The sequence below is a fragment of the Somniosus microcephalus genome, chromosome 3 (genome assembly GCF_052327205.1).
Source record: "Somniosus microcephalus isolate GS21.2 chromosome 3, FLI_Smic_1.0, whole genome shotgun sequence".
NCBI lineage: Eukaryota > Metazoa > Chordata > Chondrichthyes > Squaliformes > Somniosidae > Somniosus > Somniosus microcephalus.
Genome location: NC_140989.1, coordinates 241646518 through 241718606, shown reverse-complemented (window position 1 = coordinate 241718606; position 72089 = coordinate 241646518). Strand labels below are relative to the sequence as shown.

The 72089-nt window shown below is 44.1% G+C and overlaps 1 protein-coding gene across 1 annotated transcript; it reads right to left on the bottom strand.

Annotated features, from left to right (window-relative positions):
- Positions 1 to 45068: 45068 nt before the first annotated feature.
- LOC147121775 (uridine-cytidine kinase 2) lies at positions 45069 to 68573 on the bottom strand. The gene is made up of 7 exons (XM_085982268.1): positions 68250 to 68573; positions 58441 to 58600; positions 58231 to 58327; positions 54663 to 54805; positions 52777 to 52874; positions 46609 to 46657; positions 45069 to 45239 (listed from the first exon to the last, which is right to left on the bottom strand). The coding sequence occupies exons 1-7, from the start codon at positions 68328 to 68330 to the stop codon at positions 45103 to 45105; spliced, it is 765 nt and encodes a 254-aa protein (XP_085838394.1). The 5' UTR covers positions 68331 to 68573; the 3' UTR covers positions 45069 to 45102.
- Between the last annotated feature and the right edge of the window lie 3516 nt (positions 68574 to 72089).

The following is a 72089-nucleotide window of genomic DNA, read 5'->3' as shown; positions in this document are numbered from 1 at the left end:
TAATCATTGCCAGAGTATCTAATCATTGCCGGAGTATCTAATCATTGACGGAATATCTAATCATTGCCCGAGTATCTAATCATTGCCCGAGTATCTAATCATTGCCCGAGTAGCTAATCATTGCCCGAGTATCTAATCATTGCCCGAGTATCTAATCATTGCCAGAGTATCTAATCATTGTCCGAGTATCTAATCAATGCCAGACAATCTAATCATTGCCGGAGTATCTAATCATTGCCGGAGTATCTAATCATTGCCGGAGTATTTAATCCTTGCCGGTGTATCTAACCATTGCCAGAGGATCTAATCATTGCCGGAGTATCTAATCATTGCCGGAGTATCTAATCATTGCCCGAGTATCTAATCATTGCCGGAGTGTCTAATCATTACCGGAGAATCTAATCATTGCCGGAGTATCTAATCATTGCCCGAGTATCTAATCATTGCAGGATTATCTAATCATTGCCGGAGTATCTAATCATTGCCCGAGTATCTAATCATTGCCGGAGTATCTAATCATTGCCCGAGTATCTAATCATTGCCGGAGTATCTAATCATTGCCGGAGTATCTAATCATTGCCGGCGTATCTAATCATCGCCCGAGTTTCTTATCATCGCCGGAGTATCTAATCATTGCCCGAGCATCTAATCATTGCCGGAGTATCTAATCATTGCCGGAGTATATAATCATTGCCGGAGTATCTAATCATTGCCGGAGTATCTAGTCATTGCCCGAGTATCTAATCATTGCCGGAGTATCTAATCATTGCCGGAGTATCTAATCATTGCCAGAGTATCTAATCATTGCCGGAGTATCTAATCATTGCCCGAGTATCTAATCATTGCCGGAGTATCTAATTGTTGCCGGAGTATCTAATCATTGCCCGAGTATCTAATCATTGCCGGAGTATCTAATCATTGCCTGAGTATCTAATCATTGCCAGAGTATCTAATCATTGCCGGAGTATCTAATCATTGACGGAGTATCTAGTCATTGCCCGAGTATCTAATCATTGCCCGAGTATTTAATCATTGCCCGAGTCGCTAATCATTGCCCGAGTATCTAATCATTGCCCGAGTATCTAATCATTGCCGGAGTATCTAATCATTGTCCGAGTATCTAATCAATGCCAGACAATCTAATCATTGCCGGAGTATCTAATCATTGCCGGAGTATCTAATCATTGCCGGAGTATTTAATCCTTGCCGGTGTATCTAATCATTGCCAGAGTATCTAATCATTGCCGGAGTATCTAATCATTGCCGGAGTATCTAATCATTGCCCGAGTATCTAATCATTGCCGGAGTGTCTAATCATTGCCGGAGTATCTAATCATTGCCGGAGTATCTAATCATTGCCAGAGTATCTAATCATTGCCGGAGTATCTAATCATTGCCGGAGTATCTAATCATTGCCAGAGTATCTAATCATTGCCCGAGTATCTAATCATTGCCGGAGTGTCTAATCATTGCCCGAGTATCTAATCATTGCCCGAGTATCTAATCATTGCCCGAGTATCTAATCATTGCCGGAGTATCTAATCATTGCCCGAGTATCTAATCATTGCCGGAGTATCTAATCATTGCCCGAGTATCTAATCATTGTCCGAGTATCTAATCATTGCCGGAGTATCTAATCATTGCCAGAGTATCTAATCATTGCCGCAGTATCTAATCATTGCCAGAGTACCTAATCATTGCCCGAGTATCTAATCATTGTCGGAGTATCTAATCATTGCCCGAGTATCTATTCATTGCCGGAGTATCTAATCATTGCCGGAGTATCTAATCATTGCCCGCGTATCTAATCATTGCCGGAGTATCTAATCATTGCCCGAGTATCTAATCATTGCCGGAGTATCTAATCATTGCCGGAGTATCTAATCATTGCCCGAGTATCTAATCATTGCCCGAGTATCTAACAATTGCCGGAGTATCTAATCATTGCCCGAGTATCTAATCATTGCCGGAGTATCTCATCATTGCCGGAGTATCTAATCATTGCCAGAGTATCTAATCATTGCCGGAGTATCTAATCATTGCCCGAGTACCTAATCATTACCCGAGTATCTAATCATTTCCGGAGTATCTAATCATTGCCCGAGTATCTAATCATTGCCGGAGTATCTAATCATTGCCGGAGTATCTAATCATTGCCCGAGTATCTAATCATCACCCGAGTTTCTAATCATCGCCGGAGTATCTAATCATTGCCGGAGTATCTAATCATTGCCGGAGTATCTAATCATTGATCGAGTATCTAATCATTGCCGGAGTATCTAATCATTGCCAGAGTATCTAATCATTGCCCGAGTATGTAATCATTGCCAGAGTATCTAATCATTGCCGGAGCATCTAATCATTGCCCGAGTATCTATTCATTGTCGGAGTATCTAATCTTTGCCCGAGTATCTAATCATTGCCGGAGCAACTAATCATTGCTGGAATATCTAATCATTGACGGAGTATCTAATCATTGCCCGAGTATGTAATCATTGCCAGAGTATCTAATCATTGCCCAAGTATCTAATCATTGCCCGAGTATCTAATCATTGCCGGAGTATCTAATCATTGCCGGCGTATCTAATCATTGCCGGCGTATCTAATCATTGCCCGAGTATGTAATCATTGCCCGAGTATCTAATCATTGCCCGAGTATCTAATCATTGCCGGGGTATCTAATCTTTGCCCGAGTATCTGATCATTGCCGGAGTATCTAATCATTGCCGGAGTATCTAATCATTGCCGGAGTATCTAGTCATTGCCCGAGTATCTAATCATTGCCGGAGTATCTAATCATTGCCGGAGTATCTAATCATTGCCCGAGTATCTAATCATTGCCGGAGTATCTAATCATTGCCGGAGTATCTAATCATTGCCGGAGAATCTAATCATTGCCCGAGTATGTAATCATTGCCAGAGTATCTAATCATTGCCGGAGTATCTAATCATTGCCCGAGTATCTATTCATTGCCGGAGTATCTAATCATTGCCCGAGTATCTAATCATTGCTGGAGTATCTAATCATTGCTGGAATATCTAATCATTGACGGAGTATCTAATCATTGCCCAAGTATCTAATCATTGCCCGAGTATCTAATCATTGCCCGAGTATCTAATCATTGCCGGAGTATCTAATCATTGCCCAAGTATCTAATCATTGCCGGAGTATCTAATCATTGTCCGAGTATCAAATCAAAGCCGGAGTATGTAATCATTGCCGGAGTATCTAATCATTGCCGGAGTATCATAATCATTGCCGGAGTATCTAATCATTGCCGGAGTATCTAGTCATTGCCGGAGTATCTAATCATTGCCGGAGTATCTAATCATTACCTGAGTATCTAATCATTGCCGGAGTATCTAATCATTGCCCGAGTATCTAATCATTGCCGGAGTATATAATCATTGCTGGAGTATCTAATCATTGCCCGCGTATCTAATCATTGCCGGAGTATCTAATCATTGCCCGAGTATCTAATCATTGCCCGAGTATCTAATCATTGCCGGAGTATCTAATCATTGCCAGAGTATCTAATCATTGCCGCAGTATCTAATCATTGCCAGAGTACCTAATCATTGCCCGAGTATCTAATCATTGTCGGAGTATCTAATCATTGCCCGAGTATCTATTCATTGCCGGAGTATCTAATCATTGCCGGAGTATCTAATCATTGCCCGCGTATCTAATCATTGCCGGAGTATCTAATCATTGCCCGAGTATCTAATCATTGCCGGAGTATCTAATCATTGCCGGAGTATCTAATCATTGCCCGAGTATCTAATCATTGCCCGAGTATCTAACCATTGCCGGAGTATCTAATCATTGCCCGAGTATCTAATCATTGCCGGAGTATCTCATCATTGCCGGAGTATCTAATCATTGCCAGAGTATCTAATCATTGCCGGAGTATCTAATCATTGCCCGAGTACCTAATCATTACCCGAGTATCTAATCATTGCCGGAGTATCTAATCATTGCCCGAGTAGCTAATCATTGCCGGAGTATCTAATCATTGCCGGAGTATCTAATCATTGCCGGAGCATCTAATCATTGCCAGAGTATCTAATCATTGCCCGAGTATCTAATCATCGCCCGAGTTTCTAATCATCGCCGGAGTATCTAATCATTGCCGGAGTATCTAATCATTGCCGGAGTATCTAATCATTGCTCGAGTATCTAATCATTGCCGGAGTATCTAATCATTGCCGGAGTATCTAATCATTGCCAGAGTATCTAATCATTGCCCGAGTATGTAATCATTGCCAGAGTATCTAATCATTGCCGGAGTATCTAATCATTACCCGAGTATCTATTCATTGTCGGAGTATCTAATCATTGCCCGAGTATCTAATCATTGCCGGAGCATCTAATCATTGCTGGAATATCTAATCATTGACGGAGTATCTAATCATTGCCCAAGTATCTAATCATTGCCCAAGTATCTAATCATTGCCCGAGTATCTAATCATTGCCGGAGTATCTAATCATTGCCGGCGTATCTAATCATTGCCGGCGTATCTAATCATTGCCCGAGTATCTAATCATTGCCCGAGTATCTAATCATTGCCCGAGTATCTAATCATTGCCGGGGTATCTAATCTTTGCCCGAGTATCTGATCATTGCCGGAGTATCTAATCATTGCCGGAGTATCTAATCATTGCCGGAGTAGCTAATCATTGCCGGAGTATCTAGTCATTGCCCGAGTATCTAATCATTGCCGGAGTATCTAAATTTGCCGGAGTATCTAATCATTGCCGGAGTATCTAATCATTGCCGGAGTATCTAGTCATTGCCCGAGTATCTAATCATTGCCGGAGTATCTAATCATTGCCGGAGTATCTAATCATTGCTCGAGTATCTAATCATTGCCGGAGTATCTAATCATTGCCGGAGTATCTAATCATTGCCGGAGAATCTAATCATTGCCCGAGTATGTAATCATTGCCGGAGTATCTAATCATTGCCGGAGTATCTAATCATTGCCCGAGTATCTATTCATTGCCGGAGTATCTAATCATTGCCCGAGTATCTAATCATTGCCGGAGTATCTAATCATTGCTGGAATATCTAATCATTGACGGAGTATCTAATCATTGCCCAAGTATCTAATCATTGCCCGAGTATCTAATCATTGCCCGAGTATCTAATCATTGCCGGAGTATCTAATCATTGCCCAAGTATCTAATCATTGCCGGAGTATCTAATCATTGTCCGAGTATCTAATCAAAGCCGGAGTATGTAATCATTGCCGGAGTATCTAATCATTGCCGGAGTATCTAATCATTGCCGGAGTATCATAATCATTGCCGGAGTATCTAATCATTGCCGGAGTATCTAGTCATTGCCGGAGTATCTAATCATTGCCGGAGTATCTAATCATTACCCGAGTATCTAATCATTGCCGGAGTATCTGATCATTGCCGGAGTATCTAATCATTGCCGGAGTATCTAATCATTGCCGGAGTATCTAATCATTGCCGGAGTATCTAATCATTGCCCGAGTATCTAATCATTACCCGAGTATCTAATCATTCCCTGAGTATCTAATCATTGCCCGAGTATCCAATCATTGCAAGAGTATCTAATCATTGCCAGAGTATCTAATCATTGCCAGAGTATCTAATCATTGCCGGAGTATCTAATCATTGCCTGAGTATCTAATCATTGCCAGAGTATCGAATCATTGCCAGATTATCTAATCATTGCCGGAGTATCTAATCATTGCCGGAGTATCTAATCATTGCCCGAGTATCTAATCATTGCCAGAGTATCTAATCATTGCCGGAGTATCTAATCGTTGCCCGAGTATCTAATCATTGCCGGAGTATCTAATCATTGCCAGAGTATCTAATCATTGCTGGAGTATCTAATCATTGCCGGAGTATCTAATCATTGCCGGAGTATCTAATCATTGCCGGCGTATCTAATCATCGCCCGATTTTCTGATCATCGCCGGGGTATCTAATCATTGCCGGAGTATCTAATCATTGCCGGAGTATCTAATCATTGCCCGAGCATCTAATCATTGCCGGAGTATCTAATCATTGCCGGAGTATATAATCATTGCCGGAGTATCTAATCATTGCCGGAGTATCTAGTCATTGCCCGAGTATCTAATCATTGCCGGAGTATCTAATCGTTGCCCGAGTATCTAATCATTGCCGGAGTGTCTAATCATTGCCGGAGTATCTAATCATTGCCGGAGTATCTAATCATTGCCAGAGTATCTAATCATTGCCGGAGTATCTAATCATTGCCGCAGTATATAATCATTGCTAGAGTATCTAATCGTTGCCCGAGTATCTAATCATTGCCGGAGTATCTAATCATTCCCCGAGTATCTAATCATTGCCAAAGTATCTAATCATTGCCCGAGTATCTAATCATTGCCGGAGTATCTAATCATTGCCCGAGTATCTAATCATTGCCCGAGTATCAATCATTGCCCGAGTATCTAATCATTGCCGGAGTATCTAATCATTGCCCGAGTATCTAATCATTGCCGGAGTATCTAATCAATGCCGGAGGATCTAATCATTGCCCGCGTATCTAATCATTGCTGGAGTATTGTGGTAAACCACGTTCACTATCGTATCACTGTTAGTAGTTAGCACTGTTCACCACTGTTCGTTATAACTGTATCACTGACCACTATTGTATCACGGTACGAGGTCGCCTCTTGCCACACTGCTATACCTGGGATGACCACTGCCGACTCCGCCTTGGCTCCACCCACCAGGCCAGGTATAAAGGTGAGCGACTGGCTGGTATTCCTCCTGCTTGGATCGGATCACCCACGAGAGTGGGCTCTGTTATTTAGTCAATAAAAACCTTTAGTCACCTTCGTAACTCTTCGCCTTTTATTGGAGGAATTGATAGGTATATCAATTTTATTGACTAAATTTAATGATGTCCGACAACGAGTCACAACCGGCGGAGGAGCCACCAGCGCAGCTCCCAGGAGCACAGCCACACCAGCCAGCTTGGCTGCGAGCCCTCAGACCGCCGTACCTGGACCTGAACCCACGAGCAGCAAACTCAGCCGCAGACTTTAAACACTGGCTGGTCTGCTTCGAATCATACCTGAGAGAATCCAGCGTCCCTCAGGCATCCAAACTAAGTGTCCTGCAGGCACAACTGAGCCCGAGAGTATACACTCTCATCGAGGACATGACTACCTACGAGACCGCCATCAACCTGCTGAAACAGAAGTACCGGACCCCGGTAAACTACATGTATGCTAGGCACCTCCTAAGATCACGGCCGCAACAGCCAGGAGAATCAGTAGCCGAATTCTCACAGGCGCTATATGCACTCGCCAGGAACTGTGACTTTAAATCGGTGTCGGCAGCCGAAAATACTGAAGATAATATCCGCGACGCATTCCTGAAAGGCCTACGGTCCGAGTACTCACGGCAAAGACTGCTGGAAGCTAAAGACCTCAGCATGGAAAAAGCTGAAGCCCTCGCTATCTCCCTGGAAGTGGCCCACCAAGATCAGGAAGCATTCACCAGGTACTGCTCGCGACCCTGGGACTCGGGCCCGACCCCTACCACAGCACCCTTCCCAGCGCCGCCCCCGGGACCTACCTCTGCGTCGGCGTCCCGGACCCGACCGGCCCCGCCACCCCCGGCACCGGCCCCGACATCGGGCATCCGTGATCGGGCCGCCGGCTGTTTTTTTTGTGGCCAGGAGAAGCACCCGAGGTCGCGCTGCCCAGCCAAGAACTCCATATGTAAAACCTGCCTGAAGAAAGGCCACTTCTCCAAGGCCTGCAGGAGCGGATCCTCAGAGGCCAGCAGTGCCGCATGCGAACTATGGGGGCGGCCATCTTCGTTTAGGGCAACTGAGGCCAGCATCCCCACACATGAGTCATGGGGGCGGCCATCTTTGTTTAGGGCAACTGAGGCCAGCATCCCCACACATGAGTCATGGGGGCGGCCATCTTTGATTAAGGCAACCGACCCCAATAGTGCCTCATGTGAGCTACGGGGGCAGCCATCTTCTCCGTCATTTTGCCCTACCTCGTGGGAGACGCCATTTTACTCACCACGCCCGACCGCCTCGCCCGCAGATGACAACGACTCGCTCAGCTACACACTAGCTTCCGTCACCCTGGACCAAGCCCGCCCGCACCATCTGTCCAAGTCAATGATGGACATCAAAGTGAACGGCCACGCCACGACCTGCCTGTTCGACAGCGGAAGCACGGAGAGCTTCATCCACCCAGACACGGTGAGCCACTACTCCCTCTCTGTCCTACCAACGCGCAGCCGAATCTCGATGGCATCGAGGTCCCACGCCACGGACATCAGCGGCTACTGTGTCGTGACCCTGTCGGTTAAGGGCACGGAGTATAAAAACTTTAAACTCCTCGTCCTCCCCCATCTCTGCGCTGCCGTCCTACTAGGGCTGGACTTCCAATCCCACCTCCAAAGCGTAACCCTAGCATACGGTGGACCCCTCCCCCCACTCACAGTCAACAACCAGCAAACGTTAAACCGCCCACCGCGTAACACCTGCAGCCTCTCCACCCTCAAGGTCCCGCCACCCTCTCTGTTTGCTAACCTTACCCCTGACTGCAAACCCGTCGCTACCAAGAGCAGGCGGTATAGCGCCGGGGACAGAGCCTTCATTAGCTCTGAGGTGCGGCGCCTCCTGAAAGAGGGCATTATCGAGGGGAGCAGCAGCCCCTGGCGTGCCCAGGTCGTAGTCGTAAAGACCGGCGATAAAAACCGCCTGGTCATCGACTACAGCCAGACCATAAACAGATATACCCAGCTGGACGCATACCCCCTCCCCCGCATATCTGACATGGTCAATCAGATTGCACAGTATAAAGTATTCTCGACCATCGACCTGAAGTCGGCCTACCACCAACTCCCTATCCACCCTGAGGACCGCCAGTATACCGCCTTCGAGGCGAATGGGCGCCTATACCACTTCCTTAGGGTCCCCTTCGGTGTCACTAATGGGGTCTCGGTCTTCCAAAGGGAGATGGACCAGATGGTTGACCAGAACGAACTGCAGGCTACATTCCCCTACCTAGATAACGTCACTATCTGCGGCCGCGACCGGCAGGAACATGACGCGAATCTGGAGAAATTCCTCCGTACGGCCCAACGGCTGAACCTCACCTACAATAAGGAGAAATGCGTGTTTAACACCACGCGCCTTGCCATCCTCGGCTGCGTAGTGGAGAACGGAATCATCGGCCCCGACCCAGAAAGAATGCGCCCCCTCATGGAGCTACCCCTCCCCCACTGCCCTAAAGCACTTAGGAGAACCCTGGGGCTTTTCGCCTACTATGCCCAATGGGTACCCAATTACGCGGACAAAGCCAGACCCCTCCTGAAAGCCACTTCCTTCCCCCTCACGGAGGAGGCGTGCGCGGCCTTCTCCCTCATTAAGGGAGACATAGCCAAGGCCACGATGCACGCAGTGGACGAGTCCATCCCCTTTCAGGTGGAGAGCGACGCATCCGACTTCGCCTTAGCCGCCACCCTAAACCAGGAGGGGAGGCCAGTGGCCTTCTTCTCAAGGACCCTACAGGGCCCCGAGATCCGACATTCGTCGGTCGAGAAAGAGGCCCAGGCGATCGTGGAGGCAGTACGGCGCTGGAGGCACTACCTGGCAGGCAAACGATTTACCCTCCTCACTGACCAGCGTTCGGTGGCTTTCATGTTTAATAACAAGCTGAAGGGCAAAATCAAGAATGACAAGATTTTGAGATGGAGAATCGAGCTCTCCACTTACGATTATGAGATCTTGTACCGGCCAGGCAAGCTGAACGAATCCCCTGATGCCCTTTCACGAATGACATGCGCCAGCGCGCATATCGATAGGCTTCAGACCCTCCACGACCAGCTCTGCCACCCCGGAGTCACCAGACTCTACCATTTCATTAAGGCCCGCAACCTGACCTACTCCATCGAGGAGGTCAGGACCATGACCAGGAACTGCCAGACCTGTGCGGAGTGCAAACCGCACTTCTATAGGCCGGACCGAGCAAGCCTGATCAAGGCCACCCGCCCCTTCGAGCGCCTGAGCATCGACTTTAAGGGGCCCCTCCCGTCCTCTGACCGTAATGTGTACTTCCTCAACATCGTTGATGAGTACTCCCGTTTCCCCTTTGCCTTCCCCTGCCCCGACATGACCAGTAGCACGGTCATTAAGTGCCTGAATGCCCTCTTCGCCTTGTTCGGGTTCCCGAACTATATACACAGCGACCGGGGCTCCTCCTTCATGAGCGAGGAACTCCGGCAATTCCTCCTAGCGAGAGGTATTGCAGCAAGCAGGACCACCAGCTACAACCCCAGAGGTAACGGTCAGGTGGAAAGAGAGAACGCGACGGTATGGAAGGCCGTCCTCTTAGCCTTAAAGTCTAAGGGCCTCCCAACCTCCCGCTGGCAAGAAGTCCTCCCGACAGCGCTGCACTCCATCCGGTCATTACTTTGCACGGCCACTAACACCACCCCCCATGAACGAATGTTCGTTTTCCCCAGGAAGTCGACTACGGGAACCACTCTACCAACCTGGCTGACCGCCCCGGGGCCGGTCTGGCTGCGGAAACACGTGAGGACCCATAAAACGGACCCCCTGGTCGAGAGGGTGAACCTCCTGCACGCCAACCCCCAGTACGCCTACGTGGCGTACCCAGACGGGCGGGAGGACACTGTCTCCCTACGAGACCTCGCACCCTCAGCCGATCCGGAAACACCGCCACCACCCCCCCCAACCTCAGTCCAGGTAGACGGCATGCCGGAACCCCACGAGCCCTCGCCGACCACGCAAACACCAGCATCAACACCGGATAAGGCACCAGCACCGGATAAGGCAACACCACCGCTGCGGCGATCGGAGAGGCTTACGAAGCCTCCGGACAGACTGACCTACCAGAATTGGTAGTACACTTCACCCCGCCGGACTTAATTCTAAACAAGGGGTGAATGTGGTAAACCACGTTCACTATCGTATCACTGTTAGTAGTTAGCACTGTTCACCACTGTTCGTTATAACTGTATCACTGACCACTATTGTATCACGGTACGAGGTCGCCTCTTGCCACACTGCTATACCTGGGATGACCACTGCCGACTCCGCCTTGGCTCCACCCACCAGGCCAGGTATAAAGGTGAGCGACTGGCTGGTATTCCTCCTGCTTGGATCGGATCACCCACGAGAGTGGGCTCTGTTATTTAGTCAATAAAAACCTTTAGTCACCTTCGTAACTCTTCGCCTTTTATTGGAGGAATTGATAGGTATATCAAGTATCTAATCATTGCCCGAGTATCTAATCATTGCCGGAGTATCTAATCATTGCCCGAGTATCTAATCATTGCCCAGTATCTAATCATTGCCCGAGTATCTAACCATTGCCCGAGTATCTAAACAATGCCGGAGTATCTTATCATTGCCGGAGTATCCAGTCATTGCTGAGTATCTAATCATTGTTGGAGTATCTAATCATTGCCGGAGTATCTAATCATTGCCAGAGTATCTAATCATTGCCAGAGTTTCTAATCATTGCCGGAGTATCTAATCATTGCCAGAGTCTCTTATCATTGCCGGTGTATCTTATCATTGCCCGAGTATCTAATCATTGCCGGAGTATCTAATCATTGCCCGAGCATCTAATCATTGCCGGAGTATCTAATCATTGCCCGAGTATCTAATCATTGCCGGAGTATCTAATCATTGCCCGAGTATCTAATCATTGCCGGAGTATCTAATCATTGCCCGAGTATCTAATCATTGCCGGAGTATCTCATCATTGCCAGAGTGCCTAATCATTGCCCGAGTATCTAATCATTGTCGGAGTATCTAATCATTGCCCGAGTATCTAATCATTGCCGGAGCATCTAATCATTGCCGGAGTATCTAATCATTGCCCGCGTATCTAATCATTGCCGGAGTATCTAATCATTGCCCGAGCATCTAATCATTGCCGGAGTATCTAATCATTGCCGGAGTATCTAATCATTGCCCGAGTATCTAATCATTGCCGGAGTATCTAATCATTGCCCGCGTATCGAATCATTGCCGGAGTATCTAATCATTGCCCGAGTATCTAATCATTACCCGAGTATCTAATCATTCCCTGAGTATCTAATCAATGCCCGAGTGTCTAATCATTGCCTGAGTATCTAATCATTGCCAGAGTATCGAATCATTGCCGGATTATCTGATCATTGCCGGAGTTTCTAATCATTGCCGGAGTATCTAATCATTGCCGGAGTATCTAATCATTGCCCGAGTATCTAATCATTGCCGGAGTATCTAATCATTGCCGGAGTATCTAATCATTGCCCGAGTATCTAATCATTGCCGGAGTATCTAATCATTGCCCGAGTATCTAATCATTGCTGGAGTATCTAATCATTGCCGGAGTATCTAATCATTGCCGGAGTATCTAACCATTGCCGGCGTATCTAATCATCGCCCGAGTTTCTTATCATCGCCGAAGTATCTAATCATTGCCGGAGTATCTAATCATTGCCGGAGTATCTAATCATTGCCCGAGCATCTAATCATTGCCGGAGTATCTAATCATTGCCGCAGTATATAATCATTGCCGGAGTATCAAATCATTGCCGGAGTATCTAGTCATTGCCGGAGTGTCTAATCATTGCCGGAGTATCTAATCATTGCCGGAGTATCTAATCATTGCCAGAGCATCTAATCATTGCCGGAGTATCTAATCATTGCCGGAGTATCTAATCATTGCCAGAGTATCTAATCATTGCCCGAGTATCTAATCATTGCCCGAGTATCTAATCATTGCCCGAGTATCTAATCATTGCCCGAGTATCTAATCATTGCCCGAGTATCTAATCATTGCCCGAGTATCTAATCATTGCCGGAGTATCTAATCATTGCCGGAGGATCTAATCATTGCCCGCGTATCTAATCATTGCCGGAGTATCTAATCATTGCCCGAGTATCTATTCATTGCCGGAGTATCTAATCATTGCCCGAGTATCTAATCATTGCCGGAGTATCTAATCATTGCTGGAATATCTAATCATTGACGGAGTATCTAATCATTGCCCAAGTATCTAATCATTGCCCGAGTATCTAATCATTCCCCGAGTATCTAATCATTGCCAGAGTATCTAATCATTGCCCAAGTATCTAATCATTGCCGGAGTATCTAATCATTGTCCAAGTATCTAATCAATGCCGGAGTATGTAATCATTGCCGGAGTATCTAATCATTGCCGGAGTATCTAATCATTGCCGGAGTATCATAATCATTGCCGGAGTATCTAATCATTGCCGGAGTATCGAGTCATTGCCGGAGTATCTAATCATTGCCGGAGTATCTAATCATTACCCGAGTATCTAATCATTGCCGGCGTATCTAATCATTGCCGGCGTCTCTAATCATTGCCAGCGTATCTAATCATTGCACGAGTATCTAATCATTGCCGGAGTATCTAATCATTGCCGGAGTATCTAATCATTGCCAGAGTATCTAATCATTGCCCGAGTATCTAATCATTGCCGGCGTATCTAATCATTGCCGGCGTATCTAATCATTGCACGAGTATCTAATCATTGCCGGAGTATCTAATCATTGCCGGAGTATCTAATCATTGCCGGAGTATCTAATCATTGCCCGAGTATCTAATCATTGATGGTGTATCTAATCATTGCCGGAGTATCTAATCATTGCCGGAGTATCTAATCATTGCCAGAGTATCTAATCATTGCCCGAGTATCTAATCATTGCTGGGGTACCTAATCATTGCCCGAGTATCTAATCATTGACCGAGTATCTAATCATTGCCCGAGTATCTAATCATTGCCGGAATATCTAATCATTGCCCGAGTATCTAATCATTGCCGGAGTATCTAATCATTGCCGGAGTATCTAATCATTGCCGGAGTATCTAATCATTGCCGGAGTGTCTAATCATTGCCGGAGTGTCTAATCATTGCCCGAGTATCTAATCATTACCCGAGTATCTAATCATTCCCTGAGTATCAAATCATTGCCCGAGTATCTAATCATTGCAAGAGTATCTAATCATTGCCAGAGTATCTAATCATTGCCAGAGTATCTAATCATTGCCGGAGTATCTTATCATTGCCTGAGTATCTAATCATTGCCAGAGTATCGAATCATTGCCGGATTATCTAATCATTGCCGGAGTATCTAATCATTGCCCGTGTATCTAATCATTGCCGGAGTATCTAATCATTGCCGGAGTATCTAATCATTGCCCGAGTATCTAATCATTGCCGGAGTATCTAATCATTGCCGGAGTATCTAATCATTGCCGGAGTATCTAATCATTGCCCGAGTATCTAATCATTGCCGTAGTATCTAATCATTGCCGGAGTATCTAATCATTGCCCGAGCATCTAATCATTGCCGGAGTTTCTAATCACTGCCGGAGTATCTAAGCATTGCCCGAGTATCTAATCATTGCCCGAGTATCTAATCATTGCCGGAGTATCTAATCATTGCCGGAGTATCTAATAATTGCCGGAGTATCTAATCATTGCCCGAGTATCTAATCATTGCCCGAGTATCTAATCATTGCCCGAGTAGCTAATCGTTGCCAGAGTATCTAATCGTTGCCCAAGTATCTAATCATTGCCCGAATATCTAATCATTGCACGAGTATCTAATCATTGCCGGAGTATCAATCATTGCCGGAGTATCTAATCATTGCCCGAGTATCTAATCATTGCCCGAGTATCTAATCATTGCCGGAGTATCTAATCATTGCCGGAGTATCTAATCATTGCCGGAGTATCTAATCATTGCCGGAGTATCTAATCATTGGCGGAGTATCTAATCATTGCCTGAGTATCTAATCATTGCCCGAATATCTAATCATTGCCGGAGTATCTAATCATTGCCGGAGTATGTAATCATTGCCGGAGTATCTAATCATCGCCGGAGTATCTAATCATCGCCCGTGTATCTAATCATCGCCGGGGCATCTAATCATTGCCGGAGTATCTAATCATTGCCCGAGTATCTAATCATTGCCCGAGTATCTAATCATTGCCCGAGTTTCTAATCATTGCCGGAGTATCTAATCATTGCCGGAGTATCTAATCATTGCCCGAGTATCTAATCATTGCCGAGTATCTAATTATTGCCCGAGTATCTAATCATTGCTGGCGTATCTAATCATTGCCGGAGTATCTAATCATTGCCGGAGTATCTAATCATTGCCGGATTATCTAATCATTGCCGGAGTATCTATTCATTGCCGGAGTATCTAATCATTGCCGGAGTATCTAATCATTGCAGGAGTATCTAATCATTGCCCGAGTATCTAATCATTGCCCGAGTATCTAATCATTGCCGGAGTATCTAATCATTGCCGGAGTATCTAATCATTGCCGGAGTATCTAATCATTGCCGGAGTGTCTAATCATTGCCGGAGTGTCTAATCATTGCCCGAGTATCTAATCATTACCCGAGTATCTAATCATTCCCTGAGTATCAAATCATTGCCCGAGTATCTAATCATTGCAAGAGTATCTAATCATTGCCAGAGTATCTAATCATTGCCAGAGTATCTAATCATTGCCGGAGTATCTTATCATTGCCTGAGTATCTAATCATTGCCAGAGTATCGAATCATTGCCGGATTATCTAATCATTGCCGGAGTATCTAATCATTGCCCGTGTATCTAATCATTGCCGGAGTATCTAATCATTGCCGGAGTATCTAATCATTGCCCGAGTATCTAATCATTGCCGGAGTATCTAATCATTGCCGGAGTATCTAATCATTGCCGGAGTATCTAATCATTGCCCGAGTATCTAATCATTGCCGTAGTATCTAATCATTGCCGGAGTATCTAATCATTGCCCGAGCATCTAATCATTGCCGGAGTTTCTAATCACTGCCGGAGTATCTAAGCATTGCCCGAGTATCTAATCATTGCCCGAGTATCTAATCATTGCCGGAGTATCTAATCATTGCCGGAGTATCTAATAATTGCCGGAGTATCTAATCATTGCCCGAGTATCTAATCATTGCCCGAGTATCTAATCATTGCCCGAGTAGCTAATCGTTGCCAGAGTATCTAATCGTTGCCCAAGTATCTAATCATTGCCCGAATATCTAATCATTGCACGAGTATCTAATCATTGCCGGAGTATCAATCATTGCCGGAGTATCTAATCATTGCCCGAGTATCTAATCATTGCCCGAGTATCTAATCATTGCCGGAGTATCTAATCATTGCCGGAGTATCTAATCATTGCCGGAGTATCTAATCATTGCCGGAGTATCTAATCATTGGCGGAGTATCTAATCATTGCCTGAGTATCTAATCATTGCCCGAATATCTAATCATTGCCGGAGTATCTAATCATTGCCGGAGTATGTAATCATTGCCGGAGTATCTAATCATCGCCGGAGTATCTAATCATCGCCCGTGTATCTAATCATCGCCGGGGCATCTAATCATTGCCGGAGTATCTAATCATTGCCCGAGTATCTAATCATTGCCCGAGTATCTAATCATTGCCCGAGTTTCTAATCATTGCCGGAGTATCTAATCATTGCCGGAGTATCTAATCATTGCCCGAGTATCTAATCATTGCCGAGTATCTAATTATTGCCCGAGTATCTAATCATTGCTGGCGTATCTAATCATTGCCGGAGTATCTAATCATTGCCGGAGTATCTAATCATTGCCGGATTATCTAATCATTGCCGGAGTATCTATTCATTGCCGGAGTATCTAATCATTGCCGGAGTATCTAATCATTGCAGGAGTATCTAATCATTGCCCGAGTATCTAATCATTGCCCGAGTATCTAATCATTGCCCGAGTATCTATTCATTGCCCGAGTATGTAATCATTGCCGGAGTATCTAATCATTGCCGGAGTATCTAATCATTGCCCGAGTATCTAATCATTGCCGGAGTATCTAATCATTGCCGGAGTATCTAATCATTGCCGGAGTATCTAATCATTGCTGGAGTATCTAATCATTACCCGAGTATCTAATCATTGCCGGATTATCTAATCATTGCCCGAGTATCAAATCATTGCCGGAGTATCTAATCATTGCCAGAGTATCTAATCATTGCCAGAGTATCTAATCATTGCCGGAGTATCTAATCATTGCCAGAGTATCTAATCATTGCCTGAGTATCTAATCATTGCCCGAGTAGCTAATCATTGATGGTGTATCTAATCATTGCCGGAGTATCTAATCATTGCCGGAGTATCTAATCATTGCTGGAGTATCTAATCATTGACCGAGTATCTAATCATTGCCGGAGTATCTAATGATTGCCCGAGTATCTAATCATTGCCCGAGTATCTAATCATTGCCCGATTATCTAATCATTGCCGGAGTATCTAATCATTGCCCGAGTATCTAATCATTGCCGGTGTATCTAATCATTGCCGGAGTATCTAATCTTTGCCGGAGTATCTAATCATTGCCGGAGTATCTAATCATTGCCGGAGTATCTAATCATTGCCGGAGTGTCTAATCATTGCTCGAGTATCTAATCATTGCCAGAGTATCTAATCATTGCCCGAGTTTCTAATCATTACCCGAGTATCTAATCATTGCCTGAGTATCTAATCATTGCCCGAGTATCTAATCATTGCCGGAGTATCTAATCATTGCCGGATTATCTAATCATTGCCCGAGTATCTAATCATTGCCGGAGTATCTAATCATTGCCGGAGTATCTAATCATTGCCGGAGTATCTAATCATTGCCAGAGTATCCAATCATTGCCCGAGTATCTAATCATTGCCCGAGTATCTAATCATTGATGGTGTATCTAATCATTGCCGGAGTATCTAATCATTGCCGGATTATCTAATCATTGCTGGAGTATCTAATCATTGCCCGAGTATCTGATCATTACCAGAGTATCTAATCATTGCCCGAGTATCTAATCATTGCCCGAGTATCTAATCATTGCCCGATTATCTAATCATTGCCGGAGGAGCTGAACATTGCCCGAGTATCTAATCATTGCCGGAGTATCTAATCATTGCCGGAGTATCTAATCATTGCCGGAGTATCTAATCATTGCCGGAGTATCTAATAATTGCCGGAGTATCTAATCATTGCCCAAGTATCTAATCATTGCCCGAGTATCTAATCATTGCTGGAGTATCTAATCATTGCCGGAGTATCTAATCATTGCCCGAGTATCTAATCATTGCCGGAGTATCTAATCATTGCCCAAGTATCTAATCATTGATGGAGTATCTAATCATTGCCGGAGCATCTAATCATTGTTGGAGTATCTGATCATTGCCGGAGTATCTAATTATTGCCCGAGTATCTAATCATTGCCGAAGTATCTAATCATTGATGGAGTGTCTAATCATTGCCTGAGTATCTAATCATTGCGGGAGTATCTAATCATTGCGGGAGTATCTAATCATTGCCCAAGTACATGACAGTATCAGCAAAATAAGCCATTCTTCACTAAACACTGTTTATCAAAAAAATGAATCAGCCAAGATTCCTGCTCCTGTTCAGTATCCAGTAACTCCAAGTGGAAGTGTCACTATGTGGGCATTGGGTGAGCACATAGCTTGATTTTGATGCCCGCGATGGTTGAATACCTGTGAGCGTGCTGGTTAGTTTCCTCAGTAACCCCTAGATGGCACCTTCACTTGTTTTTTTCCCTTTGCTAATTGTTACTAGTTTCTCCTGTGTTTATTACTTAACTGCCTTTTATCAGGTTTATTGGTTTCACCTGTTTTTGCTTGTATTTAAGTTCTGTAGTTTCTTCCCTCTGTGCTCAGTCTTGACAAGCCGTTTGCCTAGTGGTAGCTTGTCTTGAGCTCCTATGTTTTTAACTGTTTACCTGTGTGATTCTAGTAAAGTACTTTTATTTAGGACTGCATACGTGCTTCTCGCCTTGTCTGTCTGCACTTGGGTCCAGAACCAGCCTCGCCCTGACAGCAAGACTGAGCCAGTATGGACCCAGCATTGATGGAGGAATTTTGTTCTATTCTCTCCCATCAAGGTGCTTTCCTCGGCCGCCTTGTGCAACTTCTCCAAAGCATTTCGGACAAGTTAAATACGTGGACTCAGACCATTCAACACCCAGCCGCTGTGGCTTCTGCTCAGGATGTTCCTCCTCAGTCAGTTCCTTTGGGTACTACCCCACTGGTCACCAACCTCCAGACTCACCGAGAGCCTCACCTACCCGCGCCAAAGCGCTATGACGGTCATCCGGGCAAGTGTCGCGGCTTCTTGACCCAGTGCTTCCTAGTTTTTGAACTCCAACCCTCCATGTTCCTATCACCCCGCTCTAAGGTAGCGTTCATCATATCACTACTCTCGGGAAAAGCTCTCGCCTGGGCTCCCGCTATCTGGGAGCAGCAATCTTTCGTCTGCTCGGACATTCTCCTTTTCGCCGAAGAGGTGAGCAAAGTCTTTGACCATCCTGTGAGTGGACGGGAGGCAGCTAAGAGACTTTTGAATCTCCGCCAGGGCAACTGCAGCGTAGCCGACTTCGCCATTGAGTTCCGCACACTCGCTGCAGAAAGCTGCTGGAACACTGAGGCCCTTCTCTCCACGTTTCTTCATGGCCTTTCCGAATCTATCAAAGATGAACTGGCATCCAGAGAGGTTCTGGAGGACCTTGACAAGCTCATCTCCCTTGCCATCAGAGTGGATAACCGCCTCCGGGACATGGTAGAGAGAGGAGATTCACTACTTCCACAGAGGTGAGATCTTCCGGTGTTTCGAATCTGTCCAAGAGTTTCCAAGTACCCCCGAGTCCACCTGTTAGCACTGAAGACGAACCTATGCAACTCAGCAGAACTCGGCTCTCCCAGTTTGAGAGACAGAGGAGATTGAGAGAGGGGCGTTGTCTTTACTGTGGCCTGTCTGGCCATCTCAGAGCCACATACCCTGAGCTTCAGGAAAAAGCCAGGAGGATTGGGAAAATACTGACAGATCAAATCCCTTCTCCTACCCCTTCTGTCTTCCAAACCCTGCTTCCCGCTCGTCTCTCTTGGGAGGGACAACAGTACAACCTCCAGGCTTTTGTTGACTCCGGGGCCGCTGGCTGTTTTATCGATGCCACCCTTCTGTGCAGCCTGAAAATTCCTTTTTCCCGCCTTGACAAGCCTTTACAAGTCACCGCCCTCGATGGCAGGCCCCTTGGTTCTGGGCGTATTCATCATATCACCGGAGTATTACATGTCCAAGTAGGGGAGAGACATCAAGAGTTGCTGCAGTTTCACCTTATCGATTCACCTGAGCTCCCTCTCATTCTTGGACATCCGTGGCTCTCTCTTCACAACCCTCACATTGACTGGACTACCGGGACTGTGCTGGAGTAGGGTCCTTCATGTCTAGTCAACTGTCTTAAGGTCTTCCCTAGTCTGCCCCGTCCTTCCTCTCCCGAGCCAGCTGATCAGCTGGACCTTGCTCATGTGCCCCCTGAATATTCGGACCTCCATGCTGTGTTTAGTAAGAGGCAGTCCGCTACACTCCCCCCACACCGGTCCGACTGTGCCATTGATCTCCTGCCTGGCACTAGCCCCCCTCGGGGTCGGCTCTACTCTCTCTCTGGCCCTGAGAATATTTCCATGGAAGAATACATCAAGGAAGCCCTCGCTACAGGTTTCATTCACCCTTCCACCTCCCCAGCGGGTGCTGGCTTCTTTTTTGTAAAGAAGAAGGATGGTGGTCTCAGGCCTTGCATAGACTATCGGGGGCTTAACAAAATTACCATTAAGAACCGCTATCCTCTCCCTTTGATGTCTTCAGCATTTGAGCAGCTGCAGGGAGCTACCATCTTCTCCAAACTTGACCTCCGCAACGCGTACAACCTGGTCCGCATTAGGGAGGGGAATGAATGGAAGACTGCCTTTATCACCCCTAGCGGTCACTGGGAATACCTCGTCATGCCCTTTGGTCTCACTAACGCTCCTGCTGTCTTCCAAGCTCTGGTCAATGACGTGCTCTGGGACCTGCTGAACCAGTTCGTGTTTGTTTATTTGGATGACATTCTCATCTTCTCAAAGTCCCCCCAGCAGCATGTCCAGCACGTCAGACGGGTGCTGCAGAGGCACTTGGAGAACCGTCTCTTTGTCAAATCCGAGAAATGTGAATTCCACATCTCTAAGGTCACCTTCCTGGGCTACGTCACCTCCTGTGGAAGCGTCCAGATGGATCCTAGCAAGGTTCAAGCCGTCTTGATCTGGCCGCGTCCCACGTTAGTTAAGCAGGTTCAGCGGTTCCTGGGATTCACCAACTTTTACAGACGCTTCATCCGCAACTTCAGCTCCCTTGCCGCCTCCCTCTCCGCATTGACCAAGGGCTCGTCTTTATGGTTCAGTTGGTCTTCTGAAGCGGAACGGGCCTTCCAGGAGCTCAAACAACGCTTCACCTCTGCTCCCATTCTGGTACACCCTGACCCCACCCTGCCCTTTATCGTAGGGGTGGATGCCTCGGATATTGGAGTTGGGGCTGTCCTGTCCCAGCGCTCCCCTAAGGACCAAAAGCTACATCTCTGTGCCTTCTTTTCCCATCGCCTGAAGCCAGCAGAGAGTAACTACGATGTCGGCAACAGGGAGCTCTTGGCAGTTAAGTTGGCCTTGGAGGAGTGGAGACACTGGTTGGAGGGAGCAGAGCATCCTTTTGTCGTCTGGACCGACCATAAAAATCTGACATATATCCAGGACGCCAAGCTCCTCAACCCTCGGCAGGCCAGGTGGGCTCTCTTCTTTAACCGGTTCAACTTTCTCCTGTCTTACCACCCAGGGTCTAAGAACCTCAAACCGGATGCCCTTTCTCGCCAGTTTGACCCCTCGGAAAAGGACCGGACCCCGGAACCTATCATCCCCAGTTCCTGCATCGTTGCTCCCGTCGCATGGGAGATTGAGACTGTGGTGCGAGGGGCCCAACGTCAGGAGGCTGACCCTGGAGGAGGCCCTCCTCATAGCCTTTATGTTCCCAGTCAGGTGTGTGCCCAGGTCCTTCAATGGGGACACTCCTCTCGATTGACTGGTCATCCTGGGATCCGTCGGACTCTCGAGTTCCTTAAGAGGAGGTTCTGGTGGCCCTCTATTGAAGCCGACACCCGGGCCTTTGTCTCCGCTTGTCCCGTCTGTGCCCAGAACAAGACATCCCAACAACCTCCGTTTGGTCTCCTGCATCCCTTGCCCATCCCCAGCCATCCCTGGTCTCATATCGCCCTGGATTTCATCACCGGGCTACCTCCATCTGAGGGATTCACTACCATCCTAGTTGTGGTCGATCACTTTTCCAAGGCTGCTCACTTCGTCCCTCTTGTCAAGCTTCCCTCTGCCAGAGAGACTGCCCAGCTGGCTGTCCAGCATGTCTTCCGCCTCCATGGCTTGCCCCTGGATGTCGTCTCTGACCATGGTCCCCAGTTCTCATCCAGGTTCTGGAAGGCTTTTTGTTCCCTCCTGGGCGCTTCCGTCAGTCTCTCCTCTGGGTTCCACCCACAGTCTAACGGCTAGACTGAGAGAACCAACCAAGATCTGGAGAGGGTGCTAAGAAGCTTTGTGTCCTCCAATCCTTCCACCTGGAACAAGTATCTGGTCTGGGCGGAGTACGTGCACAATACCCTTCAGAGCTCCTCCACTGGCCTCTCACCTTTCGAATGTCAATATGGCTTCCAACCGCCACTCTTCCCTGAACAGGAGAGGGAGGTAGGAGTCCCGGCTGCCCAGGGGTTCGTCCAACGCTGCCGCCGTACCTGGAGGAGGGTCCGATCTGCCTTGCAGCTCGCTTCTTCTCGGCAGAAAGTGCAGGCTGACCGACACCGCCGCCCAGCTCCTCGGTTCCGGACCGGACAGAAGGTCTGGCTGTCTACCCGGAATCTTCCGCTCCATGTGGAGTCCCGCAAGTTGGCTCCCCGGTTCATCGGACCTTTTAGGATTTTGGAAAAAGTAAACCCTGTGGCCTACCGGCTCCTCCTTCCTCGGTCGATGAAGATACATCCCACGTTCCATGTCTCTCACCTCAAGCCGGTACTTACCAATCCCTTGGTTCCTGCTTCCAGACCTCCCCCCCCGCCCCGCATGATTGACGGTCAGCAAGCCTACACTGTCCGTCGCCTCCTTGATAGTCGCCAGGTTAGGAGGAGCATTCAATACCTGGTCGACTGGGAGGGTTATGGTCCTGAAGAGCATTCCTGGGTTCCGGCCCGGGACATTTTGGATCCTGAACTCATCAGGGATTTTCGCCGTCGCCACCCTGATCGTCCAGGAGGAACGTCAGGAGCCGTTCCTAGGGGAGGGGGTCCTGTGAGGGTGCCGGTTAGTTCCCTCAGCAACCCCTAGATGGCACCTTCACTTGTTTTTTTCCCTTTGCTAATTGTTACTAGTTTCTCCTGTGTTTATTACTTAACTGCCTTTTATCAGGTTTATTGGTTTCACCTGTTTTTGCTTGTATTTAAGTTCTGTGGTTTCTTCCCTCTGTGCTCAGTCTTGACAAGCCGTTTGCCTAGTGGTAGCTTGTCTTGAGCTCCTATGTTTGTAACTGTTTACCTGTGTGATTCTAGTAAAGTACTTTTATTTAAGACTGCATACCTGCTTCTCGCCTCGTCAGTCTGCACTTGGGTCCAGAACCAGCCTCGCCCTGACAATACCAACCAGCACTCACTGTCTTAAGCTCACATGCCAAGAATGACCATTTAGACAAGATAACAGAAGGTTGCTAGCACCTGTGGAACTGTACCACAGCACGTGCCCTTGGGAAAAACTAAGAAAAAGCTGAAGAAAACTCAAAACTCCTGGAGGCAATGTTTTGGCACTGCAATAAAGCCAGGTAATTCTGTATCTCAGGCTGCAGCCTGCTTTACCATGACTGCCACCAGCAGCAGCCCAACTTCAACAATGTGAAGAGCCACATCAAGAGGTGGGCCTTCCCCCTCAAAGCCACAGCAGACCACTGCCAGACACCATGGCCCGGATGTTACAGTGCACACAGCCTATGCTGTCGGAAGCCTTCAGAAAAGCCCCGCAAGTTCCAGGTTTCCGTCTGCGCTGCGCATGTGTGAAAACCCGGAACTTGTGAGCTGTCAAGTTTCAGCTTGGACAGATCCACTGCATCTGCTTTAAATTCACTTTTGCATGCGCAGAGTGGAGCTATTTGCCCAAATACTGCCCAGCGAATGCCCACCAAACCCTCACACCTGGTAAAAGCAGACATAAGGCCTTCTTTACCAGCATAAGTTAAAATAAATGTTAAAATAACATTTTTTAAATGATTTAAACATTCACTTAACTTTAAAATGTAGTTAAATTTTGTACTGTTTAAAAAAATGTTTAATTTAATTTTTCAAAAAATTACACTTTTATTTTAAGTGTTTAATTAAAGGGTATTTTAATTAATTTTGAACCTGTGATCATTTATTTTTATTTAAGTGGTGTGAAATTTTATTTATTAGGTGATTTCTATTATGCTCCTGGGGATTCCGTACGTAAATGGAATCCCCATACGCATCATAGGAATTCCCCTTTGTCATTGGTTGGGCTGGTCCGCCGTGATCCCAGGGATGCTTGCGAATCGCGTGCGCCCCTGGGATCCGTGGGCCTTTACACAGGAGGACACCTACAGGCCCAGGACCGCAAAAGTCTGAAGATACAGAGGCACAAGGTAAGTACGTAGTTTTCTTTCGGTTCGGAGGCGTACGCGGGCGGCAAGCCTCCGACTGCAATTTCCAGGCCCATATTTTTCTGGCAGTGTGCGAAGCCTGCCTGTACAAGTCAGCAGTGCGTAGTCCTGACATGTATTATGCTTTCCCTGGCCACCAGGGTAGGCTGGATGGTTAGGCAATCGGAAACCAAAGTCACATTCGCACCAGTGTTGCTGCTGGAATCCACTGTGCAGCAAAAACAGGGTGAATTTCACATCACTCGGAGCCAAGGCAAATGTCCTTGACTTTTTTCATGTTCTTATCTGAAGCTGTTCTGTACAACATAAACTCGCTATCTGTCCATGAAACAACTCAAAACATAATTATAAAGTAGGGGATGGGGGGATTACATAGTGGAAAACAATAGAATAAAATAAATCAATTGAAAACATAGTAAAATTGACCCATCAGTACCATCTTGAGCTGGAGATATTGCTATAATCATCCCACCTATGGTGTGGAGATGCCGGAGTTGGACTGGGGATCCCACCTATCACTAAGTATAACCAGTGCAGGGGCCTAAAACATTCTACATGAGAGGAGAAAAAAAATAGTTTTAACATTTCTCACCCAACCCCCATTCTTTCTCCTCCTCCCCCTCTCCCCCACCGATCATTCAGTCACAATTCTGAAACTCCCATTCACCCTAGTACAACAACCTAGCAAGGGAGCCACATTTATCTGGATATTGGAATCCATCCATATCTTGAGTGCAGAGCTGGCCAGGTCATGCTGTTTCAGATAGTAGAAAGGTAGGCTTCCACACGTACTATAGAGTCAAATGAGTGTCAATATATAACTGACTTGTTCAAAGATTTTGTGCTGGAACTGGGATTTCTATAAATTGCAATTTTTTAAGTTAAAAAAAATGCACCCGAATTGGAAATGCTGCACTGCAGCCTCACAATCATCGATGCAAATCACTGCAGACACAAAACAAAACCTTGCACTTTACACAAAAGGGGTTTGATTTCTTAAAAGGTGTGGTTAATTCCGGGTGTAATTTAGCAATGGATTGGTCATACATTTCCCCCTTGTTATGGCTTCAAGAGTTTTGTAGTTGTGTAGCACGACATGCATTATAATCAATGGCTCATAATGTAGAAAAAAAAGATGGAAATCTGAAAAGGCAGGAGCTAGGGTTGTCTTAAAACAGAAAGTTTTGTGGTAAAGTGGGGAATAATTAGTGTATATTTTGAGGGCTATAACTGGATCAGGAATTCTATATAGAGAATGGAAGTGGTTTGGTGCAATGGAAATCTAGATATGTATCAGGTATACTTTATTGTTTATTTGTTCTCAGGATGTTGGCAAGGCTTCATTCCATCCTTGGTTGCTCTTAGAATGTGGCGAATGGTTTGGTAAGAGTCAGTCACATAGGGCTGGATTTTATCAATGGGCGCGCGTTGGGGGCGGGACTGCTGGTTGTCGGGTTTCAGTCCCACCCCAACGACGTCCGGCCAACCCATGCTATTTTCCCTTGATTGACCTTGTTAAGCCCGCCCTGCGGCCGGCCAATTAAGGGAAAGCCGGTGACAGAGGATGTCAGCGTATGACGTTTCATCTGTCAAAAATTAGAGAAGCTGTCAAACACTGACAATCTCTGTTTTATGGTGAGCCTTTGTACTGAAGACTCACCAAAACCTATTTCCTCGGCAGAAATCAGATGGCTGCTGCATCTGAGAATGCAGCAGCCATTCTGTCATCTCTGCCATTGAGATGAGGCACCTCTGGAACCCCAAAGGTTGAAGTCTGCAGGAAGAAGCAAAGGTAAGTAAACTTTTTCTAACACTTTACACTCATCTCTTATACTTACCTCTCCACACTTGCACCCATCACTCACCTCCACAGCGGACTTTTCGATCCCTCTCACCCCCGCAGACCCACTGCTCGCCTCGCTGACCCTGGCAGGGTTTCCCGACGTCGGGAAGCCCGCACTTGCAGGGGTAAAATGGGGATAAGCCTCTTAACTGCCTGTTAACTACTTGCTAACAGGCAGTTAAGTGGCTGCAATCCCCTTCCCGCCTCGAGGAAATGGGTCCCTACGCGGGTCAGGGACCCGCCTCCCGGGAAGATGGCACGGAGGCAGATTGGGAGCGGGGTCGGTACCCACTCCCAGTTTCTGCCATTTTCCCAGCAGTCCCGCCTCCATACCCGCCTCCCCAGGGCTGGAAAAATTCCCCCCAATGTGTGTACTAGAGTCACTCGTAGGCCACACTGGGTAAGAATGGCAAGTACTCTAACCCTGAAGGACCTGTTCAGTTTTTACAACAATTGGCAGCTTTCATTGTTATATTTGCTGGTGATCGCCCACAGATTACCAGATTTATTGGCCCCGATATTTACTTGGGGCCATGAAGAGAGCAAGGTGGGGGTGAGGGGGGGGCGACGGTGGTGGGGCTGGTGGGAGCAGTGTTTATGACAGGCAACCTGGAAGTAAGGATTTAACTGAAGGATGTCTTTTAATTTTTTTTCAATAGGATTCCTGCCCAACAGAGAGCCTGATTGACAAGCTAGCTGCCTGTCAGGTGGGAAAGCAGCCAGGGAGCAGATGCCAGGTAAGTGGGAGAGTTGGAGATCGCGGGGGGGCGGTGTAGTTGGAGATCACAGTGGGTACAGAGGTTAGCTTGTTGGGCCTGGGGGAAACACTCCTGCTGCTCCTGGCCCACAAGCAGTGCTGTAAATGCACTTGCCTTATGGATTCAGCTCTGGGAAACCGAGCCAACATTAGTTAAAAATAAAAAACCTGTAAAAATGGAGACACACAGCCTCCTTAAAGGATTTTACTGACTGGCCCGCCTCCTGTGAGCTGATTGGTCACCCACTCGCCCACTCCCTGACCTGCCTGTGTTAAGGAAGTGGGTGGGTTGGGGTTGGGTTTGAAATGTTTTAATGTTTTACTTCCTACCCGAATCAAACCCTCTCATACAGGTGTCCATCTGAGTAGATGGAAGGTGCGCAAGAGTGCTAGCTCACTGCATGATATTCAATCACATGTTCGAAAGATGTGAATAAAAAGTTAGTTAAGATGAAAATCTGGAAACCAGAAGTCCCGCCTCCAGCATGTCTCCATTGAGAAAATCCAGCCCAAAGAGTCTGCAAAGGGATATAGATAGGTTAAGAGTGGGCAAAAATTTGGCAGATGGAGTATAATTTGGGAAAATGTGAGGTTATCCACTTTGGTAGGAAGAATAAAAAAGCAAAATATTATTTAAATGGAGAGAGAGACTACAGAATGCTGCAGTACAGAGGGACCTGGGTGTCCTCGTACATGAAAGACAAAAAGTTAGCATGCTGGTACAGCAAGTAATTAGGAAGGCAAGTTAAATGTTGGCCTTTATTGGAAGGGGGATGGAGTATAAAAGTAGGGAAGTCTTGCTACAGCTGCACAGGGCAGTGGTGAGACCACACATAGAGTAATGCATGCAGTTTTAGTCTCCTTATTTAAGGAGGGATATACTTGCATTGGAGACAGTTCAGAGAAGCTTCACTAGGTTGGTTCCTGGGATGAAGGGGTTGTCTTATGAGGAAAGGTTGAGCAGGTTGAGCCTATACTCATTGGAGTTTAGAAGAATGAGAGGTGATCTTATTGAAACATATAAGATTCTGAGGGGGCTTGACAGGGTGGATGCTGAGGGGACATTACCCCTCGTGGGGGAATCTCGAACTAGGGGGCATAGTTTCAGAATAAGGGGTCGCCCATTTAAGATGAAGATGAGGAGGAATTTCTTCTCTCAGTGGGTCGTGAATCTTTGGAATTCTCTACCCCAGAAAGCTGTGGAGGCGGAGTCATTGAATATATTCAAGGCTGAGATAGACAGATTTTGAACTACAGGGGAGTCGAGGGTTATGGGGAGCGGGCAGGAAAGTGGAGTTGAGGCCAAGATCGGATCAGCCATGATCTTATTGAATGGCGGAGCAGGCTCGAAGGGGCTGAATGGCCGACTCCTGCTCCTATTCTTATGTTCTTATGAACATTGCATAAACATAAACATTGCATAAACATTTCATAGACATAACCATAAATTCAGATAGTAGTCAGATACTATGTTAAGTACACAAAATGTAGTGTAAAACAGTAAAATCTTCCATTACTAAATGAATGAAATGATTGATCGATTAATTACATGTTGCACTGAAAGTCTACGTGGCTCGAATCTGCGGGACCTCTGATGCCAGTGTGGGGAACAACAGATATTGCAATCACAAAGAGCAAGTTAACAGCCCAAATCTTGCTGGAAAAATAATGGTGAGTTCATGATACACACCGTCATTAATGCTCAAATTGGCCAGCAAGTTCAGGCCATGAGTTGTGACTCTCCAGAACATGTTGGTCGATTTACGCCGCTCTACCGTTTACTTTGCACAAATGGCATCTCGCCCTTAGCCTCCCCGTTATTTTTAAGAACTTGCTGGATTTGCACATTAAACTCGAATTAAATTTGCCACTGGAAATGTTAGAGCAGGTACTTAAGAACATAAGTGCCCTTCTAACGGCATGATAATTGTTAATGCAATGCCAATCAACCTCTCTGTCCCAGAAAGGGAACTATTTAAACTGATGAGTCTCATTCCTGCATGTGGTAAATTGTTCTCAGAGATTTAAAAAAATTAAAAATGTTACATTTTAAAATATTTTTCTTAATTTTCCTTTCTGTCTCTTTTTTTCCCCTCTCTATCTTTCTTTCCCTTTCTTTATTTCTCTTTCTGTACCTGATTTGACTTGAATTCACCCTATTCCTTTCTCCATTGTTCCTCTGTCCTTAAATCTCATTGGTTAAGGAGATAGACTGCTGGGCCCATCGTTCTCCAAGGTCCCAGGTGCCCTGTTGCCCTTGCCGCACCATCAGCTCGCACTCCCAGCAATTCACAGGGCAAAAAAAATTTTGAGCTGAAGGGTGAGGAAAAAGTCTAACTAACGGGGCACGCCGTGAAATGCCCTACTCCAGCAAGATCCGGCCATTAATAGGTTGCTTGGCCTGCAAACTATTTATTTGAAAAGCCAGAGACTGGTGGATAAGCTCAATACGTTAACCAACAGACATTAAAAGAACAGGAGTGTGAAAATAGCTAAGGCAGCAAAAAGACAGGTTTTGATTCTGTCAAAGCGCCTGTGGCCAGACGAGCTCTTGGCTACCATATGCCTTCAGCACTGCAGCACTGACCAGCCCTTTCCTTCCGACAGTAACTTAGCAACATGCGATAACGAGGGGGTTAAGTAGGCACTGCTCCACTCTTCCAAAATGACTCATGTCCATCCCACAAATAGCGCAGGCTCTCACTTTAATTGCAATAGTAACGTCCAGACTAGGATTTTTTTTAAATGTAAAAATAATTGCCCACCCTCACATTTAAAGTCTCCTCTGGGTGGGGAGACAAGTATTTAAATATTACTGCACACTTTTAATTAGCGCTGTGGATCAGGATGTTCACTACATTTTTGTGAAAAGCCGAAAGCTTGAGCAGCACTACCGTACACCCGCCATACTGTTAAATACCGTTTCTTTCCCCCTGCTGGCTGAGTAATTGGCAGGCTATGAATTCATTCAGTCAGACACATGGCATAGTAGGTCTTCAGTGGATGATGTGTGGCCTCCAGACTGTATTGAGTAGCGCTGCCACAGATATAGGTTCTGGGCATTTTCTACTGAGGCACATGCCTTCTTGCGAACAGTAGAAGACAGTGGGCTGGATTTTACCAGCCCTGAGGAGGCGTGTCTGGAGGCGGGACTGCTGGAAAAATCCCCAAAAATGGGAGCAGATCCCAAACCCGCTCTCAACCCGCCTCCAACCAATCTTCCCAGGAGTCGGGTCCCCGATTTGCGCAGAGTCCCGACTCCTAGAGGCGGGAAGAGGATTACAGCCACTTAACTGCCTGTTAACAGGTAGTTAACAGGCAGTTAAGAGGCTTTTCCCATTTTTTGACTGCTGCTGCGGGCTTCCCGATAGCGGGGAACCCTGCCAGGGTAAGTGAGGCATGATGTGGGTCTACTGTAATTTTTGTGTATATATGACAGCTGCAGAAGTGGTTTAAAGGATTCATTTGGACACTGGTGAGTATCAGAGGTAAGGAAAAGTTATGAAAGTAATTTTTAATGTGTTTAGATGTTTCTGCAGGTGACAAGCTGTGAAGTGTTTTTGTTGGATCATCTCATTGGGAGAAGTGACAGATGGCTTCTGCAATCTCAGCTGCAGCTGCCATCTGTTTTATCCTAAGGAAAGAGTAATTGGAGAGTCTGGATGCAAGGGCTCACCTTTGGACAGTGATTGTCAGTGTTTGACAGCACCTCAATGCTGTCAAACACTGTCAAATCATCTGTCAAACAAGTGTGGTGCATATGCCTTGAGGAAAACCGGCAGATGAAGCATCATCAACTGACGTCATCTGACACCGGCTTTCCCTTAATTGGTCGGCAAGCCCACAGGGCAGGCTTAACAAGGCTAATCAAGGGAAAATAGCGTCAGCTCGTCAGACCTCACTGGGGGCGGGACTAGAACCTGAAAACCAGCAGTCCCGTCTCAAACTCGGCCTTCCAGGTAAGATTCCGCCCAGTGTCTTTGTTCAAATCCCTCCATGGCCTCGCTCCTCTCTATCTCTGTAACCTCCTCCAGCCCTAAAAGCCTCTGAGATCTCAGCGCTCCTCCAATTCTGACCACTTGCGCATCCCCAATTTTCATCGCCCCACCATTGGCGGCCGTGCCTTCAGCTGCCTAGGCCCTAACCTCTGGAATTCCCTCCCAAATCTCTCTGCTTCTCTACCTCTCCCTCTCCACCCTTAAGTTGCTCCTTGAAACCTACTTCTTTGACCAAGCTTTTAGTTGCCTGTCCTAATATCTCTTTATGTGGCTCGGTGTCAAATACTGTCTGATAACCCTCTGTGACGTGCATTGGGATGTTTTACTACATTAAAGGCACTATATAAATGCAAGTTGTTGTTGCTATGTCTAAAGCTGCTACAAAACAGTTACTTTGTCCACATTTTTGTTTTTTACACATCATAAAAATGTATTGGCTTCATAAAAAGGGAGTCCTGTGATGGTGTCTTTAATGGCACAAAATACCCTAAACAATTTGTGGGCATGACTTGCTGGCACTTTGGACTTTAGCCCGGCACTCAGATATCTCACTGGCCGAGGAGAAAAGTGACTAAACTCCTTTTCCCCCAGTCCATGGGGGCAATTCATAACATCTCTTCTCAGTTAGACTCACACACACAAAAACACAGGGGACAAATTTTCCTGTTACTGCATCTGGGTGCATTGAATTGCCTAAGTGCAACAAACAGAGGAAAATGGGGCAGGGAGGATCGGTGGATCCCCCCCTCCACCAAAAAGGGAGCCTGACCTTTTTCCCTCTATTTAAAAGCCCCACCCAATTATCTTCTGTGTGCTGTGCCTAGGCAACCCAATATGTGCCAGCACAGGATCAGGAAAGCTTGACCCATCATCTTTACAATAGAAGGGGTCACTTTTGCCCCTCTACAGCACTTGTCAGAGGTATTACCTTCTTTTGCCCCAAATTTCATTCCTCTTCCAAAGGCAGAAAGTTACTCTCGGATAAGGCTCTATGTACCCCAGCAGTGGTGGCCGCAAGAGGTAATTCTACTTGTCTAAACCTGGACAGCAAGTGTTGGCAGGCTATTGGACAGTGGAGGGTCATCCTCGCTACAGACCGCAATCTTCATACAGAGTTCCAGCGGGTGAAGGGAGAGTTGCTGTACAGAGATCAGGCTCTACAATGGGCTGATTTTGCTTAGCCCTCCCATTCCCTTGCCAAAGGACGTCGAGGTCAATTGTAGTGCCTTCATCACAGCCTCGGCTTGGTTCAGCAGACAAATGAATTGAAACTGAACCTGGGATGTTTCTGGTGTGTACAGGTCATTACCACACTATAGACTGATCTATCAAGACAAGGGGTCGGGACACACCTTTTCACTATGTTTCAAAAATATTAAACAGGTTCATTTGTACTGTCGAACAATGCACAGTGGTAATTTTGATTTAAAACACAATGAACTAGTGATGTTAAATGTCAGTAGTCACGTATCCTCACACAGTTGTATTTGCTTACAGGCAGAACTGAAGCCAACGGGTCTAAAAGTCGCTTGTCCATGTCAGGGTACAACTTGCCAAAGCTCTGCCAAAACATTGCATGACAGAATAAGAGAAACTGAAAGGGTCTCTAAATTAGAAAAGGTTGAGGCCTGAAGCAACTTCCCAGTGTTTTCCCATCACAGAGATCGATTTTTAAAATAACATTTTCTGACAGTTTTCTTTGGTTTAAAAATCCTCTACTTCTCCATTTTGGATTTTTTTTCCCCTGATGGAGAATCCAGTTGTGGTTCATTGAAATGCACTCACGTCATTGCCAAAACTCCCTTAGTGTCTGTTAACCCTTACCACTGTGTTAGAATTAAATAATGGGGTGGAGTTCAGGTGGATGTTAAAGATCCCTGCCACACTATTAGAAGAGGAGCAGGGAGCTCCCCCAGTTGTCGTGGCCAACAATCTTTTCTCAACCAACACCACCAAAAACTAGTCAATCATCTCAGTGCTGTTTATGCTACATGCAAAATAGCTTCCAGATTCACCTACATAACAGTGACTGTACTTTGAAGAAATTAATTGTATATGAAGCACTTTGGGATGTTTCTGAGAGCCATGATAAGGTGCTATATGATTGGAAGTTCTAGCTCTTCCCCCTTATGACGCTGAATTAAACTTTTTCTTGGGTTCTGTGTATCTCAATTTACGCACAGTGTTGGAAAACCTTACACAAAGATCAAACTTAAACAGAAAAGTATATTTGGAAAGAGGAGTCACGTTTGATGAGGATGATGGATTAGATTAAAACCATTATAGCAACAAAACATCACGTACGTTTAGCAGGCTTCTGCTTACTTGATCACATTAAATGGGCCACAAATCTTGGATGACACTGCAGAACTGGTGTACATTGAGAAATGCAGTTTAGTGGAGTAATATGACCAACTTGTCAAGCTGTGTTAATGCAAAGACCACTATCTATCTATCAATCATATTAAACGTCTCATACCTGCTGCACACTCCCTGTTCACATTGCCCTTACTTCTCGATTTTTGAGTAATGCTTTTTTGCCAACATTCATAATGAGAAAACCTTATGTCAACATATTCTTTAGGTTCGGGGCTCGACCCTGGTCTGTAGAGAGTGTTCGACATGATACATGCTAGGCTTTGTTCAGCTCATCTAATAAACTGTTCCTTTGTAGAATGGATTGCCACTCTGATTTGCCAATGTCTTTTGACTGATAAATCCAGTCTGTTCTGGAAAAAGATATGGAAGTTGAAATAGTTATTTCCCAAACAGAAGGAACACAGCAACATAGACACTTGTAGAGTTAACTGAGATCAGTGCAGTTGCAGCGTATTTCCCATAACAAAGTTCACTCTGGTTACAGACATCTTGTATGGCTGTCTGCTGTTCCAACTGAAATAGCTATGCCTGGCGCATGTTCTGAGGTATAGGTTTGTGCTCTGTCAACCAATGGAATGTTCACTTTCAACCCAGTTACATGACATAGATTCAATTAAAGCAACAAAAGTGTCAGCAGTGTCCTAGACAATCTGGCCTATGACATTTACGTGAACAGGTGAAGCTGCAGACATTCAACAAGAAAGACAGGTGGTAGTTACATTGAGTTGCAAGAAATTTTATTTTTATTGAGTTTAACATCCAGTGTTATGATGTTCAGAGTACAGATCTTCTGAATCTTATTGCATCATGCGCTATCTCAGTTTTGCACTATTTCTGTTATACTATCACAAATTTGGATGTACTGTAGATACCTTCTCAGGTTCAGTAGCATCAGTCGTTTCCAAAGTGGTCTGAGGATCTTACTTATATGGGGGTTGACATACATTTCTGTTTATCTACTCATACAATAGCATAACCAAGGGGTGTAACAACTGTACCCTATGTCATCTGAAATGGATGATGAAACAGACTCACTTAATTCAAACAGAACATGTCGTCACGTAATAGTACAAAATAAAGAACACAGCAAACTTCGCCACATCAGTGGGTCACCTTACTTGACTTAAACAAGATATTTCCGACTATTCTATCTAGCGCTCCAACCTTCTCATAGGGAAGGTCTACCAGATCCTTTCCCAAGCGTCCGGGACCAGCAACTCTCCAGCATAATGGACGCGCGAGTTGTTTATCAATTACCAAGGCAAGGTAACAGTCTGCCTATTATCCACAGTCCATGGAGAAATAACATCAAAGCTAGCTCATTGGCATCTTAACCACCTGTCATCTCAGAGAATTTTTTTTAACTTGCATGAATTCACAATACTTTAAAACACAAGATTACTGTGGGAAAATGTTCAACAAATCCCAAAACATGACAGATGCTTAAATGTGGAAGTACAAAAAGATTGCTGGTACTATTGCTAATAATGGGTTCAGTATTTGTTGCAGGAGGTGAAAAGTAGTTTGGCCTTTTATTGGCCTTTCTCCAAACTCCAATGAACTGTAATTCTAATATGTCAAAAGTCTTTTGAAAACATATACATGTTTACAACTATGGATTAGCGTTTGCTACACTTGGTATTGAGGTGGGATAGGACATTTGAAAATGGAAAACATGGAAATTATAGCTCATTGTTTCATAAGATTGGTTCTTTGTTGTCACATTGAAACTTTGCTCCATAATTCATTCAACTCTATATAAATGATATTACTAATCCTATGACCATGTTTTGATTTTTTTGAATGAGCAATACAATCAATACATACAATCAAGCATGAACATAAGAACATAAGAAATAGGAGCAGGAGTAGGCCACACGGTCCCTCAAGCCTGCTCCACCATTCAACGAGATCATTGCTGATCTTCAGCATCAACTCCACTTTCCTGCCCTATCCCTATATCCCTTGATTCCCCTAGAGTCCAAAAATATATCGATCTCAGTCTCAGTGACTGAGCATCCACAGCCCTCTGAGGTAGAGAATTCCAAAGATTCACAACCTTCTGAGTGAAGAAGTGTTTTCTCATCTCAGTCCTAAATGGCCAACCACTTATCCTGAGACCATGCCCCCTAGCCTATCCAACTAGTGAACACAGCTCACAGCATCTATCCTGTCAAGCCCTCTAAGAATTTTATACGTTTCAATGAGATCACCTCTCATTCTTCTAATCGCCAGAGAATATAGGCTCATTCTACTCAATCTCTCCTCATAGGACAACCCTCTCCATCCCAAGAATTAATTTAGTGAATCTTTGTTGCACACTCTCTAAGGCAAGTATATCCTTCCTTAGGTAAGGAGACCAAAACTGTACACTGTACTCCAGGTGTGGTCTCACCAAAGCCCTGTATAATTGCAGCAAGACTTCCTTACTCTTACACTCCAACCCCCTTGCACCAAAGGCCAACATGCCATTTGCCTTCCTAATTATTTTAATTCATTACTGAGATGTGGGCGTCACTGGCAAGGCCAGCATTTATTGCCCATCCCTAATTGCCCTTGAGAAGGTGGTGGTGAGCTGCCTTCTTGAATCGCTGCAGTCCGTGTGGTGAAGGCACTCCCAGTGTTGTTAGGGAGGGAGTTCCAGTATTTTGACCCAGCAACGATGAAGAAACGGCGATATATTTCCAAGTCAGGATGGTGTGTGACTTGGAGGGGAACTTGCAGGTGATGGTGTTCCCATGTGCCTGCTGTCTTGTCCTTCTAGGTGGTTGAAGTCACGGGTTTGGAAGGTGCTGTCAAAGAAGCCTTGGCAAGTTGCTGCAGTGCATCTTGTAGATGGTACATGCAGCCATGGTACGCCGGTGGTGGAGGGAGTGAATGTTTAAAGTGGTGGATGAAGTGCTGATCAAGTGGGCTTTGTCCTGGATGGTGTCGAGTTTCTTGAGTGTTGTTGGAGCTGCACTCATCCAGGCAAGTGGAGAGTATTCCATCACACTCCAGACTTGTGCCTTGTAGATGGTGGAGAGGCTTTGGGGAGTCAGGAGGTGAGACACTCGCCGCAGAATACCCAGCTTCCGACCTGCTCTTGTAGCTACAGTATTTACGTGGTTGGTCCAGTTAAGTTTCTGGTGAATGGTGACCCCCAGGATATTGATGGTGGGGGATTCGGCGATGGTAATGCCGCTAAATGTCAAGGGGTGGAGGTTAGTCTCTCTCTTGTTGGAGATAGTCATTGCCTGGCACTTGTGTAGTGTGAATATTACTTGCCACTTATCAGCCCAAGCCTGAATGTCATCCAGGTCTTGCTGCATGCTGTGCTTTATTATCTGGGGAGCTGTGAATGGAACTGAACACAGTGCAATCATCAGCGAACATCCCCACTTCTGACCTTATGATGAAGCAGCTGAAGATGGTTGGGCCGAGGACACTGCCCTGAGGAACACTTGCAGTGATGTCCAGGGGCTGAGATGATTCACCTGCAACAACCACAACCATCTTCCTTTGTGCTAGGTATGACTCCAACCAGTGGAGTTTTTCCCCTGAATCCCATTGACTTCAATTTTACTAAGGCTCCTTGATGCCACACTTTGTCAAATGCTGCTTGATGTCAAGGGCATTCACTCTCACCTTACCTCTGGAATTCAGCTCTGTTGTCCATGTTTGGACCAAAGCTGTAATGAGGTCTGGAGCCAGGTGGTCATGGCAGAACCCAAACTGAGCATCGGTGAGCAGGTTATTGGTGAGTAAGTGCCGCTTGATAGCACTGTTGACAACACCCTCCATCACTTTGCTGATGATTGAGAGTAGACTGATGGGTCGGTAATTGGCCGGATTGGATTTGTCCTGCTTTTTGTGTACAGGACATACCTGGGCAGTTCTCTACATTGTCGGATAGATGCCAATGTTGTAGCTGTATTGGAACAGCTTGGCTAGAGGTGCAGCTAGTTCTGGAGCACAAGTCTTCAGCACGACAGCCGGGATGTTGTCGGGGCTCATAGCCTTTGCTGTATCCAGTGCGCTCAGCCGTTTCTTGATATCATGTGGAATGAATCAAATTGGCTGAAGGCTGGCTTCTGTGCTGGTTGGGATGTCAGGAGGAGGCCAATATGAATCATCCACTCGGCACTTCTGGGTAAAGATGGTTGGAACCGCTTCAGCCTTGTTTTTTGCACTCACGTGCTGGGCTCCGTCATCATTGAAGATGGGGATATTCATGGAGCTTCCTCCTCCCATTAGTTGTTTAATTGTCCACCACCATTCAAAACTGGATGTGGCAGGACTGCAGAGCTTTGATCTGATCTGTTGATTGTGGGATTGTTTAGCTCTGTCTATAGCATGCTGCTTCCGCTTTTTAGCATGCATGAAGTCCTGTGTTGCAGCTTCCCCAGGTTGGCACCTAATTTTTAGGTACGCCTGCTGCTGCTCCTCGCATACCCTTCTGCATTCCTCATTGAACCAGGGTTGGTCCACTGGCTTGATGGTAATGGTAGAGGGATATGCTGGGCCCTGAGGTTACACTGTGGTGGAGTATAATTCTGCTGCTGCTGATGGCCCACAGCACCTCATGGATGCCCAGTTGTGAGCTGCTAGATCTGTTCTGAATCTATCCCATTTAGCACGGTGGTAGTGCCACACAGCACGATGGAGGGTGTCCTCACTGTGAAGACAGGCTTACATCTCCACAATGACTGTGCAGTAGGCACTGCTGCCAATGCTGTCATTTGCGACAGATGGATTGGTGAGGACGAGGTCAAGTAGGTTTTTCCCTTGTGTTGGTTCTCTCACCACCTGCTGTAGGCCCAGTCTGGCAGCTATGTCCTTCAGGACTCGGCCAGTAGTGGTGCTACCAAGCCACTCTTGGTGATGGACATTGAAGTCCCCCTCCCAGAGTTTATTCTGTGCTGTTGCTACCCTCACTTCCAAGTGGTGTTCAACATGGAGGAGTACGGAGTCATCAGCTGAGGGAGGGCGGTAGGTGGTAATCAGCAGGAGGTTTCCTTTCCCATGTTTGACCTGAAGCCATGCGACTTCGTGGGGTCCGGAGTCAATGTTGAGGACTCCCAGGGCCACTGCTTCCCGACTGTATACCACTGTGCCGCCACCTCTGGTGGGTCCTGCTGGTGGGATAGGACATACCCAGGGATGGTGATGGAGGAGTCTGGGACATTGGCTGAAAGGTATGATTCTGTGAGTATGACTACGTCAGGCTGTTGCTTGACTAGTCTGTGTGACAGCTCTCCCAGTTTTGACACACGTCCCCAGATGTTAGTGAGGAGTTTGCAGGTTCGACTGGGCTGGGTGTCCCGTTGTCATGTCCGAAGTCGGTGCTGGGTGATGCATCTGGTTTTATTCTTATTATTGTCATTTTCTGTAACGGTTTGTTACAACAGAGTGGCTTGCTAGGCCATTTCAGAGGGAAGTTAAGAGTCACATTGCTGTGGGTCTGGAGTCACAAATAGGCCAGACCAGGTAAGGACGGCAGATTACCTTCCCTAAAAGGACATTAGTGAACCAGATGGGTTTTTACAACAAGCCGATACTGATACTAGTTTTTAATTTCAGATTTATTTAATTGAATTGAATTTCCCCAGTTGCCGTGGTGGGATTTGAACTCAAGTCTCTGAATCATTGGTCCAGTAACATAACCACTATGTTACCGTTCCCTGCATGTTAACATTCTGTGATTCATGTACAAGGACACCCAAATCCCTCTGAACACCAGCATTTACTCGTCTCTCACCTAATAATCTGTATGTTGCTTTGTACATGGCAGCAAATGGCAACTTGTTCCAATGAGTAAACTGATTGGCAGATGTACATTGCTTTCACTATGCCAGAAATTGCTGTCATTATACTTGGTGCTGGAAGTGAGTTAAATATTACAAATTATGACTTTTTTTTTCCAAGACTGATGGTGGGTTTAGGCATATGAATTAGATGTAGGGTGTTTATTATTCTCTGGTGTATAATGTTTCCTCATGTTGAGTGAGGTTGACAATTCTGAATAGTTTGTCATGATACTGAAGTTCTATCAATCCCCACTACTGTAACAACTATATAACTGTCCTGATTGATTGCAGGCGTATGATTCCAATATGTATCAGTACAAAGGCTGTTGATTTCAACAGCACATTGTTTTAAGCTTATCCAAAAAGTTGCAAATTGGCATCTCAATTGGATTTGTACTCCCCAGTTAATGACGATGCAAATTTCTTCAAGCGACATCCTCCAACTCTGACACGGTGATTTCACAGAAATGCCGTTGATCCTTTAGCATGTCCAGGACTTTCTAAATCACAATGCTTGGAGTGTTTCCAACACAAGGGGTCATAGTGAGATTACTAGTCAAATCTTCATGTTTGTCCATCTGAAGGCAAGAGGTACAATCTTTAGATGACCAATCACAGGTGCCAACAGCTTTGAAGATCTGCATATGATTAATTGCAGTTGGTGTGCCACATTTTATTGGGTTTACTGGAAGATGGGTGGTATGCATACCTTACAGAAGAAACAGAAATCCAAAGTAGCTGAGAGTTATGCCAGTCCTGCTGATTCAGCAAAGTTGTGGAAAGAACACAAAAATTACCTTTATGAAGCTGTGCTATGGCTATTCGATTTCTTGCAAATAATACCCAACTGATATAGAACACATAACAAATGCACCGCTGCTAGATTCAATGATATCCCATGTAAAAACATATCTGATTTATCCTGCAGGCCCATTCTCAAATGTGTGAAACTTTTGGGGCTGAGGCAAGGATATCAAAGGTTACAGAACCAAGGCAGGTAAGTGGAGTTAAGATAGAGCAGCCATGACCTAACTGAATGGTGGAACAGGCTCCAGGGGCTGAATAGCCTACTGCTGTTTCTACATTCCATAATGTGTACTTTACAATGCTGTTGAAGATGTACAAGGAAATAACAATCATGTAGATTGAATGGCTGGTCCGCATGGTGCAGGAAAACCTTCCGGTACTACATGTGTGCTTGCACCTAAATAAACTGAAAGATGTATTGATTGTGCCACTGTCTTCAGGAATTGCTGCTAAATGAACAGCTCATTCCAAATTCCTTTGGAATTTTGAATATTGGCTTCAGCGGCCTAGGTCCTAAGCTCTAGAATTCCCTCTCAATCTCTCCGTTTTGCCACTTCTTTATGCCTTTAAGACACTCCTTAAAACCTACCTCTGCACCCAAGCTTTTGGTCATCTTCTCTAACATATCAAACAAATAACAAAATTTGACATATAACACTCCTGTGAAGCATCTTGGGATGTTTTATTACGTTAAAGGCACTATATAAATTGTTGAATATTAAAGTTCTACTTGCAATTGGGTGTGGCAAAATTGATTGAGTTTGCAAAGCCTGGAGGAGAAGCTCATGGGTAATAGCTTTATTTCTGAGGCAGTTGATTGAAGTTTCCACAATAATATGGAACAAGTCTTCTATGGCACTTGACTGCATTCCTAATGAGGTGTGCAGGTGACTGTTGTTGCTCCAAGGAACACGTGCACAAATAATTCCTTCAGCTCTGAAACTGTCATAGCTATGGAACCACACGATCATGAAGCTTACTATTAATATTTAACAACTTCATGGGTTTGATGCAAATGAGCAGCTCAGATTGCAGAGCGGTGAAAACAGATTAAGTGACTTTTTCCTGAACTGAAGCGTAAAGCTTTCCACCTGCTTGATGGAATGTTGTGGGACTGAGAGATCTTCAATGATCTGTTTGCGATTACATGTTCAGATCTTCAACTGGAACAGTAAGGTGGTGTAGTGGGAAGAGCCATTCACTCAAGTATGATTACGTCAACAGTATTGATAAAAATGTCCTGGAACTATTCCCTGTAAGTAATAAGTCTCCTACTGCTGACTTGTGTCACTGATCAGACGCCAGCAGCAGCTTTGTTTCCAGTAGAGTTCTTTTAACAGCAGGAATTTCTCCACTCCACCCAGTGAAGGTAGGTTTACTTATCGCGCTGCTTTGTAATCTGAATCCTGCAGGAGGACTTCAGCAATGGTATATGATTAACTTGTCATGGATTTTATCCATATGATTGGTTACCTGTAGCAATCACAACATCAGTCAGAGGCATATTTTCATCTCATATCTCTAATTCCATCTCATTTTGCATGCCTTTCAGCTTGAAGTCATCTGTGAGATCAGCATTGGCTATGACAATTGACAAATCAAGGACAAACAATGCATTATAATGGACTATTTGCCAGTCTGGCTTCTCCCCATGGGCACTTTTATATGGCCATGCCTTCTGTGCATGCACAATATTTATCTATCATGACGGTCATAATGTTGGGGGGCTGGCGTAGCAAATAGAGCAGTAATAGGGTACATTCCAAAAAAGGTGTGTATGAAGTTTAGTTCATTTTCCAAAAGCAAGGAATGGAAAAAATTGCAGGGCTTGTACATATGCTTAAGTGACGACTCCTTTTCCCAATTTTTCTTTAAAAAAGAGGAGCTTCCTCAAAGCAAGCTTCTCATTGACAAAATATAGACAGCCACCTAAGAAGTTAATTTTTGTTGAGATTAAAAAAACTACAAATCAAGGTTCTCCATAGAACATTCTTATTTTATTCAGGTATAGCGAGTCAAGAGTCCCTTTATTCCCTGATTTTCTATGGTAGTGGACTGATATACAATACATTACACAGCATTGGAGAAGGTGGGCCTGAAAAAGGAAGTAGATAAAATAAACTTAAAAAGAAAATAAATTCAAATCAATTACTCCACTAATAACAAAAAGGTTACCTGCACCATTACAAAGCAAAAAAAGGACCACTTTGGCCAAACAGAACAGTAGGTCAATGAATTATATTTCTACTTCAAGTTTAACTCTCCATTTCTGTGGTAGCAAATAAAACCCATTTACAGTGTACACAGGAAGACATGTAACATTTCAGAAGTTGGTCAAAACATAATCTTGTAGGCATTTGTCTTTCAGACAACAAAGCCAAATTCAAGTATTTTACAGAATCAGGACCAGACACCAGCAATCTTCGCAAAACTTAAATAGTAGAGAGTTGGTAAGCATCTAATCTTTCCTCTCCCTAAAAAAAACCTCTACATGTACAACTATTAAAAAGGAACTGGCAAAAAAATTAAAGACCAACTAATCACAATTTTAGTTAGTTAAGAAATTTCTTCTGAGGGTCATAATCTTTGGAATTCTCTTCCCTAGAGAGCAGTGGAGGCTGGGTCATTGAATATATTTAAGGTGGAGATAGACAGATTTTTGAAAGGTAAGGAAGTCAAGGGTTATGGGGAGCGGGCAAGGAAGTGGAGTTGAGGCCAAGATTAGATCAGCCATGATCTTATTAAATGGCAGAGCAGGCTCGAGGGGCCAAATGACCTACTCCTGCTTCTACGTCTTATGAAATGATGTTTTTATTGGTTCCCAGTAGCAGAGGGTTAGAGCTACACACGTGACCCAATACATGAAATATTACCCTGGTTATCACTATATATTTCCTGTAGATAAGAGATTGATAATATTCTGACATTTACAATCCTCCCACTTTCCATGTGTTAGCTTTACCTTGTCCACCATTAGTTGCATTTACAACACTCGTGCAGCTACTATTTGTTTCACAACTCAATAACCTGAAAATACTAGACATGGCTCGGCACTACTGGTATTTAATAATAACTTCTAAATTCCTGCACTCTGCTCCATCAAAAAAAACATGCACACTTGACACTAAGAGGCCCAATGTGTGTCTTAGCATTGAAACTGTAGCTCAAACAAAAAAGGTTAGTGTTACTTTATCCTGGAACTTTATGACCTGGTTTTAAAATTGCATTGAGGAAGCATTCTCTTTGCAGTTATTTTTTGTTTAAAAAAGGAGAGATGATCAGGTCAGTTGATTTTGCGCACAAGGCACAGCATTGAAATGAACAGATAGCTTTAAAAAAAACTGTACACAATAAAACTGCAAATTTGGACATAAAATGTTGGAAATATGCAGAAGCCCATCAACATCTGTAAAAGAAAAAAAAATTGTGGTTCATCAGAAATAGGAACTGGAAGTAGCCAGCTCTTAATGGAACTGAAATGAGAAAGGGGGGGGGGGGGGGGGGGGGGGGGTGTCACGTGGGGAACAAAGACAGAATTTCTTACCTCTTCCTCAGTTTGGTTCCATAAAAAAGGGCTCACTCATTTCCAGTTCCAATGAAAAGATCTACACCTGAAAACATTAACCTACTGAAAACTGGAAAGGAGGTGTCAGAGAGTTGATCATGTAGGAGGCAAACAAGATAGTTAAAAGGAATGGAGAAAAAGCAAACCTGGAATATTAAATTAAAACAGAATACGACAAATGGGAGAGAAAGTTCAAACTATTAAAGGGAAATTTAAGATCGCCTTCAGGAAATTCATTGTATACACACACACACAAAAAGGACTTTGAGAAAGTTAGTGGAGACACAAAATGCCAGAATAATTTTTTTTAAAGTTGCAAATGGAGGAGGGGGAGGGGAAACTGTAGGATCTTTCTGGATAGCGGAATTAAGATGACTTGAATGGTCTTCCGCATCCATTGATCTTTTCTTTTTATTGATGATGAAATGCTGGAAATAGTCAATCCATCATTATTAGCTTCCTATTCAAAATGAATGGAAAGATTAATAAAAAGAGCACCAGGTTTCACAAAACAATCTTTTTTAGTCAAACAAGCCCAATACAGTAACAAATTTCAGAAGTGTTATTTTAGTGTAACGTTTTAAAGTGTTGGGCCCAGTCCAATCCTAACCCACTGAAGAATTTAATCTCAACCCCCTCCTCCCCCCCCAGCACACCACAAATGCATTCTGCACTCAGACATGGTCAATCTACAGGTATAAACATCATGGGGGCAATGACCCCACCAGCTCCTTCAGGAAAGCTGCTGAATTGGAAACACCCCCACCCAAAACTACCCAGGAGAGTCTACAATTTATGTAAAATCAGCCCACCGACATCATGGGTTAGAAGGTAAAGCAATGAAGTAGGCAACAGCATGCCTCTTAAATACTGCTGCAGGCATTAATACCCAGAGTTGTGTGTTCTGTATCGTTTTTGCAACACTGAACACTTTGTTTCTCAAATCCAAGTTATTCTACAAAAGGGCTATCACAACAGCACAAGATTTGCCTTCACTGCTTACATTTCCAAACTAAAACACAAATGTATTCCGTGGTTGGATTGTATTTCTTTGACAGAGCTGCTTGAGCACAAACATTTATTAAGAACTTACTGGTCAAAAGGCAGGATGTGCCACTTCTTTTAAAGTTAATGCAATAGACAAAAACTTGCTTGGCAAAATTAAATACTTCAGAAAGAATTCGGTTTTGTCACCAGCAAAAAGTGAAGCCATAATTTTGCTTTGAACAAATGTTGCAAGACCTTGGCTGGTTTCCCCTTCCCAAAGAGACAGTAAATAGCAAAGTCAATGCTAAACTCCAGTAGAGGGTTTTCTACTGTTTGGTCTTCAGTCAGTGTGGTCTGCTGTTGGAATCCAAAGTGTCTCTCTTGCGTGAAGCACTGTAGCCATTCAAACAACCGTTCTGGCGCTTGCTCAACCCGCCATTGAGAAGGTCTTGTATATGCTGCACTATCAAGTTTATGGCAACTGGCAGGAAGAATAGGAAAAAAGAATTCTTGAAACAAACTGGAATTAATACTTACATATCGCTGTACATACTAAGCACCCTTTAGGGCAAGATGACTAAAGATATGCACTTAACCAGTTCCTCTCTACCAACACCTCCCTTTCCCCCCTGCCACCATCCAACCTTTAAACAGATGGCTTTATAATTTGCAATGACTGGGGTTAAAACGTGTATTTTTATTCTGCTTTACTATTCCAGGCTTGGAGATAAATGAATCCTTGAGGAAATACATTAGACATAAGCGTGTGAAGGAGGATCATTGGCTAAACTATTCCGTTCACATTATAGCACATCCCTGCACTGTGATAGGGTGGTAGAGGCACAATTCTTGCCCTAGCTAAAGCTACTTTGCAAGATCTACGGAAAAGTATCAGCAACAAGGAGAATAGCCTAACCAAATACTGTAAGAGGCAGAATACTCAGTCCAAGGCAAGACAGGTAAAGATTCAGATATTACATCCTCATTCATAGCATCTAACGTGCTGGTTTATTAGGAAGCATTTTTGCCCAAGATACAGTATTAGTACTCCATAGATTGCAGAATTGCTATCTGGCTCAGAATAACTACTAGACGGTGGTGTAGACTTGAGTCTGAGCACTGTCCTTATTTCAACAAGTCCAAAATTGAGGTGGGCTGGAGTCCTAAGTTTTTATTAATCCACTGATTAACAAACCTCAAAAGTTAATATTCCCATATTGGCCCGTATTTTCCGATGCCTACGGGTGCGTACGGGCTGTGTACACACCCGTAGGAACATCAGAAATGCCAGTTTCAGGCATGTGAAGCACATGTGCTGAAAATCGGCATTTCTGATCTGTCAAGAATGATCTTTGATGTCCCAAGACCTGCCATTTAGGTTGCTGACAATGGATTACTCACAGTGGAGCTGGTGAGACAACAGACTATGGGGGCATGAAGTGGCTCTCTAGCATAACCTAAAAAATCAATGTATTGGATCACCCTGGATACCAGTTGAATACACAATAGGAGGAGGTCTCATTCCCAAATTCCTATTATTCTGGTTTCAACACATATTACTGCTATAGTCCATGACATGAACACTTCCTATACCTTGTCAAGATCTTTCGCCTACAAATCGAATGTGAATAATTACAGCGTCAGAAGTTAGATTTTTTAAAAGAGTCTTCCAGTCCAGGTGGTAAGCCAATGCTGAATTATGTCAGGAGATACATGGAAACAAAAAAGGTTCACAGCACAATAACTGATCTCACCCAATAGCCATCAGTAAACTACAGAACAGCTACTTTGCTGCAAGGAGGGAGAGGGAGGGATTGCATAAACATCATTAAAAACAAGCAGCTTCATACCCAAGTTTTCAGCTCCTCTTGGAATGATGACATCTGCATACTTTTTAGTCTGTTTTCAAAAAAATAATGTTTACTTGGTGGTGTATCACAACAGAATAGTAGATTAAAGAGTGGACCCCAAATTTATACGTGGCACACGTGCACTATGATGGACCAAGCGAGAATAAAAAGGGGAACTAGTTAAGGCCTTTGTTATTAAGCCAAGAACCGCATGTTGGGAACCGATGGCACAAATGTGGGGCTTTAGACATAAAAGAATCTTGTGGGACTGCTGCTTTTTAGTAAAGCAGTTTAATCTGTAAATCCATGTTTCATCAAATAATACATTACACAGTTTGCTGCAGTTCTATTTACAGAATAGATGTTTTAAATGAAGGCTTACTCCTTTATTTTACTGCTTACTTAGATGGACATGACAAAAATACACCTTTAAAGCTCATTTCAAAAATTAAATCTTTTTAATGTAGTGCTCGAGTTATAATACTTGCATTTATTAGTACTTTGGCCCATCATAAACACCTTTGATAAAATACAACTTCATAACAGTCACTGCATGCAAAACAAAAGCTTACACAATTTTCCATTTTATAATTATAGAACTTAGCATTTTATAATTACATAGAATTTACAGCACAACAACAGGCCATTTGGCCCAATTGGTCTATGCTGGTGTTGATGCTCCACACAAGCCTCCTCCCACCCTATTTCATTTCAGCATATCCTTATTCCTTTCTCCCTCATACTTATCTAGCTTCCCCTTAGATGCATCAATGATTGTACAAAATGTAAGCACAAAATTATGGTTAACAAATTTTAAAAACACAAAATAAAACCCCATTTAAAAAAAAAGGTTTCTTAACTATAATATAGCAGAAGGAACCATGCTGGTAAATACTTTATCCGTTGTGTTCTTTGCCAATTTGACATTTTCTAGACATCAGGCACCTTCTAGTCCTGTGAAAGCGGCAAGGTTTTTTTTTATATACCCAAGAATGTAAATACAGAATTTAGTCCAGGCTTACAAAGACCAGAACTTCACAGGGAAAAATATCTGTAGGCAGTTTTACATTTAATTAGTGCCTGCAAAACAGCATTCAAATAGAGACATGTGAACTCTGTGCACCATTCTCCCAAGCTCACTTAGCTTGGTGCTATTATTCTTAAATCAAGGTCTGTTAAGAAGCCATTTCCCCCCCCCCCTTGGACCAGGACTTGTGCATGCATTTTGCAGCTGGCACGAGTAAAAGGCCACATCACGACAGATCAATAACAAATTGCAGAAGAGAAAATAGACATTTGCCAATTTTACAACAGAGCTTAGTGATTTTAAAAAGGAATAGCCATATAGGGCAGGACTACAGATCAAGGTGGAACGAACAGTTTACCAAACAAGTACAATAGGCACTTAATCGGACTGCAGCACATAGGACCCATTAAAAGTGTGGTCTCCAATACTTCCTGGATTCAAAAAAAAGTTAGGCCTTTTATGCAGCCACTAGCAGAAATATTGCACATCTGCCATCAATATAAAAGTTCCCTAAAGCAGAAAAGGTCAGTAAGATATGCATCACAATTATGGGGGGAAAAAAAAAAGTGTTACCGTTGCTGAATTACAGATTGTGCACAGCTCGGGTCTCCATATTACAGAAAGGATATAGAAGCACTTGAGAAAAGTGCAAAAAATATTTACAAGGATGTTACCAGAACTGAGGGGGTACAACTATCAGAAAAGACTGAACAGGCAGTGGCTCTTTTCTCTAGAAAAGAGATAGAGAAGTGACCCGATAAAGGTCTTTAAAATTATGATGTGGTTTGATAGGGTAGAAGTAGAGCTTGGGGCCATAAATACAAGATGCTCTCGAGGCAGCTCAGAGAAGGTTCACTCAGTTGATTCCAGAGATGAGGGGGTTGACGTATGAGGAAAGGTTGAGTAGGTTGGGACTCTACTCATTGGAGTTCAGAAGAATGAGAGGCGATCTTATCGAAACATACAAGATTGTGAGGGGGCTTGATCGGGTTGATGCGGTGAGGATGTTTCCACTGATGGGTGAGACTAGAACTAGGGGGCATAATCTTAAAATAAGGGGCTGCCCTTTCAAAACTGAGATGAGGAGAAACTTCTTTACTCAGAAGGTAGTAAATCTATGGAATTTGCTACCCCAGAGAGCTGTGGAAGCTGCAACATTAAATAGATTTAAAACGGAGATAGACAGTTTCCTAGCAGATAAGGGAATTAGGGGTTACGGGGAGAGGGCAGGGAAGTGGACGTGAGTTTAGGTTCAGATCAGCCATGATCCTATTGAATGGCGGAGCAGGCCCGAGGGGCCGTATGGCCTACTCCTGCTCCTACTTCTTATGTTCTTATGGTCACTAATTAATCCAATGAGGAATTCAGGAGAAACTTCTTTACTCAAGAGTGGCAAGAATGTCAAACTCACTACCACAGTGAGTGGTTGAGGTGAATAGCATTTAAGGGGAAGCTAGAAAAGTGCAGGAGGGAAAAAGGAATAGAAAGATATATTGATAGGGTGCGAGGGAAAGATGAAGTAAATAGAGTGGGAGGTGGCTCGTGTGGAATATAAACACCGGCATAGACTGGTTGTGCCGAATGGCCTGTTTGTGCTGTAAATTCTATGTATTCAGTTTGGGTTTTGGAACTGCTTGGAGACAGTCAACTCACATTTCATTGAAGACCCTTCCAGGTGGCAAGAGATTTTTTTTTTTTTTTTTTTTTAAATTAAAAAAAAAGTTTGGATTTAAACCAAAATCCCAGAAGTGTGCCAACTGGTTACATTATTGGAGTGGTTTTCAAACTGGGGTTCACTGGCCTTTGGAGGTCTGTAAGGAGTTTGCAGAGTTAGAACATGAAATCCAGATTTCTACTCATACATCTGTATTTCAACAGACCCCACATTCCAAGCAGGATGTTCCCTTTGACAGCAAAGTGGCCCTTTCTGCAGTACAGCATGCTCTACCTTTGGGTCACTGTCTAGGCCTTAGAACACAGGATCTTCAGAAACATGTTGATATTTTCCAAGGGTTCCTTCCCCACATAGTAAAGTTTAAACCCATTTTAGGTGTCAGCTGTAACTCAGTGGTAACACTCGCTTCAGAGTCAGAAGGTTGTGGGTTCACGTTCCACTCCAGGAACTCGAGCACATAATCTAGGACGACACTCAAATACAGTACTGAAGGAATGCTGCACTGTCTTGGGTGCCGTTAAACCGAGGCCCCATCTGCCATCTCAGGTGGATGCAAAAGATCCCACGGCACTATTTCGAAAAAGAGCAGGGGAGTTCTGCCAGTGTCCTGGCCAATATTTATCCCTCAACCAACATCACAAACAGATTATCTGGTCATTACCACATTGCAGTGCACAAATTGGCTGCCGAATTTCCATTACAAAAGTGACTACACTTCAAAAATACTTCACTGGCTTTTTTGGGACATCCTGGAGGTTGTGAAAGGTGGTATATAAATGCAAGTCTCTTTCATTACTAGGATGCCAGCTGATTGGGCAGAGGCATGGGGGGAGGGGCACAGAAACCAAATGCTGGAGAATATGATCAATCAAGATATCTCATCATCCTTGCTTAGAACTATTTAAAAAAAGGATGGCTTTACAGTATTAAGAGACTTTAGCTCCAGTAACTGGGCCTGGCTGATCAGCTCAAGAGCCTATTAAAACAAAGATGAAAATTATAAAATTTTGGAGAATCAGGACATAAAACTGAGATGCAATATAATCACACCCAATAGCCATGTATCATGTACAATGGCTTAAAAAAGGGATAATTTAAAATTATAAGTTTTAAGTTAAATGGCCCGTGAAGCAGAAACCTCAGACTAAAGTGTGGCTAAGAAGCAAATTAGAGACTTGTTATTGCCAGCAAACATCTCAAATTAACCACAAAGCATCTATCCATCGACTATGAGCTATGTAGACAGGAGGGTCCAAAGTTCAAATCAATGCAGTGCTGGCTGATCTTAGCTAGGATAGCAGTAAAATGTGGCACTCCTAATCGCTATCCAGCAACTCCTGCTGGAAAGTGATGCGTATAAACAGAAATGGACTCAACTGTGATACCCCAGTAGTTGAATAGTCTGAAACCACACAGTCAAGACTCACTTCAGTGAGACACCAGATTGCACTGAGATCTCATGGAACTTTCACCTCAAGGCAGCAAAATGTCTTCAGCAGTGCAGGAGAGGAGGGTAAAGGCCAGGAAAGAAAATCTACAGGTCAGGTGAACTTAGATACTAGAAAAATGACCACAGAAACAGGAAAAGCTATAGGTTGATTATTTTGGAACGCTACAAAAACTAGGTCTATATTGAAGACAACAAATTTTATCTTAATATTTAGACAAGTAGATATTAACTCAGGAATATACCGAAGGTCTATAGTGGAAAAAATGCATCGAATGTCTACTGGGGAAAAATGTAAGACAAAGGCAAGTAAATAAAGTTTACTTAATATTTCAGAAAGAATTTCTGCATGGGAGGGTTTCTAAAAAGAAGTTCTTTGGAACTAACGACCATTAGCTAGCCGATTTGAAAATGCTGGTCAGTATAAAAGTAGATTTTCAGAATAAATGGAAATCAATTAGAAGTGGTAACAGCAAATAGGATTTCAGCAAGGACCCGTTTATACAATTCATGAGTGATGGTGGAGACTTTCTCCAGCACTATAAAAATTATTTGATGGTACCAAGCCCTTGTGGTCAAGTAATAGTGTGAAGAAAATGGTTTTAGACTTCCAACTCATTGGTTTCACAGGAAATGTACATTATAAATGGGCTTCCATCAGTAGTAGAAAGGATGAGGATTGGACTGATTAAATCAATCCAAGTCTCATCAACAAGGCTATCTAAGTACTGGACATCTCTCAAGGGCATCAGATTATAAGACAACACAGGCTATTCGAACCTTGTATAAAATAGATACTGGCAGAAGCCACATATACAGTACTGCATGGAACTTTGGGCATTCTCATCCATTTTGGGTAGGGCCCAGAAAAAAAAAAAAAGCGCGAGCAGGATTCAGAATGCTGGGAAAGCAGTTTTAAATGGAGATGGGTTAAGACAGGATACAAGCCAAGTTTGCAAATAAAGAGTTAAATAATTGTGCCCATGGGTGACAGAAACTGAAAACAATGCAAAATTAAACAGTGGTCAGAACACATTTTCTTCCTGACTCCTCCTCCCATAGAGCAGTAGATATGGGACAGATACCCAACAGACATTAAATAATTTATATACAGATCATGATGGATACAGTACGTTCAGACCATGAAGGAGTCATGAATGCATCTCCGGACTGGATAATCTGAACTGATGTCCTGGAAGCTTGTCAATATACCTTAAAAAGGTGTTGGGGGGGTTAAAAAAAAAAGTTAGTTTTTATTTTCTTGGAAGTTTTACTTAATCTCGTCAGTGGACGATTAAATTGAATGACAGTATCTAGAAGGAAAGAGTTTGCTAGGCCAAATAACCCTTTATCGAAAGAGCTCATCCAGATAGAGCCCACTTGGCTTGCCTGGGGCCCAGACATGGTCTACATTACCTATTTACTGCTGATAATGATATTGGTCATCAACATAGGCCAAGTACAACAGCACTGCCATGCTGTCTGGAGGTTCATGTTTCTACACCATGTGTCAAATTCATGCTGCTATTCAACCACAAGGACCGTCACAGCCAAGTTTGTAGGAGCCAATATGTATGAAACATTGGGAGTAGAACTGTAGGTATGAGATAGTTATAATTTCTGTGAGCTATGGTGACTGTTGGCTCCCATAAAAACAGCAAATTCTCTTGCCCGATTGCCAAATGCTTTCTACTACTTCTAGCTCAATATAATTGGTATATTGCTTACATTATTTCCTACAGAATTTCAGTAAAACCATATTTTAAAAAGCTCATTCTACAACAACCCCTGTCCCTTAGCAAGCTCAGTAAATCACTTACCACTCAGTCATGGCAGCATTGGTAACAGAAATTAAACAATAAGATTCAACTGCTAAAAGGAACAAGGTGGCTAAACAGCAGCACTCCACCATATTGTGAAGAGACAGAAAGAGAGTTAGGTGCACCCAGAGTGGGCACTCAGCATGCCACCTCCTAGAACCTGAACAAAATGTTGTATTGATGGCCCAATTATACTTACCGGGAGGCAGAATTCTTCAAAAGCTGGCTTGACAAATGTTATGTACTGTGTTAAAACTTGTTCTAGGTCCCGCTGTCTTTCACTGATGTCTCTTAATACTGAAACAAAACAAGGAGCCATTCTTACTGCAGTTACAAACTGAGTATTTACAGAAATACCCACTTCAAAAAAAATCAGCACTTTAAAAATAAAATTGCAATAGTCTTAATTAAATTTTAGTTGACAATGCTCTACTTTATTTAATTCTGCAGTACTGTCTGAAAAATGTGAACTTCTGCAACTGGAAGCAGTATAAATAATTGCTCTATGCAGTTTAATACAGTCATTTAAAAAAAAATCAAATATGTGCATTAATTTAAAAAGTTGCATTTGCAGGTTTCACAATATACTGCAGCGCAAGTCCACTGTGCCACAGGTTTGTTATTCACACAATAGAGTACCCAATCTCAGCCAGCTTACTCCAGGAAGCAGAGTGGAGATAAAAGGGGGGGGGGGGGGGGGGGACCCACCATATGCAAATTAATATTTACAAAGTATTCCCCTTTCTCCCTTCTAAAGCATTCAATCATGGAAGCCTACATTTAAAATAGCAACATGCTTTAAGGTGGGCTGGATGGCAGGAGGGGCAAGGATAAAAGAGTCGACAGCTCGGCCATATTACCACTCCATTTTCAGCTCCCCTGGCGTGGTCAAGGTTCGAGTGAAAAATCAAAGCCTTCCAATACATAGCATTTATGCAAATGAGCCACTTGATCTATGCAAGTCACATGACTTACTGTGCTGGTGCCAGTAGTCTTGCAAAAATGATATCAGGCAATGTTTGAGAAGTTCAACTTTTAAACTCCAGTGATGGAATGTCACATAAAACAGGGCCTCTCTAGAACAGAAACAATATTTTCATGCCTACAGGAACACATTGAATCAAGACAAGTATTGTTCAAAAAGTAGATTGTCAAATCCTCAAAACAAAAAACAGCAAAATGCACGTTAAAATGCAAGAGAAAATTGAAAACAGTGCAGGCTGGGTATCAGAGACTCCCAGGTGGTCTCTGAAAACACAAGAGCTCGTATCTACAAGTGTGATGATACCAACGCATCATTTAAGGTTAAAAAACTAATCACATCTTAAATGTCCTTTGCAACCATAATGTAAAGCGTCGAATCCACGGTTACTTAGCATCCACTATGCACTCGTATCTTGCGTCCTTCATGCTTTATTATGCTTCCAGTAATTGTTTTGTCTGCAGCAGTTTTACTGTACTCAATAAAGAAACCACTCATCTTCATGAATAAACCAAACATGGGGTCCAAGTGGGCCATCACCGAGATGTATTTCAAAGTCTTCCAAAAGGATGAAGGTCCACAGCAACCATCCATAGGTGGACAGGGTCCAGACAGGTGATGGTACTGCCAACAACACGCATCAACGGCTGGATCCTGCACACTGCTTTCTCCAGGTAGTGCAATGGAAGCCAGGGGTTGCCAGAGGGAAGCAGACAGGCTCGCCACATTCTGAAGTCCTATCACACTTCCTCTTCACACCAGAGATGGTGGCGGTCATTCACCTGCTACATTCTACTGTGCAACCCTGGAACAAGTTAGAGGACACTGTTGCATACCATTATGCAGTTTGGGGACAACAGGTAGAGCAGATTGAAGGATGTTTTTTTCAATATGGAGGAGCAAATGGGAAAAAAAAATTCCCAGACTTTGTCTTTCTCAAGCATTGCATTTCACAGCTATTTTCTTTTCAGTGTGTACTTTTGAACCCCCCACCCCTCCAAATTCTCACCATTGAAATGCCAACTTGTTGACTGATCAGTTATCTACTATATTTACAGACAGCACAAACCACCACATCATGATAGTTTCTACCTGCCCTGTACCTCTGCGTGACAGCCTGGTGTCTGCATCAGTGTCCACAAACAGCTTCATCTGAAACATGTCCCGAATCTCCTGCACGTAAAAGGCCAAGATGCCTTCGAATAGCACCACGTCTGCTGGGTAAACAGTCACCGTCTCAGATTTTCTGGAAAAGGTAACATGCAGAAATAACAGGAACACTTCAGTTTCTACTGCCAATGATACATGGGTGCTAACTAGAACTATTTTATCCTCCCCATTGAGCTCACAGCCATTTTTTTTGTACACTAGATTCCATTGAGCAATGAAATGCTCTTTTAAACCCAATTCCCCCTCTCTCTGCACATCATGAATGCCCCAGGGAAGCTTGTATAAGGTTCCATTCTAGGCTGTAAAACTCATCCATGTAAAACTCCCAGCGTAGTTCAGTCTGCACCAAACCTTTACTTATACGGAAGAAAAAAAACCCAGTATAAACTGAAACTGCTCAGCCACTGAACACCAAGCAGAAATGGCTCACTGTAATGGTCCCTACATGCGTTTATATTATACGAAAGAAAAAAAAGATTCAATTCAACTTCCTGAAGTACAGAAGGTACTATTGCAGCTTTGGGCACATAATGTACAGACCTACATGTTTTACTTGAAAAATTTTAAGTCAAAAGCCTTTATTAAATTCTACACTAAAAAAAAAATCACATTCAGGTCAGGATGATCTGAATTCCTAGTTCTAGGAAGATTGTTTTTAACAGTTTAAAAAAATTTCATTCACACTTTGTAACCAGAATACATCAAAATATACCCCAGGAAAAACAGCTAATCTAAAGATGGAGAAGAGCTGGAACAGGTTACCAAGGTCTAAATGCACCTGGGAAAAGGGGAAGTTGGGCAGGGGAGGGCAAGATTTTTTCTCTTTTTAAAAAAAAAAAAAACAGCAAAATTGGAGATTGAAAGGTTAAGTTTTCAGTTGATACTTGCAACTTGATGAATGGGTTCATTCATTCTTCAGCTCAGAACTGAACAGGAACTAGTTGATGGGAATGGAATTTCTGGTAAGAGAGAAATTTTCTAGCCTTGTCCAAGCTGCATAGCATCTCAAGTAAATCACACACAACCTGGATACAGTTCATTTTTGGGGTGGTATTTAAATTGCTTTCAATGTAGCATTACTCTCCATTTACATTTTAGTGGGGCAAGTCTGCCCCCCTGCCTCTCCCCCCTCTGGTCAACAAACCTTCATTTGGGTTGGATTGGGTAGATTATGCCAGCTGGACACACCTGGATGCTATAGCTTAACTAAGAACTTGGGAGCATCAAAGTCACTGTCCATCAATGTACTGCACAACATTCAAGATCATGCAAATTCAGAGAAAGCCAGACCACAACAAATGGGAACAGTTATGCTGTATACCCAACCATTTGGTGCAAAAATCTGCGATTTTGACTCCATTTCAGGAAATGTGTAAACCTATAAAATCTTCTCCGTTTCTCGTTTCCCCTCCTCTTAAAATCTCTAGTTCTAGCCATTTCAATTAATTTCCATATAACATCTTATTGCTTCAAGTGGTTCACCCGAGTAACAACTTGCATTTATATAGCACCTTTAACATAGTAAAAACATCCCAAGGTGCTTCAGACAAAATTTTACACAGCCACATTAAGGAGATATTAGGACCGGTGACCAAAAGCTTGATCAAAGGGGTAGGTTTTTAAAGGAGTGTCTTAAAGGAGGAGAGGTGTAGAGAGGTTTAAGGAGGGAATTCCAGATCTTATGAGTCAGGCAGCTGAAGGCACAGCCACCAATGGTGGAACGATTAAAATCACAGATGTGCAAGAGGCCAGAATTGGAGGAACGCAGAGATTTGGGAGGGTTGTAGGGCTGGTGGTGGTTACAGAGCTAGGATGGGGAGAGGTCATGGAGGGATTTGAATTCAAAAAAAGGTAAGAATTTTAAAACTGAGGCATTGCTGGACTGGGAGCCAATGTAGACCAGTGAGCACAGGGATGATGGTGAACGGGACTTGGTACAAATTAGGATCGGGCAGCAAATTTTGGATGAGCTCAGGTTTACGGAGGGTGCAAGTGGGAGGCCGTCCAGGAGAGCATTGGAACAGTTTGAGTCTAGATGTAACAAAGGCATGGAGGAGGTGAGGCAGGGCAGAGATGGGTGGAGTTAGAGGTAGAAATTGGTGGTCTTGGTGATGGAAGAGGATATGGGGTCAGCAGCTCAACTCAGGGTCAAATAGGATCCCATGGTTGCAAGTGGTCTGGTTCAGCCTTAAGACGGTGGCCAGGGAGAGGGATGGAGTCAACGGCTAGGGAACAGAGTTTGTGGAACACCATAGTCTGTCTAGTTACAGAGTCACTATCTCCCACTTTGATTATGAAATCCTGCTACATCTACCAGAGCGCTGTTGTACAAATTTACCATGAAAAAAATTAAATACAAAAAAGGGTCAAAACTCAAGCAGAAAATGGTTACTTTATTTGAAACTACATTGTAGAACCTGGGTGGTAGCACACTCACCCAAGTCAGAAGATTGTCGGTTCAAGTCCCACTCCAGAGACTAGAACTATAACCTTGGCTGACACTCCAGTAGAGTACTGAGGGAGTGCTGCACGGTCAGAGGTGGCGTTTTTCGGATGAGATGTTAAACCGAGGCCCTGTCAGCTCTCAGGTGGACGTTAAAGATCCCACAGCATTTTATTCGAAGAGGGGAATTCTCCCGGCTAACATTTATCCCTCAACCAACACTATTAACAGATGATCTGGTCACTTATTTCATTGTGGTCTGTGCACAAATTGGCTTCCCTGTCTCCCACATTGAAACAGTAGTTACACTTCAAAAGGTGCTCAATTTGCTGTAAAAGTGGTTTGGGGCATAGAGGTCATGCAAGGCGCTATATAAATGCAAGTTCTTTCTTTCCACGCCATTCAACCAGGACAGGCCATTAGCATTTAATTGCAAACTACACAAGACAAATTTCCAACTCCCCGGTTAAGTTCCTCTCCTCCTTAAAGCAAGGGACACTTGCTGGGATACAGTTCCTCGGAAGCCAATCATCATGGCACCTCACACAAGTGGTCATTATTTACATGTGAACATAAACATAGAATATGATCAAGCTAATCGATTGGGGGGGGGTGGGGGGGGGGGGGGGGGGGGGCTAAACCATGCACGAGAGCCAAGCCTGATCGTCTTCACCAGATATCTACACACCAGACACCTGCAGAGGTTAGTAATCACAAAGAAGGCAGGCAACATAAATTTTCCCTTCTCTGACGCAAATGTAGCACTCCTACAGTTACCACAGCTGAGGTCAATCAATGTAGCACACATCAGGGATCAATTTTGGGACCTTCCTATTCTGTAAGGCTCAACTAGTCACTCTGATCCAGTTGATAATTCTGAAACCAAGTTGGGGAATGCAAGTACAAAGAATATGTCAAGCTCTAAATTCATTGCCTCAACACCCCAGATAAATCAAATACATCTGTTATGCACATCATTTGACGCCAATGAAATCTGCCAATTACTTGGCCTGCAAGCTACATTTAAAAACAAAATATGATCTTTTAATATAATTTACCTGGAATGGGAAACAAAGTCATAGACAGGAATCTCGACCGTTTTTCCTTCAAGGATATCCTGCAGGGTATTCAATATTAATTCATTATCAAAGGCATCTGCAAAGAAACATAAAATTGGAGGGAAAAAAAATTAATTGTGCCTCAATAAAGATTACAGCAATACATAACTAAATTCTCCATTGCGGGCTCCTTTGCCAACATGCACGTACCTGGGTGATCGAAGTTAAACTGGCCCTTCATTGCTTTTCCTTTCTGTTCAGCGGTCAAGACTTGGTAAAAGCTGTCTTGGCTCACGACAACCACCTGCCGCTTGTGATGGTCGATCTCATTTTGGCCGAGTAGCTGGACTATTTTTGCACAAACAGAGGACTACCTCAGAAAAAATGAGAAACATGTGAATAGAGAGACTGTAGTTCCTATATTAGTTATTTCACCAACATTGGGCCCTACCCTAAACCCCCTCCAAATATTTGCCTTTAAACACAAAACTATACAAGTAGAATAAGTAAACTGTATTGAGAGTTGTGGCAGTGTTAAATAAAAAAAAACATTCCTTAACATTTTCCACACTTCAAATTTAAAAACAAAGAAGTATAAAGATACTGAAACCAACTATCAATAGCTCAGCTAAGACACTAAACTGGGATTACTGTCTCCTGTAGTCAGACAATGCCTGAGGCAGTGTGGGGCCATTATCACCAGTAGGCATAACAATACCACAAAGCTGGGCACTACTGCCACAAAGTTATGTCTGTTGCATTCTGTGAAAAATGTTTCTCACAAAATTAAGCACAGATGTTATCAGATGCAAAAGCAACAGATTGCAGTCACTTGGATTTCAGTAAAGCATAATGATCAGCATGTAAAATGTTCCCAACTATGATTGACAGCCAAATGTATATAGTTATAAATGGTATCCTTCCAAAATGGAGATTTGACCTACTTAACAGAGATGGAATGCTTATTATGGTTATAAATCAGTGAAACCCCTCCCATCCAGAAGACATTGAAAACTTGCCATGTTTATACTTAAGCAACATCCCCAAATGTGTAAGACTTGAGTTATCAAGCCCTTCCATTGAGTGGGGGAGGGGAAGAAAAAAAAGAGAGAGAAAAACCATAACAGTTGAGCCCCATGAACACCTCCAGCAGATCATTGGAAAAAGTGATGCGGGAGCAGGAACCATGAGATTCTCCCGCTAAGCCTGGGGGGTACTGCGTCCAATTGCTGTACCCCCATTTCTGCTCTGCCGATCAGCGCAGCACAAACTGGAAAACTTCCCGCTCTTCACGACTCACCTACTTGCTGGGCTAACATGCAGTGTCATCTGGGGTGCTAGGTGATGGTCAAGACGATCACCCAGCATTGGCGGTGTGCGGAGGCATGCTCATACATTTCCCCCCCTCCGTACAAGCATTTGCTACTAGTCAATTAATAAGTGCGATACTACAACATGGGAGTGAAACGTGATCTCGTCACTGCCACCTGACCACATTATTTTAAAAGTACTAATTAATCTTTAGGCACTCTTGCAGCAACTTTTGATGAATAACTGCAGCAATAAAGTGGGACTGACTGCTGCAGAACCTCCTGAAATGCAATGGGGCAGTTTCTACAGCATGGGGATTGGGAGTTGGCTTTGTTTTATACATCATCATGATTCTGGAATTTAAAAAAAAAAAAAAAAAGTGTTATTGAGGAACAATCTCATTGTCAAACTCTGAAGAATTTGTAACCACAGAGTCCAGATTTCAAGATTCTGGTTTCACAGGTTTGCTTCACCAAATGTTTTGACAATTTTTTTTAAATTTAGGAGGTGGGTGGGGGGGGGAAAAAAAAAAAGAGGGCGAGGAAGCAGCAACCATGTGCTGGCTCCTTGTGTTTACACTGCCAAAACTGGTCTCTTATCTTGACTGCAGAATTCTGCTGTCTGGACAGGAGAGCTGGATTTAGCAGCCTAAATGCAAGGAGCCAGTGCATTAGGTGCACAGATGCTGCTCTACGATGATCCAAAGTAAACTCCAACATTACAGTGCCTAAAAATTAAGTTATACTTTTGAAAATAGTACGACAAGTGCGGGAAGATGGCCAATGAGAGAAACTGCAGTATTATTGGTTATATATTAGTTAGACCACAATTACTGTGCACAGTTATGGTCTCTATTAAATAGAGAGGCACCAAAGGTGATACTAGAACTGAAAAAGGTTATAACCACCAGGAAAGACTGAACAGACTGGGGCTCCTTTCTCTAGAAAAGAAAAAGCAAGCAGCACCAGCACAGACTGGCTGGGCCAAATGGAATTTACAGCACAGAAACAGGCCATGTAATTAAAAATGATCTCATGTTCCAGTCTAATGTTGAAGTACAGAGGCATGGGTGCAGAATTGGGATTTGAAGACATTGCTACAGGTATGCCATCTGCATTGGGATATGTTGCAACAGAACCAAATGAAGGCAGTTTAAGAGAGGGACAGTGGAGCAGTCAATTTTGTCAAATGCTACAGAAAGATTGAGGAGGGCTAGCACATGGTCAGTCACAGAGAATGTCAACCTATTCAACAAAGTCAATGACCACTTTCCCCTTCAGCATAAATGTCACTGCTGGGACATGTGATCCTGCAGCCAACCTTCACTGCAAGGAATGTGTTAGCGAAAGAGCCAAGAACAGGACAGGCCCATACAGGATAGAACATGGATGCATAATATTTACTGAATATTAAACCTATACAAAAATCACAAGCCAAGTACCACGCTTTCACCTGCCAACAGTAATTTCAGAGTACTATGTGAAGAGTACCATGGCACTCCTCCTGTATACCAAGCATTCACCCTGATCATGCACCTGTGCGCCTAACACAAATGCTCCTGAAGATGCGGACCGTGTTAAAATAGCAGTCTGGGATCCAGCACATTTCAGGGCTTACGCTGCTGCAATGCAATCCAAAAAAGATCCACGGCTGGTTTGAGATGAAGGGGTACAATGTACAAAACAAGAATTTATAAAAACACTTAGGGACTTCAGTTATAACCAAAATATGATCATAGAAGATATGCCACTACCCTTCCAGTGGTTCCAATAAACCAAGTAACAGCTAGGATCAGAAATTCAGCAAGTTCTTAGCTCAAGGGATCATTGCAGCTCTTACTGTGCCCTGACAGATTAACCTTATTGTGTGTCTGTGTAGGTAATCAGCAAGGCCACTGGTTTAGTTGCTTTTCATTGTTTTTCCCCTCTATATTTGGGAACCCTGTAAATATTGACCGTCATAGATTGCCCTGTCCTAACTTCCAGAAAACAGCATCAACGCAGGGAACAAATCCTAGATAAGTCACCAAATACAGAAGAGTACAGAATTCTTGGTGCACTGGTGGTCTGAATGGCTCCAGGTGGTCAGACTCCACTTACAAACCCCCACACGACCATGGGCACAGTTTGAAAACTTAAAGCTTAACCATTGGACAAATCAAAAATCAGTTTTCAATACATTAAATTGCAGGGACTTTTCTTAAAAAAAAAAAAAACAATGTTCTGGGGATTTCATTCCACAATTCCATCCATATTCCCTACAGGAGAGAGGAACTGAATAAACCAAACTCCCTTGTTATAATTGGATTTCCAGCATTTTGGGGCGATATTCTGTCTGTCCATTTTTCCACAGGAACTGAAAACAGCTTGGCTATAGGAATGAAGGTGAAAGCTAGAATTTGATTGTTCAGAGAGCTTTGTAGGATGTACAAAGCACCTCTCCTAAAGAGACCAGTAGCCTTTGTATGTAAATGCACAAGACATTAAAAGGTGAAAGCTTAAGCAAAGGCGGCCATGTAAAGAGGCAAATAAAATCCTTTAGCTTTTGCCTTTAGTAAAGTCGAGAAGATTGAGGGATGACCAAATTGAGGTCTTCAGGTTATGATAAGGTAAATAATGATGGATTATTTCCACAGTGGTCAGCAAGGCAATGCAAGTGGGCACGAATTTAAGATAATCACGAAGAGTTAGGAGATCAGAAAGCATTTTACACACAGAATGGGGAACTCATTGCCATAAACCACTGGGCAGAGTCTGTAATTTATTTTGAAAGGGATTAGATTGGGATGTAGTGTCTGCGGAGCAAACAGGAGCACGGAATTGACTGGGTGGCTTATGCAAAGAAAATAGCATTGCAGACTTAGGGACCAAATGACCCATTTCTGTCCTAGAATATTAATGAAATCAGCAGATTCAAATTCCATACCCCAGACATCCCAGTCTCTATGGTTCCCTCAAGCATGGAGATTTTGAATCTGATGTCAGTGTGACCAGGGCACGACCACCTCCCCTGAAGTCTGTGCTACTAGCTAGCCAATTTAATGACCGAGATCCTTTTACCTTTAGACTGGGGTTTTTAGCACAATTAATGACTTGTTGCATATCACTTGAAAGGATAGGAGGGAAAAAAATGTGTATGTGCATTTAGGAAGTGTCTGATCAATGGAGTTAGCAAAGTACTCAATACTTTATTCTATTACCGGTAATTTGAGGTCTAATGGCGCAGTCTTCATCCACTGAAGAGCTCGTGAGTGCTTAATAGATAAGAGACACAGAGGAAATAAAACTAAGGCAATGCCAGAGCAGGCTTTAGAAACAGAAAATGCTGGAAACACTCAGGTCAGGCAGCATCTGTGGAGAGTAAAACAGTTAATGTTCCAGGTCAATGACTTCATCAGAAAGAATAGCAGGTCAGCTCAGGATAGGCTATGCAAATAAAAACCAGCGGCCCTCAAGACAGCTTCAGGTCAGGTTTGCATAGTGTAGCTCCGTCAATGGTTTGGGCAAGTTGTTGCCTATGCTGGATGTCAACAAGCAGTTCCTCTATATCAGCATCAGGTCTGGCCCTGGACAGCCAATACTGGGCTGGTTACTGATCTAGACCTGCAATAAATGCTAAATCGACAGAATTTCCATAGCGCTGTTCTGTACTACCCTCCCTTCTCACTCATTAAAAAAAGGTGCCAATAGCTTTATTTAGCATCAGAGGTCTATTTTCAGCAAAAACATTGTAATGTTTCAGGTTTAGAAGGATTTTTTTTTTTTTTTATTAAATAAAAATGTTGAAATAACTGCATTTACCCGAAGCACAACAAAATACTTACAGCAAACAGCTCCTCTGACCAAAAAGCAAAATACTACCAATGCAAAATCTGGAACAAACAGAAAACGTGTAGGTCAGGCAGTACTTGTGGAGAGAACAGACAACTTCACGTTTCAGATGTGGATCCTTTGTCTGATGAAGGGTCCATATCTGAAATGTTAACTTGTCTGTTCTCTTCACCCTGATGAGTGTTTGAGCAAGAGGAATGCAAAATGCTGCAATCAATGAATTGCAGCTATGGTTTGGTAGTGCTATTTATTTAGATGCAAGTTTCAAAACCCAGCCATTCCACATCAAAAGGTTTAATATATTTCAAAGACATCACTTTGATAACTTCTGCAATTATTTATGAAAAGAACTTTTAATCTCAGGAGGTGGCAGACCTTTACTACCAGGCCATCGTCTTAGCATTTAAGGCTCAACAAAAAACCAACATCCCATTTTAGCATCTGAATTCAGAAATGTCGATGAGGGTCACTAATTTTTTTATTTAAGTTATAAGGTTTAACCTTGGAATATCCACTTTCAATCACATGCTTTGGTAAGGATAGCAATCAAGACAACTTGTAGTACATTTACTTCAGTCCACTGTTGCCACCAACAGACACACAACTTTAGCTGCAACTGGTAAACAAGCCAGTGCTTCTGCTTTCAGGGGGTCAAGAGCCCTGCCAAACAAAGCGATTGCCCACAGGCACTTCAAGAGAGAGAACACTACCCCACCAGGAGACAAACAATCTTACCACAGAAGGCAGAAACCGCTGTGCTTTTGCTTCCCGAGTAGGTAGAGCAGCTCATCCCACTTAGGTAGTGGAAGGAGGAGTAGCAGGCAAGTAGAAATCCAAAATTCAGCTTTTTGGGAGAGTTGAGGCTCGGTCAATTGAAAAATGCAAAAATTAAAATAGACAAGATTTGTTAGGCAAGGGTATTAAGGGTTATGGAACCAAGGTGGGTAGATGGAGTTAAGATACAGATCAGCCATGATCTAACTGAATGGCAGAACAGGCTCAAGGGGCTGAACAGCCTACTCCTGTTCCTACGTTCCAAGTGGTTCTGTACAGCTACTGAGGAAAATATATTCAAACCTGGAAACAAAGTCACAAATCACACTAAAAACTGCTTGTGCGCAATAGTTTTTCTGCTGATCCAGCTGCAATTTACCCTGTGACATCAACTGAGCAGCTTTTGCCACACTTGCACCCTGAAGCACTAAAGCAGAAAGAACTAGTGTACTTGTACTGACTTTGTAATACAAAAGCCCCAATCGAGAGGAATGCAGTGATCAACAGAAACAAAGTAGCACAAAATGACTGAAGGATCAATTAAGGGATGCAATGCATGGCACAACTCAAGCTGCTAGCCAATGAGGAAGAAAGGATGTTAACACAATCTTCCTAGACAAGAGAAAATGCTGGAAAAACTCAGGCCAGGCAACATCCGTGGAGAGAAATTAAGAGTTGACATTTCGGGTCGAAACCCTTTCAAAACTGGAAAGGAAATAAAAGAGATCGAAGGCAGGGCTGCGATAGAACAAAAGAAGTAAAAGAGGGAACAAGAGAAGTAAAAGAGGGGCATTAAGAGGTATTCAAAACCAGACAAAAAGTGGTAATAGGACAAGTGGAGACAAAAGACAGTTGAGATTAGGTGTGAAGTGTACTGGCAGGATGGGAAGAGAGAAAAAAAGGGCAGGGGGGGGGGAAAAAAGGGAAGACCCAAAACAAAGGGGTGGAAAAAAAAAAGTAAAAATGTAATAGGGGCTGAGGTTATGATCTGAAATGGTTGAACTCGATAACAATTTCAGATCATAACCTCAGCCCCTATTATATTTTTAACTTATATTTTTTTCAACCCCTTTGTTTTGGGTCTTCCCCTCCCCCTTTCCTTTTTTTCCCCCCCCCCCTCTCCCATCCTGCCAGTACACTTCACACCTAATCTCAGCCGTCTTTTGTCTCCACTTGTCCTATTACCATTTCGTCTGGTTTTGAATACCTCTTAAAGTCTCTTTTACTTCTTTTGTTCTATCGCAGCCCTGCCTTACCTATTTTATTTCCTTTCCAGTTTTGAAAAAGGGTTTCGACCCGAAACGTCAACTCTAATTTCTCTGCACAGATGTTGCCTGGCCTGCTGAGTTTTTCCAGCATTTTGTTATTTCGGATTTCCAGCATCTGCAGTATTTTGCTATCTTCCTAGACAAGGCTCAGCTGTGATTTTTTTTGGTAATTGAAACCTTCACTGGGTCAAGATTTTCACTCAGTAGTCAGAACATTCAGCAACTCAATGAAGTACAAGATGCTGAACAGGCTGAATTGCCCAATGCAGCAAGCATATACCAGCTATTCAACAAAACTATGTCACAATAAGACTGCGTTCATCAGCACAATGTAGCGTAGCATTAAGCAAGGCACTGGTGTGCATGAGTGGCAATGATGTGCTGCAAGGTTGGTGTTAGACTAGTATATTACACAGAAAAAAATGTTATGCTTGTTCCATACTTAACCACATGATATAACACTTAACCAGCAGAAATGAATAGTAGCAAATTCACAATACATGCAATAGAGAGATACAAAAAGACATAGCACTTTTCACTATTGGTGATGTCATTAATCTGCAATATGGCAGGATTTAAAGCCCATAATTTAATTTTTAACAGTAAATAGGAGTCTAAGCAAACTGTGATCCAGCACCCATATGCTATCAAAAAAAAATTGCATGAATTTTAAAAGCCAATTCAAAAAGGAAACTAGAAAATGCTGGAAATATACAGCATGTTAACCTGTTATTTCTCTTTCCAGATGCTGACTGGCCTGCTGTACATGTCCATCATTTTCTATTTTTATTTTACATTTTCAGCACCTGTTGTTCCCACCCCCTTGTATTCTATTTAAAAAGAGAAAACCAGTCTTTTTGGTTGGCGTTTGAAAATCAGGAGTGCTATATATAGCTTCAGACTTTTTCATACCACTAAACAAGTGAAAAGCCAAAACAGCAGCAACCACAAAAACGACCTGCATTTATAGAATGCCTTTCACAACATTCCAAAGCGCTTTACAGCCAATTACATACTTTTTGAAATATAGTCACTGTTGCAATGTAGGAAAAAAAACAGGACTGCTGCAAATCCAACTGCCCCAAGCCCTTGCAATCCTTTATTTGCAAGGCAATAATTTCACCAAAACTAACTGATGCCGCTTATAAAATCAGCAACATTCTGGAGCAAACTGTGCACACACATACAGTACAATTAGCAACTAGATCATTGTACCTTTGCTTCATTTGTACAAACAGATTTGAGGGCAGTTTTATGATCATAGCTTTTACACCACTCCTGGTGAAACCAGCCTACATTATAAACATGGCACTTTTCACCAGGACAGAAATCCAAATGTGTCGTCACTTTTAAAATCAGTTCTGTATAGTGGAGGTTCCCTTCATAGTATTGGCAATAGGATATAGTAAACAAGTGGTAGATTAGACATTCTAACTAACCAGTTATTTATATTTTCATGTATGGCTGAACATAAGAGAACCCCCCTTTAATTCTGTATTATAGGAACCCTACCTATGTATCTAATGATTATATCAATTCCAGCTCTAAATCATAAGTAGACACCGAGAGGGATACCAGTCACTCAAATTCAACAAAAGTATTACTTCAGTTATGACAACTTTTACAGAGACGTCATCTTTCTCCTATGAAAGCCATTCTAAAATGGGTACATAATCAAAACAATTTAAAATTACGTTCAACACGCGTAATTTGGTTAATTTTATACATGGAGCCACCCCTGGCAAATTCAACATCTCTTCCCCCTCCCCCAACAGAAAGAAAATGGCCGGACACTCCTCTTCCCATAACCAGTTACTATTTCTCTCTCCACAGATGCTGCCTGGCCTGCTGAGTTTTTCCAGCGGTTTTGTTGTTATTTCAGTTACTATTTAACTTGGGAGAAGTTTTCTAATTGCAAAAACATCCGATTTAAATACGGCTTTTTTGTTTGTTTTGTTGCTTTGGAATTCAGGAACATGTGCTGTGTGACTAACCTTGAGGGAGGGAGGGAGGGAGAGAGAGAGATTCTCACAGGAGAATAGCAGTTTAACACATGGCGGGAAGTAAGCAGGCGGCTGACCAGGCACAATATGCAGAGAACATATAGCAACAAACCGTACCCGTTTGGGGGAGGAGTCTGACGTATTAGACAGGGCTCAGACTCTTTAGAAACACAAGAAAAGTTCAAGCGCGATTTCCCGGTTACTTCCAAAGTACCCCTCTGCAAATTTATAAAACTTAAAGCGCTACCAAGCAATACACATCAGAGTGTAAACATGAAGGGCATTAACACATTCAAACCTGACCTATCTCCAGCTTGCACCCCAAGACACTCCCTCCGAGCAAATCACTGACGATATTTAAAAAAAAATAGTAAGTGACTTGTAAAGACAAAGGATGCGGATGCAATGACTGGAGGGTTGGACTAGTTTCCCTTCACGCTTCCGACTCGACAATTTCTAAAGCACCCGCCATGGCTCGCACATTAGATTGATACATTTCGCAATAGTATTCCGAGAGAGAAAAAAAACAGAACCTGGAGTATCTAGTTCCCCGATATACAGTAAATCATTTGCAACTCTGTTGCACCGAACAATGCAACCCGCACCAGCTGACACACGGAGTCCTCGCAGCCAGGCGAGAGGGTCTAACCTCCATTCTCCCTCCCCGCCTTCAGCCCTTCTCGGTGCCGCTACAAACCACACCGGGAGTCCGGGACAAAGCGGCGTGGGCAGCAGCGGCTAACCCAGCGTAAACCACGCGGTGCCACCGCCACCACTTTAAACTCGCGAACAAATCGATGTTAAAACGCATCAGTCGGATACATAAGCCATACTTTCCCGCTGGCGGTGCCCCCTCCGACCCCGATTAGAAAGGGTTTGTGGTTCTGCACCGTCTGGTCGCTGTCTCCTGCCATGATACACACAGAGCCCTTGGTTATTTTTTTCCCTTTCCCCCCCCCCCCACCTTTCACTCCGGTTTTGGCTGGTCCTAGTGAAAAAAACAAGGTTAACTGGATTGGATTTCCTGTAGCATTTCTGAAGAATACCCAAATTTATAATACTGGATGATGACTCACTTCCCCACCCACCCCGCTACAGTAGACTGGGTAAGCCAGGCTACTGATTCAGATAACCGCCATCCTCAGTAGCACTGCATAGGCATTCCAACTTTATACTCAAGGGCAGGGGCGGAGCTGCATCTGAGCGATGGAGAACCAACCATCCACAGCTCACTTTATGGGGAATAACCAATCAATGGCATCTGAAGTAGTATGTCGTAAAAAAATCTTTTTTAAAACATCTTTTCTTAAATCTGTACTTTTGCAGAAATAATTATTAAACAACTTTACAAAAATCCAAAGCGAGCATGAAGGTATAACTTTTATCTATGTTAACTTCAGTTGTAACTGGTATTTAAAAAAAAACTCTTGTTCTCTTTATTCCATTAATTAATAAAGATCTAATATGCTATGAAGGGGCTTCTAAAGACCAGACCCTTGCATCCCTCAATACTTTTACACTGGTGCGAACAACAACCCTCAAGTCTCATAAATCATGAGTCATATACTCTCAAAAATCATGAGATTTGGTAAGAAACCACGAGCTGCTATTTTTTTGGTTTATAAACCTCATTAGTGACTTTATTTAATCTCTAACAGGTCACTGCTCTTTACAAAAACTATATTACTGCACCTGAAAATGCTTTACAAAAAACTTTTTAAAAATCCTACCCGTTATCACCACCTGGTGCCCAACACAACCAGCATGCAATGTAGTCCCTGCAGCTGCCAACCAAAGGTAAGTTTTGGGCGGGGGGAAAAATCCACACCCTCCCATGGAAACAGGAGTTGAGATCAGCCCCAGTGAACACTGATGAAATTGGTGATGCAAAAACTTTTATTTTCCCTTCAGCTGAAAGGTAACCCTACAGGTTCAGCAATGTGCCTGTTGAATACTTCACCACTCTTCCTGCTCTTCCTGGAGTGGCATTAGGCTCGGTGGCTCCTGTTGGGAACACGGGCACCATTTCAGGTGTACTCTCTTGATGGGTACATAAATAGACTGTAACTAAAATAACTTTAAATAAAACTTAACAAATTAAATTAAAATTGTGTTGGCCGGGGTGATGATGCACTCCAGTCCCCGCGGCGCCCACCGGTCACGGAAGGCCTCGAGCATGCTGGCGGACACCACGTGTTCCATCTCCAGGGCCACCCAGGCGCGAACGTGGCCGCGGAAGAGAGGCCGTCGGGCCAAACGACCTCCTCGACTGCCTGCTGCCTAGACCAGTTAATGGCCACTTTGGCCAGGCCCAGGAGCAGTCCATTGAGGAGGTCCTCCAATCTGCCCGCTCCCCTCCGTACCGGGTGACCAAAGATCAGGAGCGTGGGACTGAAGTGCAGCCAAAAATCAAGGAGCAGCCCCCCCCCCCCGTTTCAGGTGTACTCTTTTTGATGGGGTGGATAAACAAATTATCTGTAAATTAATAAAACTTTAAATAAAACTTAACAAATTAAATTCAAATTTGGTTGGCCGGGTGATGATGCACTCCAGGCCCCGCGGCGCCCACTGGTCGTGGAAGGCCTCAAGCGTGCCAGCGGACGCCGCGTGCTCCATCTCCAGGGCCACCCGGGCGCGAATGTGGCCGCAGAAGAGAAACATAAACATAGAAACATAGAAGATAGGAGCAGGAGTAGGCCATTTGGCCCCTCGAGCCTGCTCCGCCATTCAATGAGATCATGGCTGATCATCCAAACTCAGTACCCTGTCCCTGCCTTCTCCCGATATCCCTTGATCCCTTTAGTCTTAAGAAATATATTTAACTCTTTCTTGAATATATTTAATGAATTGGCCTCAACTGCCTTCTGTGGTAGAGGCAGGCAATCGGGCCAAACGACCCCCACTACTGCCCGCTGCCTGGACCAATTGATGGCTTTTTTGGCCAGGCCCAGGAGCAGTCCTATAAGGAGGTCCTCCGATCTGCCCGCTCCCCTCCGCACCGGGTGACCAAAGATCAGGAGCGTGGGACTGAAGTGCAGCCAAAAATCGAGGAGCAGCCCCCCATTTCAGGTGTACTCTTTTGATTGGTACATAAACAAATAGACTGTAACTAAAATAACTTTAAAAGAAACTTAACAAATTAAATTAAAATTTCATTGGCCAGGGTGATGATGCACTCCAGTCCCTGCGGCGCCCATCGGTCGCGGAATGCCTCAAGCGTGCCGGCGGACACCGCATGCTCCATCTCCAGGGCCACCCGGGTGCGAACATGGCCGCAGAAGAGAGGCAGGCAATCGGGCCGAACGACCCCCTCGACCGCCCGCTGCCTGGACCAATTGATGGATTTTTTGGCCAGGCCCAGGAACAGTCCTACGAGGAGGTCCTCCGATCTGCCCGCTCCCCTCTGCACCGGGTGACCAAAGAGCAGGAGCATGGGACTGAAATGCAGCCAAAAATCAGGGAGCAGCCCCCCATTTCAGGTGTAACCCTCCACCGCTTGCCTACTCACTGCACAGCTGCTGAGTGTTTCAGGGTTTTTCCCTCCCCCTCTGCTGTTTACTGGCCTGTCTGCACAGACCCCAGTTTGAGAACCACTGGATTATTATTCCATTATCCAAATGCATGGGAGGGCTGCTGTCTTATCCAAATTACATCAACAGGAGTGTTCTGATTGACATTGGGCAATGCTACATTATTGGCATATAAAGTCACTTTAGTTAATTGGGCGTATAGACTTACTAACAGAAACAATTTTTGTCATTGAAGTGTATAAAATTACGAGGGGCCCAGATAAAGTGGATAGAAAGGACCTATTTCCCTTAGCAGAGGGGTCAAAAACCAGGGGGCACAGATTTAAAGTAATTGGTGGAAGGTTTAGAGGGGATTTGAGAAGAAATTTCTTCACCCAGAGGGTTGTGGGGATCTGGAACTCACTGCCTGAAAGGGTGGTAGAGGCAGGAACCCTAACCACATTTAAAAAGTACTTGGATGTGCACTTGGGATGCTCTAACCTGCAGGGCTACGGACCAAGAACTGGGAAGTGGGATTAGGCTGGATAGCTCTTTGATGGCCGGTGTGGATACGATGGACCGAAATGGCCTCCTTCTGTGCTGTAACTTTCTATGACTATGTCACTGGACTCAAGAAAACCATCCGCTGTAGCCTAAAAACTTGAACACCCTCCTCATCCCTGTCCCCCCATCTAGCTATTGGTCTCCCTTCTCCTTCTCTTCCCTGCCCCCCCCCCCCCAATTGTCTCTCACTCTCTCTCTTTTCTTTCTCCCCCTTGCCTCAGGTCTCACTCCCGAAACCCTCTGGTTTCTCTCTTCTGCCCCCTCCTTCCATTCTCTCTCCCTCACATCTGTCAGTCGCTCTCCCCGTCTCTCTGTCTTTTTCCCCACTACCTCTCAGTTTCTTTCTCTCATCTGTCTCCCCCCTTCCTATTTTCCCTGTATCTCACTATCTCTTGCCCTCAGTGTCTACTCCTCTACCTGCCTGGTCTCTCTCTCTTCCTCCCCCAATTTCTCCCACATGCCTCTCCGCCACCCACGTTAATCTCTTTCACATCTCAATCCCTCTCTCTTCCCCCTCCACTGGGCTCGATCTCTTTTCCCCTCCCCAGCGTCTTGTTCTCTCTCTCTCTCTTCACCATCTGTCATCCAGGTCTTGTTGCA

What these genes read in the sequence shown, in the direction of transcription:
- LOC147121775 (XM_085982268.1), bottom strand. Translation starts at nt 68,330, where the DNA reads ATGGCAGGAGACAGCGACCAGACGGTGCAGAACCACAAACCCTTTCTA. An exon ending in GTTTAACTTCGATCACCCAG is followed by an intron (nt 58,328 to 58,440) that starts GTACGTGCATGT and finishes GTTTCTTTGCAG; the next exon opens with ATGCCTTTGATAATGAATTA. An exon ending in AAGAGGAGCTGAAAACTTGG is followed by an intron (nt 45,240 to 46,608) that starts GTATGAAGCTGC and finishes TCTTCCTGCCAG; the next exon opens with TTGCCATAAACTTGATAGTG.